General features: G+C 40.5%; 1 protein-coding gene across 1 annotated transcript; it reads right to left on the reverse strand.

Annotated features, from left to right (window-relative positions):
* Positions 1–4,851: 4,851 nt before the first annotated feature.
* Positions 4,852–53,246, reverse strand: adamts16 (ADAM metallopeptidase with thrombospondin type 1 motif, 16). The gene is made up of 24 exons (XM_080500344.1): positions 52,985–53,246; positions 52,745–52,835; positions 49,892–50,250; positions 39,551–39,980; positions 37,303–37,505; positions 35,373–35,456; positions 34,632–34,791; positions 32,804–32,909; positions 32,376–32,513; positions 29,129–29,282; positions 25,947–26,042; positions 22,906–23,054; positions 21,887–22,059; positions 21,621–21,751; positions 21,140–21,263; positions 20,776–21,020; positions 20,547–20,688; positions 19,340–19,466; positions 10,739–10,943; positions 9,653–9,847; positions 9,470–9,526; positions 8,851–9,069; positions 8,575–8,722; positions 4,852–8,454 (listed from the first exon to the last, which is right to left on the reverse strand). The coding sequence occupies exons 1-24, from the start codon at positions 53,075–53,077 to the stop codon at positions 8,339–8,341; spliced, it is 3,945 nt and encodes a 1,314-aa protein (XP_080356470.1). The 5' UTR covers positions 53,078–53,246; the 3' UTR covers positions 4,852–8,338.
* Positions 53,247–72,089: the final 18,843 nt, after the last annotated feature.

Below are 72,089 nucleotides of genomic sequence, written 5' to 3' on the forward strand. Positions count from 1 at the left end.
ATGCACAAGCGAGAGAAGTTGCTAATCAATTCTGCAGACTCTCTGATCTTCCAGGTGACCCGAAACCAGACGAGGCTGCAGTCGCTGACGTCACAGGACAACCAGCCCTGCCCAAAGGACAGGTGTACCTGAAATCCCTGAAACGAAAGTGGTCTGAACCTCGCTGGACCGGACCATTCGCTGTCACCGAAAGAACCTCCCATGCAGTCCGACTCCAAGGAAAGGGGGACACCTGGTACCATCTATCCCACACGACAACGGCGCTTCCCTCTTCGGCTGAAGAGACCGGACGCCGTGAAACACCTGCTGACCAGCAGGACCGGACCTCCTCGGCTGAGGAACCAAAGACCACCTCAACAAAAGAGGCAGAATAATCCTCTGGTGGCTCATCAAGGATCAGGTAGTCCACCCTGATCCTCGGCGGGACGAGAGATCGGAAGACGCCCCAGGAAGGAAAAGGTGCAAGACCTCCCTACACCAAGAGAGCGAGAAGGAGTGCTCCTCTCCAACAAGTGGTGTGCCAAACCACCTCCATAGTTTTCTCTCTCTCTCTCTCTCTCTCTCTCTCCTCTCTCTCTCTCTCTCTCTCTCTCTCTCTCTCTCTCTCTCTCTCTCTCTCTCTCTCTCTCTCTCTCTCTCTCCTCTCTCTCTCTCTCTCTCTCTCTCTCTCTCTCTCTCTCTCTCTCTCTCTCTCTCTCTCTCTCTCTCTCTCTCTCTCTCTCTCTCTCTCTCTCTCTCTCTCTCTCTCTCTCTCTCTCTCTCTCTCTCTCTCTCTCTCCACATTTGTGCTGTTTATTCCGCTATTGAAGTATCATAATCATGTTTGAAGTAGTTACTTGAATATAAGGTCTCAAAATGATGTTTTGACAGTTGTGATTGTTACATTTTTGGACAAAGCCCAAAAAGGGATAAATATATATATATTTTTAGTATCTTTATTTTTTAGGCACATTTCCTTGTGTTGAGCTTTGATAAGCTCAAAAGGGGGATTGAAAGGGTTATAACACAGTATTACCTCTTATAATCAGAGCCCTGTCCTCTTATTAACCTCTGTCCTCACATTCACCTCAGGTACTTTCGGTTTGAAGAACCGGCTCAAACCAGCTCTTGTTTACCCCAAAAACTTTACCTTTGCCATGACGTATGCATTGACTCATGTAGAGACCACTATCTGACTGTGACCAATCACAAGCATGAAATACCTTCTGAGACCAAATAAGGGGTCCGCCGAGGTCAAGAGGTCAGGTTCAACTGTATAAATCTTATGCTCCGTCAAAGTACGAGGCTTCTATTCTGTACTCTTGTAGTGCATGTATGGTTGCCCTGAATGCATTCAGTACAATAAAGACTCCTGCAATTCATCCAGACAACGGTTTGACTCTTCTTCATAACCAAACGGACGCGCGGAATTGATGATAATTCCAACAGTTTCCATGTGAAAAGTACCCCCTCTCTCGTGTGTGATTATTAATGTATACTTATATTTAACCCTTTGTCTTTCTATCTATCCAACTGTTCATTTAAACAAAACAATTATTGTGAGTGTAAAAACATACCTTTTAATGAGACACTTGCGCTTGCTTGTCTTTCATAAGTCTTTCATAATTCCTTTTTTCACTGGGCTCCCCTGTGCCTGCGTCCGAGGCGACGGTAGCAGTAGCGGTAGCTGGACGTTTACTCCTGCCTAGCCATGCATCCATGTTTACAGTCGGTATGCAGCTAGAGTTAGCTAGCTTCGCGAATCGTGCGCGCCCGCAGCAAGAACGTGAACCTTTTTTTTTTTTTTTTTTTTTTTTTTTTTAAATCGCGCCACTTTATAGTCTTTTCATATTATGTGCATTGTAGTGTTACAATCACTGTGGACGAACTGCTACTCATGGAAAATAAACGTATGGCCTTACTAAAATTCATGATATAATACAATATAATAGAGCATAATTTTTTTTTTTGTGTGTGTGGATACTGTAGGCTAATTTATAATCTTTCTGCGTACCCCCTGCAATACCCTCGCGTACCCCTAGGGGTCCGTGTACCCCCGGTTGGGAATCACTGCTGTAAATCACATGCGTCGAACTCCCATCCTCGAGGGCCGCAGCCCTGCACGTTTTGCATGTTCCCCTGCTTCAACGCAGCTGATTGATTTTACTTTCTGGCAGATGTTTGTGTGGCTAAAGTCAGACAAGCGCATCTGTAGACATGAACCTAGAATCGGGCTGTTTAGTTCAATATCAACAAGATTTAACTTAATTTACTCTTTTCTTTAACGACGACAAACGAGTAAAGCATGGCGGTATTATGGAGCAGATGAGGTGAAACTCCACGGTCACGAACGGTGACATCTGCTGGACAACTCGAAGATGTTTTTTACGCTCAAGTTCTCAGACAGTTTATTCCAGTGTTTTCATTTGCGTTACTTTGCTCAGCAAAATCCGCAACGTCGATTTATTCTGAGCAATAGTCTATAGTTCTATTTGACGAGCCATTCTGACTAAAGTGTAAAAACAAGAACAACACGTCTCACGTGGTCACGTGATTTGTGTCATCCAATGTCACAGTTTCTGTTCGGAGTGTAAAACCTATATTTTATCATTTTTATGTTGTTTTAAAAGCTATGTAAGAAAACTATCTAATTAAACGAAGTAGATGTTTGACTATGACTACTCTTCGACCAAATGTCACTTCCCTGGTGGTCTAGTGGTTAGGATTCGGCGCTCTCACCGCCGCGGCCCGGGTTCGATTCCCGGTCAGGGAACTACCTTTTACCTCTTCAGTTAATTCTTGAATTACCATTCACTGTTGTCTCATTGTCGTGTTAGTGACTTGTACAGTTTCATCAAAATACAAACTATTAATGTAAACTTTTTATATTGTAATAAAATACGAGTACTTTGCCAATGCACTGATTTTAATTGTACCAAAGAAAGTTGTGCACCTTAACAAACAAAACAGAAAACGTTAAATAAACAATGCCACCCAAAAATTAAACAGGCCTGCTAAACAAAAGCAAAGAACTATTGGGTTCATTTAGAATTTGTAATTATGTTAAAATTATGTGGAAGAAACAAATAATTCAGAATCATTAAACACGGGACGTCATAATAAGGTGTCCTTCGTGCCAAAAGATGGTATTTGTGAGATTTGAGAATGGGACAGTGGGAGCCGTGTCTCAGATTTGGGCCTTTTTTAACATGAGCCATGTCTGGACTTGATGTAAGTTCAGAATAAAATATGATTCAAATCCACATAAAGAAATACCTTGACAATAAGGGCTGTAAATCCATAAGTAACTCACCATTAAAAGAAGTAATGATGGCATGAAGGCACCTGCTATAACAGAGTTAAACATATTTAATTACCTCGTTTGAGATCAACATTTTGAAATTTCAGCAAGGAGCTGGTAACCAGTTTGTAACCAGGTCTCTGGAGACAATCCCAGCTCACTATGTGCGAGAGCAGGAAACACCCTGGACAGGTGACCAGTCCATCACAGAATACAAAAGTTGATATTCCTAATCACTTTTAATTTGATGTATTTTTTGGCCGTCATACAATGTCTTCATTGTTGTACTTTCACGCTTTGTCACCAGAGGGTAGTATTGCACTGGCAATCGATTAACTCTCTTTCTTGCCTCTGCAGAGGAATAATGAGAATGCTGCATATTATATGGTTTAAGTCATTGAATACTGCACACTTTCAATTGCAGACTATGTCTTTATACTTAATTTCATCCATCTATCCATATTCTATATCGCTTTAATGCCTCTGGAGACAGTCCCAGCTCACTATGTGCGAGAGCAGGACACTCCCTGGACAGGTGGCCAGTCCATCACAGAATACAAAAATTTATATTCCTTATCACTTTTAATTTGATGTATTTTTTGGTCAATTTTGTTGTAATTTTTTTCCCTTGTGTTTTTTTTTTGTAGTAATCCCTAATGTACTGACAGTGTTTGTACTGTCACAGGTGAAATCCGATGGAAAGATAATAATCCTGTAACTTCAGGTGAACCCTCTGAGTGTAGCCCCGGGGCGACAAAGCCCACTCTTCCCAAACAGAGGCCATCAAAGATAGCACAGTTTCTTTAAAGTTTAAAAAAAAGAAAGAAAGGTGAGTGTTAGGCAAGAGTCCTCCCTTCCTGTGTTTTTGACAGATTCCTTCTTCTTTTACCTGACATGTGTTGGGTAACACTCGAGATGTTGCCAGATTTGTCTCAATCACCTTCGTTGTCTACAGGAAGTCTTTGTTTGATCTCTTATCTGTGTATAAACAAAATGCTTTATCTCTTAAATCCCTGTCTTCGTGTGTCTTCTTTTTTTTTTTCTCGTCGAGCAGCTAAAATTAGTGAAACATATTTGGCTGTGTACTCAAAGACAATTTAGATACACTAAAACCAAGGAAAAGCTTTTTTTAAGGGCTGAGATACGACAACGCTTTGATCAAATACTTAGAACTTGTTGCTGTGTTTTTACAAAGTACACACTGCGTGTTAGTCGTGTGTGTATCTATTTAAAGTGTTCGATCACGGGTGTCAAACATGAGGCCCATGGGCCAAAATAGTTCTGCAAACTGTAAAAATTACAAAGAAAACATTGATTAGTGAGCACATTTCTGACACAATCCAACACTGCGACTTATGTTAGCTACCTTTTTGCAAAAATGCAAACTGACATTACTCTCAAAGTCATTTGGTCAGGGTGAGTTTGTAAAAACTTGCATAGTGCAACAGCTATAGGAGAGTTTTTATATTTGAGATTTAACTTTATTTTGCATCATGTTTTATTGAAATGGACACAATTAATGAGGAACTTACAACCATAGCTGCAGGGGATTTCCACGTTTTTGCTTGGAGATTATCTGTACTTTTCCACATTGCTTCTCTGTAGTGTGTGTGAATGATACTGCTTTTGGAACTTTAAAATTCATTTTTGGACCATATGTGTTTTGTTTTTGTAACATTCGGAAATGTTAAACATTTCCACCTGATTTCTACATAACTTGTGATTACAAATTCTTTTCAGCAACAGGAAAGTCAGAAGAGCCACTTGGGAGCTGAAGGAGTCGGTTCTTTATAAGGAAAATCCTAATTGTGATATAGTTCATAGTAACTCTGCAAGAAATTAATGTAAGTCAATGCATTGTCCAAAAAAGACACAATATCATACGTGCAAAAAGAAACATTACTATTCATTAAGTATTAAAATCAACAGATACACTAAAATACACACATTTACATGGATGATGTGACATGCTGCCCAGCTATAAATTCATCAGAAACAGGTGGTTGACATTTTCCTTACACAACACTCCCTTTATCTCGCTTTCCTTCTCTCTATCCAACCCTCTAACAGCTTTTTTCTTTTTCTAACTTAAATATTTTTCTGTTTCTGCACTTTTTCATTTCACACTGTTCATCCTCCCTCTGTCACTCCCCGTTTGAAGGTCTTAAGACTGTGCCCCAAAGATTATGACACTGGTTATTTTGCTTTGGGCATCTGTGTTGACTTGACTTGTTAAGAAATGACTAAAGCGTAAAGCCCAGACACAATATGTCATAGGTGTTGAAAGAACAGGCATTCGACATGCTGCTTTGTCCACGTAGTCATGCTTCTTTTGAGTTTTATTGTGACACGTGTAGTTCTGTATCAGGAACTCAGTGATTAAATTTTTTTTTAAATAAAAAGCACATTTTCTCTATTTCATCATCTCCATCATCACACACTTAATGAGACAGTATATTAACTAAGGAGAATGACAGGTCGATATGGAAACTATGTTAAAGGACAATAAGTACTGAACACGTCCAATTCACAAAGCTTTGGAAGCTTCTTGAACCATAAATCTACATCAATTATATATATATTCTTTTTTTTTTAACTTAAGATCTTAATGGAACAACAGATTGCATAGTTGTCAGCAGTATTTAATTATATTCAGCTCATTAATTTGGTTTTATGGCTCATGAGTTGGCTTTTCGGAGGGTGGTGGGAAACAATATAAATAGATAGGACCAGCAGATGTTGGTAATGCAACTTTATGGATGCAATCTGCTGTTAAACCCAAGAAGAAGAAGAAGAAGAAGAAGAAGAAGAAGAAGAAGAAGAAGAAGAAGAAGAAGAAGAAGAAGAAGAAGAAGAAGAAGAAGAAGAAGAAGAAGAAGAAGAAGAAGAAGCTTTTGAAAACTCACTCATTTGTCTTCCTGTTATTTTTTGTTTTTGTTGAAGAAAACACAATTCATAATAAATGATCATCACTGTTTTAAAAACAGGGCTAAAACCTTTATTTGCACATGGATGTTTTTTTGTTTGTTTTTTTTAAAGCTGGGTGCAGTGTCATGTCCGTAGTGGGATCTGCTATGATGTTGAGATGAGATAGTGGCACTGCCTTGAAGACAGCTGGAGGTGTCAGAGATAAGGGATACTGAGATATACTGGTAGTGACCAGGGTGGACAGGAACACATGGGACAGCTAACGTCGATCAGTTTAGCAATAAATCTAGTGATGCTAGGCAGACATGGTTTGTGCTTGAGTTGAGGACAGATTGTTGCTAAAGATGAAGCCGCCAGAAAGCAGGAGAAGACAAATACTCCAGAGAGAATTCACGAATGTTGGGAAGGAGGACCTGGAGGTGGTTCGTGTTACAGGAGAGGAGACAGTGGAGAGGCCGAGATCGCGACGGATGAACCGCTGTGGCAAAGACAAATAAATAATAATCTATTCATGTTTGCATTGCCTGAATCATTTTGATTAAGTCTCATTAAATAGTTCTTTGAGAATGTAGTCCAAAGCAAGCAATAGCATTTCTTGAGAATTTGATTTTAATTAACAGGGTAATGAGGAAACCTGTTTGGTGACATGTTAAAGAAATGTAGCTGGCTTTAGTCCAAGTTAAACAGCGATGCCATATTACTTGCTTTATCCACAAGTTGTGTCAACAGGCTGGATGGATGGATGGATGATGGATGGATTAATGGACATTGAAGCTATTTACTTTGAGAGTTTGAAAGCTGTGTTTCATTTACTTATGTAAATGAAAAAGAACACACAATGGAAAAGGAGATCTGAGACATTTTCCACTTTGCAAAGATCAAGTTTGAATTTGGCCACTATCCACACCAACGAATAAATTGAATCACCGACGAAAAAGAATGAATTCACAACTCACGCTACAGCTCAGTTGCATCAAGAAGATTTTCAATAATATTTAATTTGCTTTGAAAACAAAACAAAAAATTGTCATCGCATCGACCATCAGTGCTTTTAGACCACAATTAATTTGTAATGCATTTTTATTCCATATCAATGAAAGGCATGACTATCTTGTATAATGATGGAGAGTAAAATGTGGACTAGAGACTTTTCAGTCTTTTTAGACTAAACTTTAGACTTTTTTTAGTCTGCATGAACAGCATGTTCATACTGTTGTCACAGATACAGATGTCTATTCAACAGCTGTTTTTCCCTCCATCAAAGAAAGATGCATATTTGACATAGCGTGGTGCAGATTGTCAGCATGTAAAAAAAAATTACGGTAAAGGGCTTCGAGTGGAGTAATAAAAGAACACATGTATGCTGCATAGTAAAGTCAATAAATAAAACACTTATGTACATGGATCACACAATCCATTTGTTGTTTCTCTAAACTCGAGGAATACTGTATAGCACCACTGAGTATGAAAGCCAGTTCACACAGCTCTTCCTATTGCAAACACTTGTACGTATGTATACCAGAGTTCATTTGCATTCCTTTAAATCCTTCTTTGAACTTTTTTGTGCATGACAACACATAACACTCTGCTCAGTAAATACATTTACCTAATTTTCAAGATGCATTTTCATTTTCAAAGCCCCAGATATCCAATTCATCGAAAACTGCAGTGCAGGCCCGGGTGGCTCATATCTTGTGTTCATACCCGAAAGAGTGATTCTCTGTTGGTCAGCCATTGCTGGCTTCTGGTTGACTGGTGGACGTCAGACGACCTGAGTATGTCTCCGTACAGACAAACAGGACTGTCTCTGTTTCTATCAGCCATGTCCTCTTCCATGGAAATGATAGTTCCACTTTCCTTTCACTTCTTTTTTTTTTTAAATTTGTTTGATCCTGAAAACGTTCCCACATAAAGTTTTGAGATACAAGTTCTTGTATCCAGATGTCCGGCATCGGAGGGAGAAGAAATGGCACTGCAACTCTTTTGCACTTTCGAAATGTACTTTGTTTTTCAGTGCTCACCACACGCTTAAAAACAATTACATGTCCTTTCAAGCATGGGAAAATATAGTCTTTTGACCATATGGCTACCTATGTGTCTGTATCACAGACGTGGGTCTCGCTTGCTTGGTTAAAGGTTTGAATGTGAACAAGACTGGCAGCACTGCTTGCCATAGAATTTGTGGTTGCAGACACCATGCTGGGGCACCAAGTAACACCAGCTGAAATAATCCCTGCATGCAGTATCTGTGGGATAAAACAAAGGAATATTATTATTTATACATATTTTCATACATATATTCTACATTGTTTACTTTTTAAGGAAGTGCTTTACAGAAATGGGTGATGATGTAAGAGCATCTGTACCTTTCTTTTCGGGCTGTGGACAGAAATTGGTGTTACAGGCCTGGGACATTGGGGGTTTTAGGTGGAGGGCACAGCCAGGTGAGGGCTTCCCTTGGACCAGGCATTGGACCGCCCTGGCCTGTACTCCCCCTCCACAAGTGACTGTACACTGCAGAGCAAAAACAAAATGAGGCCTTGATGATGAAAAACATCAACTCTTCATGACCTTGGTGCCCTTGCCTTTTTCATCCATCTTTTTACGTTTCTTAATGATTTCTAAACGGAGCAGATACATACCTGAGACCAAGGAGAGGAGTACCACTCTGGTGCTTGTATTACAGGGTGAGGGTGGGGCAGAGGTGGGTAGGTGTGAGTATGCAGCCTCCACCGGTGGACAGGTGGGGTTGTGCGGACAGGACACTCAGTCAGGACGCAGGGCCGATGGAGCTCCACTGAAGGTTTGGGAACATGGTGACACTTCTTGGCAGCAAGTTCTCTGTATTTCCCCGCAGTGTCCTTTTATTAAAATAAAAAATATAACAAAAATTTAAGACTGAGCAAAAGTCATCTTTACTTCTGACAGATGTATTTATACTCATATGCGGTCAGGACTCATTCCTAGGTAATTTAATATGTTACAAAATGGTGTTAGATTAGTACAATTTACTTTTCAAGTCTGTTATCGATCCCATCCAAACATTTTGTATGTTTTGCGGCATTCAAATTCAAAATGAGCTAATCATTTTTTAGCGGTAAGAGGCTACTATGAATACAATATGCTTTTATTAAAACAAAACAAAAAAAAAAGAATCATTGCAATTTGTTTTTATTCACATTCAACACATCATCCCAAACCGCACAATGATGTTGATAAATACAGAATGGGATTGGCATACAAAGCGAGTGCAACACACACCTTCTCTGCACACTTGATGAAGCGTGACTGATGACCACGTCCACATGTTACTGAACACTGAACACAGAAAAGAGAAGAGAACAGCCGAAATACGATCAATGCTTGAGTTCTTTTATGTTCTACATATATCCTTCTACATAAATTCATTCTTAATGCCAGCCTTTGACAAAGCTGTTAAATTACCTCCTGCCATGTGGAGACAAACCACTGGACCTTGCGTTGTTTCTGGCAGCGTTTGATGAAGCAGGATTCTTGGCTGGCAGGTTTCTGCAGGCCTGCACACGCGCCGTCTGGAAGTGTGTGCGGCAAGGCACCGGGGCTGCTGCTTGTACAGGCCACAGTCCTCTTCTTCAAACCGTTGCCACATTTGCGAGAGCACTGCCAAAAACATACACATCCAGGATATTTGTTGATGTAAATTAAAATCTTGAAACACAACTATCTTAATTTTCAAATAAGTCTAAAAAAAGGATCATTATTATATTTTCCACCACTGGGGAGGAGTTTCATTGTAGCACGTCGATTATATTGTTCAAGTTCAGTCCAGGCTAAATGGTCTGAATGACATTTTCTTGTGGAAAACTAGCCTCACACTTTCCTCCTAATAATGGAAAGGATTTAAAAAGATTTGGTCAAGACTTGACATAATGGTATTATATTTTGTGCACACAGGAAGAAATGTCAGAGGCCAACATTTCTAAGAAACTAACAATGCACATAAGGCATTTAGGAATGGCTACCATAAAGGATGTCCACATTTCCAAACAGGGACTTACTGTACTTTACTCCATTAATACTTCCTTTGGGGCTATCCAAGAGTTCCCACAGTAGTCATTTTGATTCTAGTCAGGGTCTTAAATCAAAATCTTGAAAGTGTTTCACTCCATTCATTAAACATGGGACTGTGACAAACTACACTGTGCCACATAGTACCAGGAAGGAAGTCAACTGGACACCATTTGTAGCATGAAGTTTGGGGTATTTCGGGTGAAAACGGCAGTTAAAATGTTTTAACTGGGAGACAAGTCACCACACACAATGTATAGCAATCGGAGCGAGGACAAAACACAGAAAGTCTCAATGGGCACATTTTTCGCTGGAAGCCAGTGAAATCACTGAAATAAAATGTGGTGAAGCCATCAAAGTCAGGGTTCACGGAGCAACACAGTGTGTGGAGTTATTAAAGCTGAATGGCAAGTGTGCAACTTTCAAGTGTTTATTCCAGCTGTGGATCGAAGCAGCCAGAAATCCTTTCTCGGACGTGCTCACCTGTGACCATGGCCCGGCGGTCCAAGCTGGCGGGCAGCCTTGTACGCTGCAGGCCTGCCTTCTGACCGGGCCGGACTGGGAGCACAGAGATTCAGCCAGGACGTCGATGCTGCTTTGGCTGGTTCTCTGAACACACTGGACCTGCCGCGTCTGCTCTCCTCCCCCACAGCTCCGGCTGCACGCACCCCACTCGCCGACAGACCAGCTGGGACAACAAAACACAAGACTGCTGAGTCAACACACACAGCTCCTCAATCACTTATCCCGACAAGCCTGCAGGAATTCACAAATGATAACATGATAACTGTGCAGTGATAGCGGTTTGCAAAAAGACCTCCTGTGTTCTCCTCTCCCATGGCAAATTAAGATGTTTCCAAATAGGTGTGGCTGCAAATGTAGAAGTTCTCATGTGAAATCATATCAATAACTCAAAACACGACAGTTGACATGTTTTCCCTGAGTCTGTGGTTTTTCTCAAGGTACGCCAGATTCCACCGACAATCGAAAGACTCACTTGTTGGGTTAGTTGGTGGATGTACATTGCTCAAAGTGTGACCCTCACCAAGCCATCGCCAAAAAAAAAAAAAAAACCCACACTTTTTTTAAAAACTGGACCCCATTTTGCAAATAAAGAAAAAAAAAGAAATACAAAAATACTTGATACTTGCTCAAACATGGTACATAAAACTTGTAGAATTCCAATGCATCTTACTTTCTAAACCAGGAACTGGAAACGTTAAGCCATCTCCAGATCAAGCAGCCATTTAGACACTCCAGTTTGGAGTTTCTTTAAGGGCTTTAGTTTCTTCAAAGCATGGCTCTGTAGGATGTCTTAGGTTGCCTAATCCCAAAGTCCTCTCTTCCTTAAATCCTTGTTGCATCTTTTACAAGTGACCCAAATCTCAAGGTGGCAGCAGCTCAATCCCTCATCACACACTCTGTCATGCTCCCCTTATCTTCACTCTAGTGTACCCACCCAGCCTCCGAAGATCTGCCCCAAACAATCCAAAAACATCGCTGTCACCACATTGACTTGTATATGTTAATAGTGTAAACTTTATTTGCAGCAATTTGGTGCATCACTCGCTTGGAATGTTGCATAAGGTGATAGAGGAGAGTACAGCTCCATACATGCACGATAAAATCTAAATAAATATAAAGAGAAGTAATCCATCTGGTCTTCTGTGTGTCACGGCTTGTCAGGAGAAGAGACACACTGCTGTATCATCAAAGCATGGTTTGCAAAAGGATAAAGGGAATGCAGAGATGAACGTTTGTATCAAGTTGTTAATTCGAAACAGTTATCCATGTGGTCAACACATACATGTGTGCACCTGACTTTAGCCCGCTTCAAAATAGATGTTGAACTTGTGTCACTAAATACACAAGTTAATGCAAAAAGTTAGAAAAAAAAAATCATTGCCAGTGTATTTCTTTCTTGAGCTCTGATATATTTGGGGAGATTATGCACCCATTCTTGGTTTCAAGAGAGATGAAATTCAATATGTGTTGTATGTTTAAAATGTTCCCAAAAAATGTTTTAGTTCTTATTCTGCACTGGATTTACATCATGCAAAGTTCAAACTGGTTTGCTGATCCCATGGCTTTATATATAAGAACATTTATCACAATGTTACCGTATGACATCACATTAACATAGTTAGTGACGAACTATTTTGACAACCTTACACCACTTTGTCACGTCTCATCACTTTCTGCGGATGTGGTGGAGTACAAAAGTGACGGCTTTAAAAATACAAAACGGTATTTACGCATACAACCAATGCGTCACTATGATTCCTTAATAGGACTGGCAGTATTGGCTGCTGGCACTGTTCGACGTTTATATCAAGTTTGAGACTACCTTGTGATCCCTGACTTGGTCACTGTAAGCATAGTTGAATAATCAGTAAACATCACACTGGACAGGCGCAGAAAGATTTGTGTCCCGCAGACAGCCTTTGTGGCGTGAACGACGTTGTCTTTGAGCACGCCAGCCGTATTAGATAACCCCGAGTCAAGTCTTTACGGCTTTGCCGCCATGCAAGTGTGCATGTGGGTGCGGGTGTGTGGTTTGTTGTATCAGTGCATGCCCACACAGACAAAATGATATCATGGTCTAAATGCGGGCATGCATTGAAACCTTTTTCCGTGATGTAATGCGCGTCCAGTCCAACTCACTGGGTGCACACACAGCAAAATGAAATAACTACATGGCCTCAAAATAGTATGATATGAAGAGACAGCCTGATGACCACAGTCAGTCAGTCTCGTCGAGCTTGCATGTTTTGGTCGGTGCAGCTTATGTCCCAGCTGACAGTCTATATGGGAGGAGGCCCATAAACTTTGAAAAAGAAGTGTATAAATATATTTACAAACATGTTCATACTCCATAGTTATGTGTTGCTGTATGGGTTGATGAAAATGCATGACACCACAGCAACGTTTCAGATGCCTTTTAACATATTACGAAATGTCAAAGTATTAGAATAGGTGAATTAAATCAGACAACACCATTGCGATTATTTTATGGACACTTAATAGGAAATCTGAGCTGTGATGCAACCTGGAATCATTATATTATAAATAATATCACGCTAATTGCTTTTAATCAGTTGTATTGAACAAAATACTAATGTTGCAAACAGCAACCAACTTATTGTTCGAATGCACGTGCATGCAAACAACTCCGGCTTTAGATAATGGAGCTATAGGCACAAGAGACGAGTGCAAACTGTTGTGGGATTAGTTTGCGACCTCTATTATCACCACCTCCTCAACTCAGTGTAAACATACAAACCCATTAGTGTGTAATAGGTGCAGTAGTGTGGTGTGTGTGGGCAAGAGAATGAAGAAGGTGAGAGAGAGAGAGAGAGAGAGAGCGAGAGAGAAGAAAACATAGTGGAAAGTAATATCACACAGGAAGAATACCATGAGTCAGCTGAGCAGTAGCCCTGGTGGTGGACATGAGAGTGTGTGAGAAAGTTGATCTACACATATTTATAAACGACTTTTAAAAGATACAGACAGTGAGACAGACAGGGAGTGTGGAGAGTGCTCGGCATACAACCGTAGTGCCACAAATCCATGCCGAGAGATGGAGAACTGAGAGTGAATGACATCTATCCTTGGCTGCACCTGTGTGTGTGTGTGTGTGGGGGGGGGGCAAATCGAGAGAAAGACAGAGAGACAGAGAGAGAGAGAGAGAGAGAGAGAGAGAGAGCCTAGACCCACCCAGGTTATGAATCCTGGCACTGAGGTCTGACTGTACACACACACACACACACACACACACACACACACACACACACACACACACACACACACACACACACACACACACACACACACACACACACACACACACACACACACACACACACACACACACACACACACACACACACACACACACACACACACAAAACTGATACTGGACACATGTCCTCCTTTGTCTGGACTCCATTCACCAATAGGAGGGAGGATAATCATATTTTCCACTATATGCTTGGTCTTGAAACACAATACAAAACATGAATCTGGTTCACGTACATAAAGTATCTTTAGTTACATGTCACTGTTATCTTTCAATTAAGAGCGGTTAAAACTCAGAGTATTTTTTTAATACTTTCACTTTTCAATGTTACTATATTTTATTAAGCCAGACCTCTCCTTCAAAGGTACCTTTCGCTATGCCCCCTAGAGATTTCACATTCCCCTTCATCAAGTAAACTGAGTGCATATTTATCAACCTGTAACAATGTTAGGGAGCCTCATAACAAACAGAGTCGCATACTATTTTATGCAGTATCGATAACATACACACATGCTTTTCATTGTTCCTGATTTGTACACACAATTTTTGCAGCATTGAATTGCAGCATTAAAGTGTTCTTGTTCCACCTATTGAAAAGTTATTTCAAAAAGGTCTAACCAATACCCCAAAATTGAAAGAATTTGTCAAATAAAGCATGGAAATGTAAAGATCACCATTATTTGTAGTACATTTATTCTGTAAGCCATGCTTTTCGAATTGTACATCACCTCTTTGGGAAAACATGAACGTGGTTTGGTGTAGTGATAGTGGCTCTTTCGTTGTTGTGTCATTTTCTGCTGCATTTTTTAAACCGTTGTTTGTTGCTTTCGCTCGTAGTCACACTGTGGTATAGTGAAACGGTGGACGTTGTAAATTCAACATAATAAGATATATAAATATTTACATGGTATTAGAAAGCAATTCTTGTGAACAGCAAATACATAAATGAAATCATAACATTAATAACGTGAACTGCATGTGGAGTAAAGTGGCAACCACTTTAATGTAAAATCTTGCATTTTAATGTTGGGTGGGACTTTGCACAGTTGGCGGTGACACACGAGTTTTATTTAAATATAGCAGTGAACACAAAGTGGAAATGACTTCATAATGTAGAGCATATTGCTATATATCATGACATAATGATCCATAAATGTTTCTTTATTGCTTTAAATGTCTGAATTCACAAAAGCTCTGATGTAAGGACTTTTGATAGGTACAAATACCTATTTCCTGTTGACATGATTACTACTCAATGTCAGTGGATATGAGGCAGTTCTATATGAGGCAGTTCTGTCGTCATCACTGAGCATTTTCCTAGGATACCTGCTCCAAAATGGAGACATAGACAAACTGAGCAAAAGGGAAAGACTCAGGCAGTGAAAAAGCTCTGCAGAAGAAAAATCCCCTTTCCAACGGCTGAGATAAATGCTAACGTAATTGGGATTCCATGATTTCAGAGAGGATTACATAATGCAGTTGCCCACAGGATACTCTATCACTGAGAAAGTGTTTATTTTTGAAATGTGCTTTTTTTTTTGCTCAGCAGGTGTTTGGACACCACCAATGCAATGCAGATTAAGAGAGAGGACTTGATACTTTGGCACAAAAAAAAGTTTCCAAACAAATGCACTGAGAATACAAGCAATAGTGGAAGAAGATATTATATGACCAGCTTTGTTTGTACAAATGATTTACAATGAGTGTGGAGCTGTCAAGGGTGTTAGAGGGTGAGAAAGTGTAAGTGGTTTATGTGAAATTAGACACCACCCCTGTTACTCGACTGGCCAGCCTTACCCTGTCGTCTCTCTGCTTGCGCCAGATAAGCAGCTGATCGTCAGTCACACTACATTTGGCAACAACAACAACAGAATCATACATAAATACTGCCTGTGTGATGTAATGTCTTCAAATAATCACACGTTAAAAAAAAACAACACCTTTTAGCACATAGATCAGTAGCTGCACCTCTATTTAAAGGTCATGCTCTTTTATTCCACTCCATTTCATTCACTCATATGTTGCCTGTCGGGTTATATTACTTTCCAAGCAATTACCAAACATCATCATTGAAAGCAGAAAAGGACGGATTACACTGGAGACACTGTTTTCCAGTAACAAGGCATCATTGTGCCTGTTTCTGGCATGAACATCTAATATCTAATAGTAACACAGATTCTTAAAGCATTTTAAATGACTTGGTTTTGCCACATCAAAACAAGAGTTATGCCAGGGACAAAGTCACATTTGGAGACACTATAGCTGATTTTTTTTTTTGTGTCTGTGGACATTCACAAGCAGCACTGACTGAGATGAGGTCAGTGTCTCAGCTAAACCCCCTCACTGCTCATAAATCAAGGCACAACTTGTCAGCGGTGTCCCCTTCATTTGCAAGCATTTGGCTGATATTTCAGACCATTGCTAAGAGTGTCTGAGGGAATACTCAGAATAGAGGCAACAGAGGAACTGACGCCTCAACAGCAGCTGTCAAAAGCCTCCAGATTGATTCACTTCTTGTTCCTTGAAAGATGGGCATTGACTTAAATTCTGTGACTGTCCAGCTTCAGCTGTTGAGTGGGAAGGTCTGGTAAATACTCCCAGTTACAAATATCCTTTAATCAAAGCACCAAACAGCCTTTTACAAAACATTTTTCCATTTTAAATGCAATAATGCTGCTTGGTAGTCAACCATTTGGTTTACGTTTGGTTTCCAAAATTTTAATCCAAAGTGTCAGAAATTAGGCAAACGTTATGAAATGCCTATTACTATATGCCACCTACTTGAACCTCCAATGAACACAGATGTTGGACAATAAAAAGCACAAATATTACTTTTTCGAATCACCTCGTTTCTTGCTCTCCGTTTTCAACTGAAATCAAAATTCCTCTCACAACACTGATCTAATTGTAGAAAGCAGAGGTGTAACCATCCATCTTCTTTACCACATGTTGCTCTGTTGACCTTCTTCTCCTGCAGGAGTCGAGTAGACCCAGGAGATCAAGTCTGCATGATATCGTAGAAATGATTACTTCAACTAATAAACTCATGGGAAGTCATTTCTCAGAAGCAGCTGTTGTAGTAAATTGTATGGTCTGAACTGAAAATTTAGGAACTCTGTGGCCAACAATCACTTGTAAACATTGAACATACGCTATGTGTCATTTTGGAAACAATAATTCACATGTTTCATAAAGTATAAAATACATATAATTATATATAGCATATATTTAGTGTTTTATTGTCATCATCAAGAAAACATTATGTTCCACACTTTTCCCTTCGACCATCTTTTACTTGTTTTCTGGCCAATGCTTTACCCTACATGACACTGTCCAGAGCAGCGCAGACAAGGGAGGGACGTTTCCCCTGTGTAAGTGCTCATACATGTCCTGCCTGTCAACAGGCAAAACCACTCCCAATGATGTCCACAAGCCCACACCATGCAGCCTGATCTTTGATCTTCTGTCTTGGCCTTGACTGACAGGAATATAGACAGTGAACACACCAGCTAAACTTAGCCAAGATCCCACAAGCCACACCCTTAAACCACACAATCATCAGTGCTCCCTCTTCTGCTCTGGCTGGCATTACCATGTATCACACACAAATATTTGAGTCACTCAAGGTGACACCTTTGACATTAAACAACATCGCAAACCCACACATATTATGTTTAGTACCTCTCAAATGTCAATTTGTCATGTCTTCTATCAAGGTTAACCATTTTGATTTCCAGAGTTTGGCGCACACACGGCAATGGAAACAAATATGCATATATGACTATTTAATAAATGAAGAGAAAAGCTTTTTGCTTTGTGTGCTAGGCAGCCAAAGAGGGTGCAGATGACTCATGGCATGGCTGAAAAGTTCACTATTGCATTATGAACTCCAGTCCCAAAGTGATGCTGCACGTGAAAAAGTTCACAAGGCCTTGGCCTGCTGTGCTAAACAAACACAGAAGCTAACCACTCCTGACAGCTGGTGAGGTATCCCGCTGAGCTAAGTGAAGACACAAACAGATTGTCCACTGGAACTTCCCTTTCTTGCCTCTGTCTCACACATGTTTTAACTAATATTTCAGTTATTTTTCATTACAGGAAAGGAAAATGTTGTCATCACAGAACAGGTGCTTTAATGGGTTGGAAAAGAGGGGAGAATACACAGCCAGGGCTGCCTGACACCCTTTATTCGCTTTCTTACGAGGAGATAGTGTGGGAAGTTGGGAAGACTTGGCTCAGCCCATAAAGGGCTCTTTTGACACTGCATGTCATGAAATTACAAAACAGATGTGTAGGTGCTGCAGACCAGTAACACATGGCAGTCCTGAGGAGAGAGCGGGAAGAAGGTGAAAAGGGCAAAGCTCTGGGAGATTAAATCTGAAATGTTAAAGAGGGATGGCAGAAAGTGAAAGAAAATAGTCCGACAAAAGGACTATCAGAAGAAAAGAGAAGATAATACTAAAAATACACTCAGTGCTTGCGGAGCTTGAAAACCTAGACATCAGTCTATTTGGCATTTAGTTGTGAAGCTGGTCATCTGCCTCACTAAGAGCCAAACACAAACATGCATGCACTAAATGTGAGGTTTTTGCAGCCAGCAACATTTTTGGCTGTCACATAGTCGACAGTGCACTATATCACTCTTCCAATTGAATAATTGACGTACCATGAAGCCTCGAAATCAAGAAGGGGCCAAATATTTCCATCCAAAGCATGTATCAGGAAAATATGAAGAAATGTCTACACCAATCAAATAATGCTTTAATGATATCCAGACCGAGAGCCAGTTATTCTCGGAGTGGAGATGCACTTATGGGGTTATTCACAAACTTTAAGAAACCCCACAAATTATCAGCAACTTTATTGAAGCTTGAGCTGAATAAGCTTATTTGTGAAACTAATTTTAAGACGAGCGCACAGTCATGTTGGCAGCTCTGTCTCTACCTCTGCAGTGATAGTAATCTCACTATGTCGATAATGTGTCCCTCTACTTTGCCAACAGGCTGAGGTTGAGTACTGACCATACTGACAATGGATGAGGAGATATTTTAAAGGCATTTTCCTTCATACCAAAAGTCAATTCAAAATGATGACGATCTGATTTATGAAAATATGATTCACCAATATATTTATGATAAAAGAACAATAGAACTATGAATGTTCTGGTGGCTGAGGGCAGGTTTAGACATACCACCAGGGTCCCGGGTATTCTTCTTTTGGACACCATGGTCACGATGTAATCACTTGACAAGCTCATTGGCATGTAAAGCTGGTGAGCGACTGACCTGGCAGGACATGGTTGGGTGTTGCAGGGCATCAGTCCAGTTGCTGGTCTTGATCTGGGATTGCAGTACGATATATTCACCTGCACTCTCAAGTCTTTGTAGCATGCTGATTTGGTGTTCATCTGTCCTGCAGGAGTTATGGATGAGTTAGTTGAGTATATTGTCTATACAATAGCAGTACATTTAAAAAAAGACACACACAGGACTTTTGTACATTTTACCATTAGCAACTTGACAAAAAGCAGTTGACAGTGTCCTTTAGACTGGAATAGTTATAAAGACAAGGCATTAAATAAAATGTGGAATCAAATGTACTGAAGTCAGCAGAAATTTAACTTTTTGTGAAACCTGAATTTCTACGTAACAGATCTCTCTGCATGTTATTGAGCCTAAAGCAAGGTCAGTCTGCACATCCCAACTCTTACAGGTCACTTAGTCAGTCACACTCTTTAATATAGCAAATGACCCCCACCCTGTTACAAGCTGCAATCAGGTCACAAAGAGGTGGAGGTGCTTAGGTTAGACCGCAGACCAGGCTGGGGAACTTTAACCTGCAGGGTCAATCAATAGGACTTGTACACTGGTGGCTTTGTTCACACTTGAGGCTAAGTAAGGACACATCTGCAGATGAACTCATGTGGATTGAAGCACTGACAAAAGACACGTGTGTATGAAGGAACACATACATATAACCTCACTGTGTCCTTTAACCTCTGGTTTCAAATTATCTGTCCAGCACGGCCATCTTTGCGTGTGCGTAGTGAGATGCTTAAAAGCGCAGTTCTTGGTGGGACAAAGGCCACTGGTCTCAGACATGTATGTGTGTAATAGCAGGTCTCCGGAAGAACAAGAAGAGGTCCCACAAGTTCCAAACGAGAGCCTTTAATGTCCCCTCAGTAATGATGGGAATGCTGTGCTCTCCATTTAACCTGTATCTCAAAGCCTTATTATAGGTCGGAGGGGCCAGACTGCACTTCAGATGCTGGTCTATTGATCTATGAACTGTCCCATTCATCTACGGTCTCACACATATTAAGATTAAAGATTATCTGACTTTCTTTCATCAACACAGTTGACTTTTATCACGTTTTAAAGTTCTAGGTTTCGAAAAAGGCATGCACAAAGTTTTTTTCTCATCATAGAAAAGAATAATTTGTATTTTATTTATACGTCATGTTTTTTTTGTCTTCAGTAATTTGATACTTACCTCCTGCACAAGTTGCTGAGCACTGGGTGCGTATTATGGCCCACGTGTAATTGTGTCTGATGTGATTCTTCACCGGCTTCTCATCAGTTTTCTTCAGAGTATATTCCCAACGCACACCTGGATTCCAGCCTTGCAATAATATCTAAGGGGGGGAAAGAATGTTCTCAAGAAATTGTGTCAACAATATATGCAAAAACAGAAAGTAGACAAGTTAAGCTAAATGGGTTACCTCAATGATAAGTGTCTCATTTGTGGGTCCAGCCGAGATGAGACTCTCTGGTCTATTATAAGGCCTCTTGTACTCAAAAATGGTTCCAGCCATTGGGTGTCGGCCTGGCCAGTCCACTGTCCATTGGCCGTTTAGGAGGTAGCGCCTCTGTGTGTCCCTGACAGCCAGGTAAGAACTGGATGTATTTAGTTCGGTCACACGGATACTCCGAGCTCCTGCTGGGATGGTTACCACCCCATAATACTCTGAGAACAAGGACAACAATTTAAAAAAAAATGTTACAAAGACATCTATAGTTTTTAGATTTTTTTCAAATGGAATATTCCAAACCAATAAAATGAACCCTCTAACAATGATGACCTACGGTTTGTATAATGCTGCTTTGTATACTGTCCCTTGTGGATCTTGCAGGTAGAGTTGTCTCCTTGACACACCCCACAAGCATCAGGCACAGCCGTGGAGCCCAAAACACGGTCACAGCCCACTCTCTGTGGAAGAAGTACATCATTACTCTTGATGGAATCCTGAAAGATGTACATAAAGTGCAACAGTACATAACAGTATTGCATACATGACATGACAACAGATGAAAATAGCCAACAAATATTCCATAAGTGGTGACAGGTCAGCATGTTATGCTTCATGATGATTAAAGACATTAGGGGACAAAAAGAGATGGCATCAGTTGATGTTCAGTTCTTCTGTATTCCTTCCTCGGGATTTATTGCTCATCTTGAAAAACCTCAACCATGTTATGGAACAAAATGAAAACATCAAGCAAGCACTGTGAAATGAATATTGAGTCAAGTCATGTTTCTTTCTTGCTGCTCAGCATGTCACATTACCTCACACAGTCCGTCAATGCAGACATTTAAGCTGTCCTGGGAGCAGAGTGTCCCGTCCTTGACTTTGCTGGCCAGAGCGAAGAAGAAATCATAACCTTCAGCAAAGCAGTACAGCTTGCATACATCTTGATCTGGTAGAAAGGAAAGTAAACGCAGCTCACAGTGATCATATGTCCTATATGTAGTTGGATTTTGTTTAAATTTAAAACTTTGCAATTTGAAATTCACTGTGGAATTATGGAAATGACGTGAGAAGATTGTCTCACCATCCACTCGTGTGTATGGCCTCCAGGTGTAGTACCACCCTCTGAACTGTTTGCTGTTATGTTCAGCACACTGTTGCGCTCTGTAGTCGACAGCATTGGGGGGACAATCCCCAGTATTACAAAGCTTATATGACCTTGATGAACCCTCACAGAATTTTCCTCCATATGCAGGTCTGCAGAGGTGGATGCACACAGATTAAAAAGTTTAGTTTATGTTACTTTTTGTTTGCGTGTGCACAGTGAGAAGAAACAAAGACATGTTACTGACATTGCTCATTTCACCCCAACTGAGAAAACACACACTTTTTGAGAGCAAATACAAACTATGCTTCATTACCAAGAACACTGAGTGTCATTGTCTACTCAAGTTTAATGCGTGTGTGCTTCTCTGTATGTGTCACGTGTAAGCATGCCTTTGTGAAGGCTTCTCCAATCACAGGTGTATGTCCTCAGGCTATGTTCTGAACACCCCCCCCCCGACCCCAAAAAAAAGCTTTCCATGGGACAATTACACCTCCAATCAGATCTCTCACTCTTGAGTTTGCTCTCCTCTTATCCCCACACTTCATCTTTTACTTTTTCAATTCCCTCTCTATCATCTCTCCCTCCCCCTTCTCTTTCCTGCCACTCTCCCTTTGCTTGTCTTTATCCTCCCAGCCCTTCACCACTGTCTATCCTCAGCTCGCTCATTCATTTTCCTCATCACTCTCTGTCCAATTTAGCCCACTCCTTGTCAAGATCTTGGTATGACACGATAAAGAGAGGGGTCCTGGCATTCGGGCCCCCCGACTGACTGACGGTGCAAATAATTGTGAGCGACTGATGAGTATGTGACTAAGTGAGCAGATAAGTGATGAAGTGACGGATGATGTGAGGGATCTTCACTATTTTAATCACATCTTAATATACTCCAAGCCCTAATTCAAGTGGATCATAAACACCACAGATCATATCTGCACTGGAGAACAGCTGCTTGATACAATGGTAAAACCTACAGAGTGCTTTTTCCACTACTTTACCTGGGGTTGTTGCATTGCCTCTCTCGATACGTGACTCCACTCTCGCAACTCCGCGAGCAGGCGGCCCATGATGACCACTCCGACCAGTGGCCATGCTGAGGCCTCGGGCCCTCGTCCCCCTGTTTCACACACTGGCCTCTGCGGCACCACTAAAGTGAAAGAAAGAGCATGAATAAGTACAGAAAAGAGAAGACAGGCAGTAAAAACAAAACGTAATGTGATGTACAGTTTCCATTTGACTGAGCCTTTTTTTTCATGACTGATCATACAGGTGGTCTTTATGATACAACTGTCAAAAAGGCTGCAGTCAAGTCTTGGTTACATATTTATGATCTATCAGTGAAATGCCATTTGTGGTTCATTTTGGATGTATTTTCACCTTCAAACTGTCATCAGCTAGAATTAAGAGAGCGAGGCCAAACACAACTCAAAGTGGAAAAATGGTCTCATGCCTGACAAAAAATTTATTTTGCAACAAAAAAACAAAACTGTACACGTATTATTTATTATTGTTTCATATCCACATCCTTTTTTCATTTAATTTGTGTTTTCTTCTGACATTACTTTTTTCCCTAACAAAAGCTACAAAAACAAAAAACAGGTTGGAAAAACATTTGCCAAAAATTCCCAAATTGACATAGTAATATTTCTTTCCTAAAAAAAAAAAAAAAATATGCAAGATGAATAAAAAAAAAAAATGAAACAAAAGAATGAATGTCTGCCAAAGGACTGAGATAATTTGTCTTTATTCCAGTGCAAATCAAATATATGGGTGGAGTATCAGTCTCTTGTGATTTCTTTGTGTTTCTAACTGGATTCTACCTAAATATGGAACAAGTTTTAATAGGGATGTTTCAAAAAAGGACCATGTTCTCACCATCTGAGAAGGACCGTTTCCTTCTTAGACTGGTCACTAGTGTCCTGAAGTATGCAGAGAGCATGCACGATACTCCCTGCAGATATGATGACACCTCTGCAGGGCGTGTGGAAGGGTCTGCACTCAGGTGAGCAAAGTGGTCTTTGCACAGCAGTTAATTGATGAAAGCTTATGTGCTGTACATTAAGCACAATTGATCAAAGAGTGAAATACACATGGAAACACACTATCAATATTTGAGTTAAATACGCAAAAGACTGGAGTATATTCTAACACAGATACTGACAAACACATATGATATTTATTTGTACCAATGAGGACAACACGGTTGTGTTTGGACCTGGAATGCACATTTGCAGACTCAATTAGAACATGCAAACTCCACACAAAAAAAATCACAGAAAGCCCCATCAACCTGCAGGTTCAAACCAGGACAATTCTTGCTGTGAGGCGACACGGCTGCACACTGCACCACTTCACCAAAATTAGGACAGAAAAGCAATATAACATATTTAAAAAAAACAAACCACCCCATGAATTTATTGAATTCAGGTTATCTTTCTTGATTTTCACATGTCAGGGGTGCCACTACACACACACACACACACACACACACACACACACACACACACACACACACACACACACACACACACACACACACACACACACACACACACACACACACACACACACACACACACACACACCTCATGCTGTCTGACTAAGAACTAGAACTCAGCTGATTTCCTGTTAGTTTCCCCCTGCGGCTGAGTGCCACGGATTCCTATGTTATTGTTTGAGTTCAGCTAATTGTACTGCGGAGGAAAAAAAGGTGAGCTTAAATCATCAGGTTCAATATATAGCGAAGCAGCATACGCTCATGAGGGGATGAGAGGGGATTGAGGTAAAGAGAGGGAGTGAGCCTTGGGGGGGGGGGTTCATCTTGAAAGGAGAAAGAAAAACCCCCCTGAATAAATAAAGAGCAGAATTTTCTTTTTGGCCTCAACACCAGTGGCACATTTCTGCTACATCAGCAACAAACCAATTGCAGCTGTTCCCTGGGGTCAAATAATGGAAGGGGAGTGTGTTCCCTCGATTAAAATAAGACATTTTAATCACACTACACTCGAATGAACTCAAACCTAAAACACGGCAAAGCTGCTCCAAATTCTTCACTTAGCTGACAAGAGAATTTAGTAGCATGTGCCGGGACATAGAAACACTCTTATGAAAAAAACAAGATGCCATTAAAAGAAGTACTGTGATACTCTGCTCAAGCCTTCTAAGTCGCCAGGGTCAGATGAAATATTAGCACCATATAATACCAATATATAAACGGCTGAACATTCATTTAGCTTGTTTACTCTACATTTCTGATTCTCTTTGTCTCAATTGTTTTTTTTTTTTTACCAGTTTTACAACTCTCCCAGATATTCCACAACTTATAATGTTAAGCAGCACACTCACAAAACATTTTGGGGGCAAATGATGCGGGAAAACTTTCTGTTAAATTGAATTCCCTCATTTTATTGGCCTCGCACTCCTCAGTGAATTTGTGTGGATTGAAGATTTAGGGAAGTGTCACTTTTAATGTTCTTGTGTGAGTTGAGTGGGAGGGGGATTTATTTCACCAAAACTGCAAAGAGGTTTTTTTTTTTTTTTTTTGAGGAGCTCTCATTTGGTGCTTTTAATTACTGTGGTGAGATGTTGCCATGGAGAAGATGAAAAAGAAACAGTGAAAAACATGTTTCCCTGGTTTGACAAAACAGTTTCCTCCAAGGCGTATCAATTGTCGGCCTCTCATCTTACAGATGGTGTGATAAAGAGTGAACAGAAGATGCAGTTTTCTCAAAAACATGATTGATGACATCGTGGAGAAGGAGGTATCTGGCTGCATGATGTTTGCCGTTGTAAACATCTTTTGGGGGCGACCACTGGAATTGCCCCAAAGGGCATGAATGAAAACAGCAAAAGAGAAGTCAACGGTTCCCATGCCACTCATGTGATGGTAATTTTGAGTTTGAAAAGGTTCAGAGTGTACTACCAACGCCCCTTTACCTCATGCAAGCGCACACAAATGGGGAGAAAAAAAAAGGGCTGCACACACACAAGCATAGACACACACACATACACAAAGAAATAAAAACTCATGCTAAGTCACCATATCAGGGCCACAGGCAGAGCCTTCTGCAGCTGGCATGAATTTGGTCTCACACTTCCTCCCAACACGGTGGCACCACAGAGCCTTGCAGATATCCTGGAACATTCGACAAAGGCAAAGTGTGATTTAAACGGCCGCAAACATGTTTATTTGCTTCAAATTGCTGAAATGTGATGATGAAGATCTTCCTACAAACAGCTGTAGACAAAACCGAAATTTGGAAGAAGCCTAATTAATGATGACATTGTTATTTTGCCTCATGAGAGAAGAGCTAATAAAATTTGTTGATGGATTCTGGCAGGAGCGGAACTGGCTGAATAATTGTCTTCTGGCAGGCTGTGTGTGTTCAACAACCTTGCATCTTGAAAATATTTATGCTTCAGTAGCTGGGATAGCAACATGTTAGAAAGAAGAGAAAACACGCGAGGTCTATTTCAATTACTCCACATAAATTATTTCTGTTGACCAAACACTGCAATCATTGTCTTTGTCGAACACTCAATACATTGTCATGTTAGAACAACTTAAAACACACACAGGACTTAAAGATGAGGACACTGCATTAACTGGCCACGATTCCCTTCTTAGTATGATGTAATGGTTATGCCTCTCAGCAGTGGTTCTAAAAGATTCATGTGGAAGCTCCGGGCACTTTCCAACTCCCTTTGTCTGAAAAACATATCCTGCTACTTTCTAACATGTCCATTCTGTTATTGTCTAAATGATTATATCAGATTTTGACAACTCAGTGCAGATGCTGACAGGCACCTCGGCCTCAGTCCGCTGCTGCCAAAAGCCATCATGGAATCCGTCCCAAAGCCTATTTGTGGAGCTGTTTTGCTTACTCAGGCTTTTTTATCCAAAGAAAAAAATACGGAGAGGGGTTCACCAATAAAAAGATGGAGAAATATGATGGACAGTGTGACAGAACTTTGGTATAAAAACTCAGCAAGGAGAAAAAAAGAAAGCCTCAGACACACGTTATTTTCCGAGGGTAACCTATTTCTATCTAACTGCACGCACCATGGAGAGTATCATTTGTCTCCTCGAGCGGAACCTTATCTTGACATTCCCTGCCAAAAAAGTTTCATAAAATATGAATTCATTACGCAAAGAACTGCACCACTGAGACTGTTTCTTATGAGTAACAAGTGCCTGGAAAGGCAGTATGATGAGTGCGAAGGGAGTTCTGGGTAATGTGCACCTTGTAACAGCCAGGTGCACAAACACACGCTATAACGCTGACAAAAACATGCATGTTCAGATGTTAAAATGTAGATATCTTATACTGATACCATGAGTGTAAATCTAGCTAATACTGGAACTGACGTCACAAAACACGTTTATTGGAAAGAAATAGTTATCAGTTTTAATTCACCTGTGATGTTGACGCAAAAACTATATAGGATGTTACTGCTTTCAGTGTTATTATTTTATTAATTAGAAGATGCAACATTGCTCTAAAGAACTAACAATGCCAGATGATGTCATTAGCCACATAAGGATGACATGAGGCTTAAAAGAAGAGACAAAATTAACACGTGAGATATGTGTTTACTTTCAAATAATGAAAATTCTGTGCAATGTTGTGGAGGTCTTTAGAAAAATGTTTCATGTTTTACTGCCATTCTAACGTTTTACATCTGCTGGCTGCAAAGGGCTATTAACTCTCTGTCTCTGTCCTTTTCTCTCCTTCTATCTGCTACCTCCAACCCGGAAGAACAGAGTCTGGTTCTGAAAGGGTTTCTTCCTGTTAAAAGAGAGCTTTTTCTTTCCACCATCTCCCATGCTTCCCCAATGTGATATACTTTTTGTTGTTCTTTTTTCTGTAAAAGTGCCTTATGATGACTGAACTGAATTGAATTGAGATGAAATGGTACATTGGGGCAGTGACGTTACAACCTCTTGATGACTTCTGACCTAAATTTCACAGTTCGGGCTCAAGTGAGGTTCAGTTGGGGCACTAACGAGTTACACATCTATGTGCAGTAAATGAAGAACAGTTGATAACCCAGCAGACTTTTGAAGCCATCGAACAACGATAGTTAAGTTGGCATGTAGTGGTAGCCAGTGGTGGGAGAGAGAAGACACATCCCCTCTCAGTGGCTGCAGCAAGGACTACATCCCATCATGGCAGCCAGTAAAAAACTACAAGAACCACAGTCTTGAGGAAAATCAGGACAAAGGTCGCTGCCCAGCTGAAAAGAATGAGCTGATTGATACAGAGAGAAGCAAGAAGCTCTTAGACACACAGGGAGGAACACCTCATTTGCTTTTGTTCAAATATAGAGACAGGGAGCTTTATTTTGATACCTGTTTCGGTTTTATTGAAACGAGTCGTCTTGTATTAAGAAGCCTGAATACAGTGAATCTGAGATGAAAAGTAAAGCCTGGCTTCCTTCAGACGCCACACCTGACCTATCAAGACATCACAGTAGGTACGTCGGTAAATAAGTGAAATAAAAGTAAAAGAACTGCTCAATAAGACTCAAAGTATTCACTAGAATTAATTAAAAAGTAGTTTTCCTTTTTAACTGGGTTGCATTGTCAATAGCAGATTCAGTTTACATGTGTAAGATGTCACTCTTGAAAGAGTGAAGTTAATTGCTACAAGAATGCAGAAGAAAATTATTTGGATTTGATGGTCATTTTATGTGCAATTTAGGATTTTAAAAGTAGTGGTCAATGGCCTGGTGAAAATTGAACTTAAGTACAAATGCTTGATAAGTAATTAAATTAATGAATAATCAGTGTATAGAGGTATCTTTTCCCATAAACTCCCTTAATGGAATATCTAACAGTGCAAGTTGACCAGCAAGAGCAACAATACTTAATAGTGGGAGACCAGCAAAGAGAAATTCCCATTGGCAGAGCTCCAGTATATATTTAGTCATTTGTCCCAGTGAGTATTTCATGAGCAGCTTCAAAACCCTCACTGTTTGTTTTGTGTATGCACATGCAGACATGTAACCCCAATGGCTTCTCTTTTCCTTCCTCTTTCCCTCATTTTGTTCCTCGACCTCATTTCTTCTCAGGAACACATCAGACTTTGAAAAACTAACCGAGCAGTGCAGATTCTAAGCCAAATGTTCCGAAGGGAATCATAGCATAGGTTGATGGTTTATAAACTTTCCCCCCCCAAATTTTTATGCATTAGTATAGGAGTCCAAATCACTTTTTACCTTTTTAAAATCGAGGGTGCAGAGTTTGGCCTTCTCTCCAAACTGCCATTTGCACTGTGTGTCTGCATCATACAGCTCTCCAGGCAGCTTCTCGGGGTATCGATACTCCTTGACTGCTCTGGGTTCATCTGATAGGCACAAAGCCTGGGCAGTGCTGGAAGACAGAAAGGTGGGGAGGTCAGGAAAAGAAGAGGCAAAGGAAAAAGAGACTAGGAAGAATAAGGCCATCAAAATGGAAGATTGTGGGAATGAAGGCGGATCAACAGGTCTGAGAAGAAGGGAGATTAAAGGAGGACTGCGGTACTGATCATAAAAATGTTCAAACCCTTTTGTCTGATATCAACTGAGTATTATTGTAAAGCTTGAAACTGACATGTTTGTAGCCGGTGCCAGCATGTGAAGTTCCCCACTGTGCACACAAATTCCACAACAGCAAGCATCACTCCACATGTTACATTGTTCCCAACGCGACTGCAAAGTGTTGTCATGGTGACACAACACGCTGCCAAACTCCAAACTGGAGAGTAATGGTTTTAAATGTATCGGACACTCACTTATGATGGACATAAAAAGTTCTTGCCCATATCGCTCATATCCTAACACCAACAGGGGGTTTCCAATGTTAACTGATATCGCTGGTTACTATATGGAGATGTTTTACAGCTTAAGCACAGCAGACAGGGGAATATGATACAAAACTATGGTGGAAAGAGCACCAATGGGCAAAATATGTTTCATTGTGTTAGTGAGTGGTCCTGATTGCTTTAGCAGAGTGTGTGTGTGTATATATGAATATGAGAGCGTCTATTGCTTTATGGGCCCTGTGTGCCCGCAGTGAACAATGACTGTTCGGCAAGTGCAATATTCAGATATTCAACATTATTCCCCCCCAAAAAAGGAGTTCCAGAAAAACACATTAAATTCAGAGTGCAATCACATACATCAGCTGACAACCAAGTACCGGGTAAGTGTGTGTACAATCACTCATGTAAGTTGCTGACATTAAATGACAAATCTCCATAAATCAATAGATTTTTTTTTTTTACAAAAACACTTTATGTCAGCTTTAACTCTTCACTGTTAAGATGCAAGAACTCCAGCACATACAATACAATACAATATAAACGATAAGCACATGACAATCATCAGCTGGAGAATAAAAGAAAAAATAGAAAAGCATCATCTCACATCTTAGGAATGCTGACCGATTTCCCTGACATCTACACAAAGGTCGGTGGGCCATTTTTTAAGTGAATAAGTGTGTGTCTGGTGTCACAGATACCACAACTTCACGACTGATCTGAATTGACACCTCTCAGAATGGCAATGAAAACCAAACTGAGAATGAGAAAGAAAACACATCTGATCTAAATCTGCACCCAACATGATCAGCTGATTGACCTAGATTCCGCTTCGATTCCCCAAAGTCTTTTAAATCTGGCAATAAGCAGAAAATACAATGGAATCACAGAGGGTGCTTATGTGGAAAAGCTAATAAAGTGTCCCCAGAGCACTTGAGCACAAACAATAAAAGAATGGGCCACTAAAAACGTTCAAAATTCATGAGTCATAGACTTTTGGTGAGCTTCACCAGAGCTCAAATAAATAACTCTTAAGTGGCTTGTTGCTTCCTGTTCCATAGATGTATATTAATTTTAGGTTTGGCCAAGTTTTCAAATAGATCCTCTGAATTCGTACACAGGACCTCAACAAATTTCTCTGTTAGCTTGTTGGGGAGAAGCAGAGTAATAGTGTGATGTAAACATAATGCTCTTCTACGTTGCAGATGAAGGAAACATTTAGGAGGCCGATTTAACGAGACACATATCGCCAAGAGCCTTTTATATCATGACATTCTGTTGATTGCAATTAGGAAAACATACAGTATTTCAGCAATTTTACCCTGCAGTAATTATACAGGAAGACAACCCACGCTTGTTGCAGTGGTGCAGAGATCCTCTCCGCTTGGCCTCAGGAGGTGATGGGAGTTTAATATAAGGCTGACAGGTCTAACAAGGTTGAGGTCATCCCAGCTCTAATAACTCAGCAAGGAAATACAGTGTCTGTCTCCACCACTCTGAGAGCAGAGAGCTGACAGTTCAGTTAGCATACTGGTAAATTTAGTGGAGGGCACTGACTCTGGGCTATCTAGTTTCAAGCACACGGACCCACACACATAAGCACATATAAACACAGCCAGACACATGGGCGCTATGTCTGTAATGGTTGTTTCCTCACTTGGGCGAACAAGCTGGATGTGTGAAAATGGAACTAATGCACAAACACGTGCAACATGTTCATAATTGTGAGACTTGACTTTGAACAAATATGCATTCTGTGGAAAAAGGAAAAACCTCTACTATGACAGCGATGTTGTGTGACTGACACACACACACTCAAACTTGTTAGGTGGGAAGTAACACACTTGACCCCACTTTGCTGTTTCCCAGGCCATGCCCCCCCCCCCCCCCCCCCCCCCCCACCACACACACACACACACACCTTTCATGTGTTTCTTGAGTTATGCTAAATTTATGCAGAACTTCTATGAACTTTAACCTCATCCCAACCCTATCATAACCCTTGCCATCGTTCCAGTTTCGAGATGGTCACATGGGGCTGGAGTAAAACAACCGACCAACACACCACTGTGTGACTTTGACCAGAATCTGACCCTCATACATGGTTTCAGTAACTTGCTAACTTGTTTTGTCCCCATGGTAACATAAATCTCCATTGGTCATGTACGTATGCCCACCTACTATAACCCTATTTTACGAAATATATTGTAAAATATTACCTGCAACAGCTACAACATCAGTGCAGTTTTTCCACTTTGGACCACGGCAGCATTAGTTAGTGATATATCGTCTGCTGACATGTTTTTCTACAACACATGCTCATTAATCAGTCACACATGTTAAATAATACAAACACAATGATCATTAAAAGTAGCAGAATAATTTTGTGTTATAAACTGATACCGTGCTTTATGTTTTTGTTGCATGAGCACTCAACAAAGGCTGGCATGAGAATTTACTCATTACTCACCAAATCCTCCATGTGGATGTAATGTGGCTCTTACATTTCTAAAAACCTAATGAGCCTCTTCAAGGAGAATCACCCATAAAAGGCCATGATTAACAATAAGTGCTCCCTAAATCTAAATCAACTTTTTTTTTCCGTTTTTGCAACCATTGTTCACCACAGAGAAACACAGCAGTAATAGAGAAATATGGCTGCTTACTTTAGGAAGCGGCTGAGGTACTGGCGGCTGCAAGCAGACCAGGAGAAGATGCCGTTGTGACCGGCTAACGTAGGAGACATGATGTTTCCTTCTGACTTCTTACACAAGTTGCCTTCACCGTCATGGACCATTCCAAAACTGGGGGGGGGGGGGAAAAGTACCAAAGATTATAATTATAGTAACAGTGCCCTGAGCAATACTTCATATCATTCACGCTAACAGTGCAAAGACATGAATTTGTATGACATTAGTGTGTTTGTAGTGGAGATCAGCTTGTGGATCTTTACACATGGAAACTCTTACAAAACACATTTTGTGGTCAACACTTGAATAATATGTTGCAAGTCAACCAATTTCACATTCAGAAGTTGTTCTTCTACTGGATTGTTCACCGTCATGGGATACATGGAGGGAATGGAGCCCCTTACTTGTGTCCAGATTCATGTGCGATGGTAAATGCCAGACCCAGGCCAGTGTCTTCATTAATGGTACAGCTCCGGTACTTGCTGCACATCCCACTAATTGGAGCAAACCCTGTAAAACCAGTGATATGTTCTTTGGTTGTGCTTTTCTTAATATATTTCATACCATACTGTAGTTAATTCACAAATGCAACCAGCAGAACATAAAAATCCAACTTGTTTCTTGAAATATAAAGGTGAAATAAAACATCCTGAAGGGTTTTGTCTCAGTGTCTCTTGGAGCATTTGCTGTTATGTTGTGTGCAAGACCCTGATAGTTCTCATGTACATAACCAATGTGAGTAAAGACATTAAATACAACGGGAGAGATTAACTGTGAGAACTATCACTGAGCTCTATATTTTGTCAAGACAAAAAGGCAAGTCATTGATATTTTATACTGGCTTTGAAATATAGAAGAAAACATTAAGGAATGGAGCTCCAACTCTAACGCAAATAAACTGTGCTGTACTGGCCATTTTACCGTGCACCTTCGGGGATAATTCTGCACTAACTCTTGGTCCACATAACACACGCGCGCCTGCACGTGCGCCTGTACACCTTTGAACTGGGCTTACAAAGCAATGATTACTGCTAATTCTAGACTGAACACTTTGAAGTCAAAACTGAAGTCTGGGTTTTGAACATGGTCTTCTTATGTGTAAGTGTGTAGATGGATGCATGTCCTTGTTTTAGGTTAAGGTGTACAAAACCTAAGCACACACTGAAATCCAAATCCCCGCCATGCTCAACTCTACAAAATGTTAAATTGCTAAGCTCTTATTTTAGGGCCATGACAGGGTTAGAGTTAGAATCTTTCATCTTAGATGTGTGTGTGTGTGTGTGTGTGTGTGTGTGTGTGTGTGTGTGTGTGTGTGTGTGTGTGTGTGTGTGTGTGTGTGTGTGTGTGTGTGTGTGTGTGTGTGTGTGTGTGTGTGTGTGTGTTTGTGTGTGTGTTTGTGTGTGTGTGTGTGTGTGTGTGTGTGTGTGTGTGTTTGAATCACTGTATTTCTCTGGAACGCAAAAAGGAAGTTTCTTCTCACAGTGTGCAAGACAACAAAGTGTTGGCATGGTCATTACCACAAACAAGCTGTTGTTAGTTTATGAGTTGGTGTGCACTCACAAATACAAAGTAACTGTGATTCTTTAAAGTAAATGAGTTTGGTCCCAACAGATAATAGCTAAAGAACAGTTTTTGTTTTTTTTTAAAGTTGTGTGGCTTCAGTGAAAACAGGATGAGGGTTTTTTCCCCCCCACTTTTTTGGAGTTGTAATTACATTCTTTCAGGGTTGCAATAATGTGCATGAACTGTACTGTCTGCATTTGATCGGGGTCTGCTTCATTGTTCTTAATGCTTGTTTTATTTGCTGGTAAGCTTGGCATCATTTCAAATCACTATACTATTTGCTGCGTGTGACACTGCGGTGCCAGAAAAGTACAGATCTTTTTAACATCTGTTTTTTCCAGAGTGATTTTGGGTCACAAAATGTGACAGAGGAGAGGGGTGTCTTTCCCGAGAACAACAGAGACAGAAAATGACACATTTCAATCAAGAACAACAATAAACCATGACTAGGAACAGATGTCTTAGTCTTAGAGTTCATCGAGGTGAGAGGAAAAACCTCATTTCTGTCTCTCTTCCCATTATTTCTATGTAAGCAACCACATGGCACTGCATCAGTGCTTTTCCAGGGAATCTTTATTTGGCCTCAGATTTGACTTTCAGGCATTTGTTTGCTTCAGCATGTACCCCTCTGTGAGCAGCGCAGCAATAAACAGTGCTGTAAAGACGCACCAAGAGTATCACAGGGTTCGTTCTTCCAAGAGCAGATGTCGAGTCCTGTGAGGAGGATGGCGTGGTCGTGGTGCCGGCCGTCTCTGCTTCCCAGAGTGGATTGCCAGTGACAGAAGCTATTTAGTGTGTGGTCTGCATGGTGGTTGATCACTAGACCATCCTGTGACATATAACAGAACAAAATACATAAAAAAACAAAAAAACTAAACATGAACCGTTGCCATCACAAGCGTTTGGATCTTTATATCTTTTTTGTTTGGGGGAGAGGGGGGGTTTCTACACTCATAAATCCCCTTTTTGAGACAAAATGCACATTTATTAGCTTCTTTATTACATTTCATTATTCAATTATTAGTACTCCTCCTAAACTGTCAGGTGGAAACTGTGTCCTCAAAGGGCTTGACTTATATTCTGACACTGCCCCACCTGGGTCTCCCCCCCCCCCCCACTTCTTTTTCTCGCTCGTGCTCCTCACTCCTCCTACCTACTACAAGAATTTCCCTCACTCTGGCAAAGTTCCAAGGAAACGCGGACCCTATACTTAACCACTGTAGAAGAAGTGGAACGATCCCGAGAAAATTTTAGTCTTTTGATAGCTGCACCTTGAGGCACAAAACAAAACAGATAAATTATCTTTCGTCACCATGGTATCTCTATTTAACTACTTATAGTGTGTTAGTCTGAGTAGGAAGTGTGTTAGTCCGGATATGAAGATTTTTTTCAACACTTGGCTTTGCTCACCTGCTCTTCATCCAGAAGGACGAGACCCACAATAACAATGTTGATATTCCCCCCTATTGTACCGTCTTTGAATAAACTGGAAACCTGAAACAGACATAAACAACATTAAAACATGTTAATGGAATTTTACTTCAATACCTTGAGGTCCTGTTCCAATGACAATGATTTGAACTTAATGCACTTTCTTTTATAACTTTTCAATTCAATCACGACCCATCTATTCATCCATCTTCTGTACTGCTTTATTAAATTCAGGGTCGTGGAGTTCTTGAGCCGACTCCAGCTGATGAGGGTTGGGCACAACTTGGACAGACTGCAGTCCATCCCAAGGCTCATTGTGAGGTGAGAAACATGTGCAACATTCTTTGTTACCTCGTAAAACGTTAGATCTGAACATTTCTTACATTTGAGCTGTTACAAAACTTTAAATTTCTTGATGAGGTGAGTGAAGTCACTGTAGAGCGACTTCATAGATAGTCATTGATATTCAGAAGAAACTATTTATTCAGAGTTTATATGATGGCTACAAAAAAGCGCCATTCCTCTATGTACTTAATAGAGTAAAATCACAAGATGAATTATCATCACCAACAGTACGACGCTGTGTTAACCGTCGATAATGGTATTCGTATAGCGACTCCAGATAACCTTGCAATGCCTCAGACACACGTTGTAATTCTCACTGATGCAAAGCTCTTTTGATACCATCACTGACTTCCACAACTGCTGTTTCCAATTCACCATCTTGTATGGACATCTGATCAGTCCGTCAGGTCAGCCCTGACAGTGGACTCCAATCCTTTTGTTCTCGATTGCTGTCTATCTTTTCTTCAGCCCCCCCTGAGTACATCAGGTGCCACTTATCAAATCTTTTTTTTTTTTCCTTTCATACAGGAACACTCATTCATTCCTTATGTTCCTCATGTTTGGTCTTCTTCTGCTCTGACTCACAAGAAGACACATGGCTGTGGTTTGTTTCTGAATTTGAGATGAAATGCTGAGGTCAAAGATGTAATCAAAGCTACTTAGTTAAACTAAGATATGCTGGAACACTTGTGTTTGACAGAGTGTCACATTTCATCTGATCTGATCAAAACATACGAGGTGAATCACTGTTTTCACATAAAAGAAACAATCACAACAGTTTCCACAGCACCTCTGCTTTTTGTCGTCGATGTACTGCACAGCACACTTTCTCTACTCTGTAATTGCAGTGTGTTTTTGAAGTCTTTCCACATAGGACTCGTAAATCTGTTCAAACGCTGGAACGTCTTATTAGATTGAATTTACAGCAAATATTAAATAACCTTTTTGGGACTCGTGAGGGCTGGCAGATAGGGGTAGAGGGTGGCGTGTTTTCCGTGAAACTCCATGCTCTATTTAGGTGAGTCCTCTGAGGCAGGGTTGAGGAGGCTCCATCTTTCTACGTGAGGGAACTATGTTTTCAAAATAGACGGATTATCTTTGGATTTGTCAGTCAATCATTAAGTAGCAAAACGAGCGTGACAGAATCTCCTTGTAGATCAGCTGACAAGCTTTCGGAGAGGGGGTGCACAGAGACTCTGAGAGCCTCTTGGCGATGATCTCACCGAGATATCAGTTTCATGTTTTCAGATGGAGTCTCTCTGATAAGTTGGTGGTGTCGAGTCACTGAAGTTGAAGCAAATGCAAACTTCAAATAAACCGTCGGGCTTCAAATCCATATCAGTCGTTCAGATAAGATAAGATGTCACATTCTGTATGTTGAAAAAAACATACAAGGCGCAATGAACTGAGAAGATGCGAGTCACTGCTAAAAGCTTGAAAATAATGTCATTTTAGCTTGGCAGTTGTTTGTTCATAATGTACCACACCAGCTTGCTGTTGTTTTACTTTTCTCATGTCTAATTCAGTAGTTGTAGATTTAAAGGTTGATCTAAAAATCTCTCACCATGTTCAGCACAGTAAGGACATATGTGGTGATGTTCTCGTGGCCATGGTTGTCCATCATCTTTCTGTCCACCACCACCAGTGTCTCCACATTGATCTTCTGGGTGACCTGATTCTTCATCAATACTGCTCTTTTGTTCCTGGGGATAAACCTGTACTCATCTGGGAGGATGAAAATGTCCTCTTCAGGCGGTTTGGGCATATCTGGGGAAAGAAAACGCCCAAAACAAAACAGAATGAGTAAATATTGTTTGAAAAATATCCCCCAACATTATTCATGCATCACATTGTGGCCAAAATGTATTGTTGTACAAATGTGCATATGATACAAAATCTTGTTTGAATAGAATTTTTTTTTTTTTCTTCTCCCACAGAAGATTTTACTACAGGCTCCACTAAATGAAAAATGACCATACAGACACTAGTCAAATGGCTACCTGAGCTGTGAGTGTTAACCACCAATCCTGGCACGCAGCTGACAGCCACTCCAGATGATTAACTATACTCTTACATTTGTGACCTGATGTCATGTATAAACTGCAGACTGAGCTTTTTTCGTTTGTTTTCTCTGGCGGTGTCAGTGTTATGCTACCATTAAGTGAAGTGTGAAACCACACGATGCTGTGCATTAGCAGCCGCTACAGAATGTCACAATATTACAATTGCTATAAATGAAGGATACCGAAAGAACATCACTTTATCCCGCAATGGAGTCAAGAATGAAAAGTCTGACCAGTTTAATTTCTGTTCACACAACAGAATGTTGTAATGGACATAAGCTATTGTTATTCATGTGAAAGTCCACCTCTTTCAGCTCAGCAAATTATGTAAGTTAAGATATTTTAGTAGTTGCCCCAAAAAATGGCCTGGTTGCCTACAGTGATAAAAAAAACAAAAAGCTATCTTTCCTTCAGGTTTATACAATGTTTAGATCAACAGTACACCTGTGGATGAAAATAACAAAGCCTAATAACATTGTGGCTTTAGAAATTATCTCTTAAAAACTCCAGGGTATCAAAACGTTTACCTATCAGCTGAGATCGGCTGAGATAAACTATAAAGGCGAGCTTGCTTATACAGGAAGAAGGCAGGTGAGGGAAGCAAAGTGCCTCACTGACTAAAACACGGCACAGGTGTTCAGTGATGTCATGTTGAGAAAATGTAAACTTCAGCGTGTTTTCACAAGGGACAGACAGCTGGGGTTCTGTGGGGCAATGGCAGCGGTACCACTCCAAGCTCTCGCTGCTCTTTTTTCAATGACCCCCATGACACAAGCAGTGTTAGCTGATCTTTTGGTAATTTCTAGAGGATAAACATTTGTCACAGTGTGAAATGGATAGAAACTAACCCACTTTAAGTTTTTGCAGATTAAGTCACTAATGTGGTCAGCGAAAAATATTGGGTCCATGAGGGCTGAGATGAAAAAAAAAAAAAAAAAGAAGCCTTTTTCAGAGGCATTTTCTTTATAAGTTCAGTTGTTGATGAATTTCTTTGAATGAACAAACTTAAAACAAATCCATCCATCCATCCATCCATCCATCCATACAGCCATCCATCGACCTTTAATGAAGTGTGAATGTTGGCTTTGCTTGTGTGATATAATAACTTCTACACAGCAATTAAACTAACGTGGGAACACATTCGGTCAGTGTGTGTTTCCATGTCTCCCAACACTCCAGCCAACCTCAACCCTGTGGTGTTGCTTGCTGACAGTGTTAACCAAAGATGTCAACAGGCACATTTATTGACATATCGTATGTCTCATTCTTGTCTGTGCAAAGCTGCAAGTGATAATTCCTCAAAACGAGCCTCGACTTATTTGGGTTCAAATCAATAATACAATTATGTCTGGAAATGTAATGGTATTATGACTTAGTAGAAGGTGACTAGGCGTCTAAATGGGAACATACTTACTCAGGTATTCAATGTTTCCATTTGAGGGGTAGAAATGTGCAAAATAAAATAAGTGCAGAACAAAATATTGTAATTTAATTGAGATGGTTGAAGTAAAAAAATACCTGCGGTGACCCTTTATTGGGAGACTATGACCTACAGTATATAAAGTGACTTCCAACATCATCTGTGCAAAAGGTCTATGCAGAGTTTTCATTTTTTTTTTTTTTTTTACCATCTACCTCCTCTACGATTGTAGTAGAAACAAATGCAGGGATGTTTACAGGACAGAATCTGTAGAAATACAAGTATGCAGTTTAACATAAAGATGAGATAAAAAAATGGCCCTTACATACATTTCTTCCTTCTCCCACAGAAGTGCTGCCTCTGCTTCTCCCCGTGTTTGTAGTCACTGTCATGGCGATGGTGATGGTTATGGGGGTGGGAACCAGTTCCATGATGCGTTGTATGATTCCCATAACTATTGCTGTCATTGATGTTATGTAGATAGCTGAGGCTGCCGGGTTGATCTTCATGAGCTGTGTGGGAGGTGGCGTCTGCCTTTGTGGAAGGTCGTCCTTGCAATTTGTGATGAGATGAATCAGTGGATCTCTTCTGAAGCCCTCTGGACTGATGACCTTCGTGCTCTGTATGGGTGTCTCTTCTGCTCTTGTACAGAATGTGTGGTTGGTGACTGAAGGGTCCTGTGAAGTTCTCCCTCTGTGCAAGGCTTCTGGACACAGGTCGGAGGAAATAGTCTGCACCTTGTGTTCTGATCAAACCTGTCTGAAAGCAAAACAGAAAGGCTTATTTCTTTCACACTCAGTGTTTTTACGATTATAGTGACCATCAGGTTCCGAAAATAAAAAATAGCAGGTAGCTCAGCAAAGTAACTCTCACATTACTTTTTTGTTCCTGGATAAGGCCTGTCTTATAAATATGGACCTGGCTGGGTTCAGTTTACATGATCTAATCATCATATCAGGTAATAGAAGAAAAATGCACCTCAATCAGGATATTAGCTGCTATTGAAAGAAAATGATTTATGACCAGATGACAAGAAGAAAGAGGAAATCATCGAGCATGCAGATGGATGCAGTCACGCCTTATAAAGGAAAGTCCTTGTTCATTTCACGCTGAGATCACATATATGGTGGCTGGCTTTCCTTACACACAGACACACACACAACAATCATTCATATAGTTGTCAGGAGGGGTTAGATAGTTCAGTATTAATGACACGCTCCAGCGAGTAAATGGGAGTTTAGTGAAATGGTAGACAGAGAGAAAAATAAAACGCCCTAATGGACACATCAGTTATTGAATTTTTATCATTTCATAATAGTAATCAGTTACTATTGTTTTTACTGCTTGTAGCAGTGACATTTCAGCACTCTCTGTATTTACAACATGTTATACCCACCACTCTATACAGCACTGCCTCTGCTGTTAGATTTTAATGTCTGTTGAATCTTTCTCAAACTGTATTCAAGCAGTATTTATATATATTCTGTGTAAAAGATATTACTGATGGCCTAAAGAGCTAAAGCACAAAAGCAGCCCCACACGGCTGCAGTAATGGGATTACGGCGGTCACTTTACAACCAAAACTCCTCATTCAGCTGTCCAATTTGTTTATTTCTTGATCAGTCAAACTCTTGCTCATGGTCACTGCAACCTGACCCCCTCCCAACCTCCTTGCAGCTCAGTTAAGTTAAAGTGTGCAGTGTGCCTTCATGTTTGAAGGCAGTTTTGCAATTCAGGGGCCGCAGTTATCTCAGCAGAAAAGTGGAAATTAGGGCAGAGTCTGACAGAATGTCAAACAAAGAGCTTTGATGGCGTCGTGCTTTTAAACACAGAAAACAGGTTACATGCATTATGAGACAAGTCGAACACAGAGAGAACTCATAATGTTCAGATTTACCTGATTTATTAAACCTTCTTTAATGTATGTTCTTAAATTTTGCAAACCGAGACTGCTCGAAACTGCTTCAAGGAAAGAGAAGCAAGGCTTCATCTTATACACGAGCAAAGTGTGCTCCTACTTTTGGGCGATTAACTGAAGGATGACCAATTACACTGAATGTCCTCCAATATGTTTCTTGAATTGGCATTATTCTGTCATTTTGGAGCAGTCTATCTTTGCCTGTGCCTGACATTTTCACCTTTAATATTCTATTTCCAACTCACTCCTATCAACACAGCAGATTCAGACACTCAGAGACACTTTCTCCTGCTCACTGCCTCCCTCTTTGTCTCTCTCAGTTTTTCTAAACACGCTCCACATCTGTGCTGACAGTCAGCTGGCGCGCAGAGTTTGGAATTTAACTGCATTTGGCAGTAAGAGTGATTTCCCTAAAATATGTTTAATTGACGACAGTCTCCATTTTTTTTTTTTCTTCACTGTGAATGGAGTGTGAGGTCCTCGCCTCTGCAGCAAGTCTGTGAGCTGACAGACACATACTGACACAGTGGCATTAGTGTGGTTGTGCTTGGCCCAGTGTGTGCGTGTGTATGCATATGTGTGTGACATTTGTGAGACAGGACAAGGTGGATGATTGCAATTGAGACCAGAAAAAAGGGCAACAGACAGCTGGAAAAACATAGCATGCATGTGTTCGTGCATGAGGATTCAGGGAATTTTGTGGGTGAACTTCTCTCTGCAATCAGTCCATCTTGCAAAAGTAAAAGTCTATCTTTGGTGTGTTTGATGTTGCCTTGGTGGTCCTTTGTGCTAATTTTACCCATTTCATCATCCTCCACTAACCTGAGTCAGACCACTCATGGAATGCAGTCTTTGGAAAATACTGGGACCACATTAAATACTGAATGTGAAAATGATGAGGTCAATACTGATGAATCAAAGCCAATACAGATGTGTCACCCATGACCGGAGTGGTCCTACAATTTTCAGAATTTATCACGCACCGTGGCAAACCAAGTTTCCTGAATTACTGGTTAGACAGCAGACAGAAGATGATGTGTAAGACTATTGTCTTGCACATCACATAAACACAGTGTACTGTGTACATGTAAAAGCAATTGAGACTTCCGTGTGACTCCTGAAAAGTCACGTTTATGGTCAAATTTCAGGATATTGTTGTTCAAATCCCATTGTTAAGTTTTATGCTCTCACCATGAGCCAGAAGAGAATAGTTGTTGTTTGCAGGTGTTTCTGTGCTAGATAATGATCATTTTGCACCGTACAGTAACTGGTGTGTCACAGACAGAAGGAGAACACAAACAGAAACATTGAAACATATCTGGAGACATATTTACAGCCGGAAACGTGGTGGAACTCAGTACTTAACAGAGAAGATTACAATCTTTTTAGCTCTTTAAAAAAGCTGAAAAAAGCAATGATGCTTCATAATGAAGCTTTCAGACAGCGTGCATGTTTTTACCACATGAGGAACTTGCCCACACTATCATTTCTAGGCTCTGAACGCCCTGCTGACAGGGAACAGCTGGGGAGGGGTTGTCACAATTGAAGACAATGTTGTTGAAAAGTACAATTATACAACTTGGCTGTGGGTGACTGACTAAGAAAGAGGAGGGTGTGGGATTAATTATTGAGAAAAAGTATTACCGACTTGCCTGCCAGTGGTCAAGAAACACCACAGCTATGAGTGTTGCTGACAATCTCATGTGACAACCGGTGTTTCATTCCACATGGCACTCACCCCGATGCTGTGTAATCACAGACAATTGTCAACATTTGGTACCGAGACACAGTGAGGCCTGTGACCTGTGCTGAGCTGCTGTCACACTCTGAGCATTTCTTCTGTCTGGGTGGGTGGTTGGGAGGGGATGAGGGTTCAAAATCAGGGCATTAGTGTGGATAAAAACAAAGCGACTCTCAGGGGGGAAAAAATAGCTGCCAGTTGTTTTGTATTTTGGAGTTTAAAAAAAAGAAAATGTCTTTTTAAGTTTAAGCCTTATATGGAACAGGTAAATACATTACCAGTTAGGTTGAAGAGTAAATTAGAGAGCACAGAAAGCATTTCAAATAAAGAGGGTTAGTCTTTCCAGTAATGGCATCTACAAAGCTGCATTTCTTAAAAGTAATATTATTTTGACCTGCCTGCTGCCGACTGTCTCCAACTCACGCGGCTATAAATTTCCAGACGTGACTTTTCAATCTTCAGAAGTGTCTATCCAAATGAGACACTGTGATGGAACAGTGTGCAGACTTGTATACACCAGATAACTCACAGGAGAGGTTGAAATTTAAGAAATTGTATCCTGAGTCAAAACCTTTTAACAAATCCACTCAAAGCATGTCAGCAACAATGGACAAATCATGACAGCACTTTTACAGTCAAGTTTCTGGTCTTTCAGCTCCACATGTTACATTTTATGGTCTGTATATGCAGATTGATCTGTATATTAGGCACTGTTGTTTGTTACATCTTGGACAATGTATACCAGAGATGGGTCTGCAGATCTTCCAGAGTCTTTGATGAACTTCCAAATGAATGCTTTCCAAGCAAACAGTGATATATGGAGAGCAGTTTGGGCAGATATTCAAACCCATATTGCTCAATTTCGCTGCATATTATGTGTCTCAAAACTGTCCATTTCGATGTTATTTCAAATTCATCTTGTGAATATTTGGTCTCTTTTGGAAGATGACACGAGGGAGTTTCACATTCAGGTAAATGAAAGAAAATACTTTCAAAGCTGACTTGGAGATGAGCTACTGGCAGGCTTGTGTTTGCTGTTCCATCATAACCAAAAACATGAGTCATTCTCCACACATCCTCCTGTTTCCTCTCATCAGCAGCTGCTGTCACTCTCTGTGAATGGACTGCTTCTCCTCAAGACACATCAATGCCTGTAGTTGTTTAACAAATGCTGTCTATATGTGTTTTGTCCTTACGATATTCCATCCAGATGTAGATGTTGTAATATTTAAGTTATGCTTGAAAGGTTCCTTAAAAAACATTACAATTTTATATGCAGTGCATATAACAAAGTATTATTTATAAACCACACTTAACAAAAAAGACATATGGAATGGCATTCTGTGATTCAATTAATTCAAAATGTCTGAATCAAATCAATGTGCATCCTATTTCTCGACCAAAGAAAAAGCCAAACAACACCACAGATGATCCTTTTATGTCTTTAGTCTGTAAACACTGCAGAGTCTTTAAGTTCAAGCAATGTCTTGGGCAAGACAAGATGCATTTATGCATTCTTGATGGGTATACATATACGCAGAGCACTATTTTTGGGGATTAGGTCACACTAGTGCCTTTTCCAAAGAGCCAAAGTCATCAGATTACACACTGTGCTGTATGAGGTGTAAATAGCAGCCGTAAAATGCTGAAACACTACTTGGGAGGGCGCAAACAGCTGGACTCTCTGGAGTCAGACTCATCCAGACAAGCAGCAACAGGAATGGGGGTGGGCAGGCAAAAGAAGAAGAAAAAAAAAAACGGTAGGAAAACGGAAATGAGGGGGGAAGCATTCAGTGCATTACAAGGTGCACCTGACTACAAACACTATATAGTCCTGTGAGTAGTATAAAGTTCATTTTTCTCTCTCTCTTTAACGTAGTCTGCCAACAAAAAGGGGGTTGAAACCGAATACATATTACTTTTTAGAGTTTATGGGATTCCAATACAAGCATGCATGTCAATTATATCTAAGCATTTAAGAGGTACAGTATGTGCTTCTCAACAACCCCGCCTTTGACAGACCAAAGTGAAGCAATGATTTATGCCGTGATGATTTATCGTGTTTGATCTATGAAAGCTGATTCCATGGTGGCTGCACATCCATCAAACCTTTGGCTTTGTGTTGATGGAGTTCATAAAAAAGCTGGGAATGATACTCTGACATCACATTTTAGCACCATTTTTGAAGCAATAAGGGATTTCCACACAGAGGATCCATAACAACAAAAACTGGACAGCAGTAAATATTGGAAAATGTTCCAAATATTTGAGGTGCATGTTGTCTACGTCAGAAAACACGAGTTATGTTAATAGATTATAAAACTTGTAACGGTCCTTTCTGACCATTTGACATATCTTATACTGAAAATGGATGATTGCAATCTGCCAAGACCACACTGTGTGTTTTTCAAAGCTTCGTCACATCAGTCGACCATTCCTTATATATTCTTGGAAATCCCAGAGGTGGGACGAGTGTGTGGCATTCTATTATTACCACTACTACTGTCCCTGAGGCAAGAAACACGCCCGTCTCTTTACAAGATGGGAGCACATGCCCTCCAAAAGATTTGAAGTGGAAGGATATGTCGTATTTCACTTTGATACAAAGGATTATTGACATTTACAAATACATTTCATGGAGGCATACTGATACTGATGTATCTCAAAGCTCAATGATAGAAAAGTTGGCTTGAGACGTTCTTAATAATGTTCACAGGTTTAAAACTTTTACGCACAATAGATGTAGGCAAGCCTGACATCGTAATTATTCTGTGGATGCTTGATCGGCCCAAGCCAATACCACTTGGGTGCCCTGCCACCATTCTTATGTGTAATGTTCTGTGAAAACTATGTCACTGAAGCCAGCAGGTGACTGTTTCCACTTTGTGGTTTATAGACAGGCTCCTCACTGAGTCTGCCGAACTAAGTATCTCCAGTCACTGCTGGAGGCTGTGAGGTTGCTCCGACAGACACTGTGGTATTTTGACCCTGATTCTGACTAACACTGGACACAAAGTACAACGTGTGCTGAGGAAGATGTCTGCAGGTGAGAGACATCTCGCACTTGTGACACGATGATTGCACTTAATGAGACGTTCAGGGATCCTCAAAGGCAGGAGAGGTGATTCCAGTTTGGACCAGTCCCTTGAGCTGAGCTGCAAGTGTGGCTGTGGATCACACAGGGTGCCTTATACTGTATAGTGGTAAAATAATATGATTCATGGTACCAGACTGAAACAATGTCTGGATTGCTCTCCACATGCCCCTCATCACCCTCACCATCATAAAAGCCAGACTAAAGCATATTATGCTGAAGCGTACAGTCGACACAGAGAAGGAACTGTTTTATGGTCTCCTTTTCCCACATGTGTATGACTGTGCAGCGTGTAAAACCATTTGGCAGGTGAACACTGCAGTCAGTGGGATTGGTCTGCTTCTTTCACTCCACCAACTCCTTGCCGCAACTAAGAGATTTTTATGGTTGATCTCCCTACTGTCATCAAAGAGGGAATAACTAGTATATGGGCTGCCAGAGGAGGAAAGTTGAAAAGGTGACTTACACACAGGATTTATAGTATTACACTCTGGGCAAGAAGGTTTTCAGCATTTCAAAATGCCATGGAGATGACCGTGGCCCTTATCGCTGTCATCTCTACATCTCTCTCTTTCGCTCTTTCCTTATCTTTCACTTTGCATCCATCAGCCCACCCTGAGAAATCCACATACGAGGCCATGCAAGTCAAACCAAATGCAGACAGATAGTGTTAATTTTTCAAACGAATGACAAGGTAAACAAGTGGGATGAAACGCTCTCATGTAAGTTGTATCAAGCTGCAGTTGGGATCCAGGTGCTGTGTTCCTCTGGTCAATATTTACCTCTTGCCTTCCAAACAGAAAACTGACAAGTGCAAGGACTCCTAAAAGCTTTCGGGTGGAATGACAAACTTTGCGACTGAGATTTGCCCACTCATGTACAACATCTGGAGCACACACACACACACCCACACACAAAGCATTCAGATATTATTACAATGCCTTCCATGCAACTAAAATACTTCATTCTAATCTTTACCCAATCATCAAGTTTATATCGGCAGTATAGGTAGATTCAGGGTTTAAACTTCTTCCCTAAGCTATTGTAAAAAGGATTTAAGTCAATGGGTACAAATATAAACACTAACCCTATATTCAACTGCTGAAGATGTAATAATAATGCATGTTGGTAGAAATGTGTTGCTCACAAGAGATGATTTGGCATCTATGAACAAATGTCTTTCCCTTTCCCCCAGACTCTAAATATCTTTGTCTGCTGATTTTGCCCAAAAAATCCCCAACCAACATCAAAAAAAGGCAAATTCCCATTGATGCGCTGACCCAGTCCGTCTGAGCCAGCCACAGCCGTGAGAACCGTATTTACAGTCTCTGCAGCCCCAGACCTTTTGGCTGAATCTTTTATTGGGATCTGGTCTCAAATACAGACGTACTCTCACACACATACACACACTCACACAGAAGAAGAAGAAGAAGAAGAAGAAGCATCCCTGGAGATGTGCCATTCTCTGTCATTTTAGAGGGCAATTCTCAGACCCTGCAGTGGTCCTATACAATGAGAATAGAAACAACAAACCAGAGAGGACCAGCCAGGAATTTGTTTCAAATAAAAAGACCAGAGAGACATGATGAAGAAAAGTGTGGTCAAAGCACCATTTGAAGCATTTGTTTTGCTAAAACTAAAAGATCGTTAATTGGAATTAATGTCTTTTCACTTGCATGCAAAACTTGACCACTGTCCTGAATGCGTATAAAACACTAACTCTTTGTGTTAAATTGCAAACCACAATTGTACACTGCTCATTGTAGACTTTTCTACTCACTACCCAGTTGCTTTTTTTTTTTTTTAATCTTCAGTGATCGCCAACTCTGAAATGAACGTGTGTGTGTGTGTGTGTGTCTCTGTGAGTTTAAGCCTTAAAAGATTATGTGCCTGTTCATGACATCCTTTGTTCTGCTGTCCAGACTGCTAAGAGGGGCAGTGTAACACTCGGGGTCTCAGGGCGGAGCTGCCTCATTTCAGCTTACTTAATGTCATTCTTACAGCCATGCTTTCTTTATGTTCATGCAGCAGAGGGACGACCACCAAGGCAAGAACTGAAATCAAGCCAGAAATCCCAAAACAGTCAAGGGGTTAAAATTTGAATTTGTCCACTCAGCAATATTAGCAATATAAGCCTAAGCAGCACGATAATGGCTGTTTGAGCAAGATGTGGCACACAAAGAAGAAATAAAAAGGTATTTATCCTTCAATGCTAGAAGTACAGCGTTGGTCCAAAAACGCTGGAAAAAAGTTCAATACAATAAATGAGCTTGGCTTCGTGTACTGTTGGATTTTCATTCACCTTTACACTACACGTATTATACATTTATCAATCCTGCTCCTGTCTACATGTGGATAGTACGGATCAGCTGTGTTGTTCTTCACTTATGAATCCACTTAAAAGATAGACTTCTGCATGACTGCTCAAAATTCTTACCTGCAGGAACGTGTGCAGAGGAACAATCGCTGTTAATCATAATATATTTTAGTTAAGACTGATTAACTCAAAAAACTGGTTTTCACCTTAAATAATAGTTATGTAGTATTATTACATCATATTTATTAATAGTGATTAGAAGTTGTACTCATGTAACAACATTTGTTAGCTTGCACAACTTTTTCTTATGTTTTCACATTGGAGTGAAACTAAATTAACTCTTACTGCCAGGTCAGGTTGTGATAAAGCTGCCATCCTATCATATACACACATTGTAACGCCTCTTATTAGGACAATCCACTTGAATTAAAATTGTTGGACAAAGCAATGTGTGAACAGTTGTTACAGAGGATTAGCATATTTAAAAGCATCTCAATTTGCACTCTAATAAAAGCATCTTCAAATATGGCACAGTTGTCAAGGATGAAGCATTTATATTCTATGCACTGAACCACATGTGTCAGTTGCGGAATAAAACATACACCAAGTGCCAAAGAAGGTCAAACACAACCAAAATATTGCTTTGGGTTATTAGGCTGGGTGTCGTTTTGGGGATTTTCCTGGCTTGCAGTACAAATAAGATGTGGCATTTGCAGGCACTGACTTTTCCATTCACTAGTTATTCATTAGTTCATTTAGAATGTATGGAATGAGTTAGAGCTATTGATGCATGACAGAATGGAGGGAGAAAACCCCGTGCAAGACTTCTCAACTTAGTCCGTGGGTTTTTAAGTCAACTTGAGTCAAATACAAGTCAATTTTCTGACCGCAGGCCGCAGACAATGAACTGACTGAGTTGCTGTGTGAAAGACGGCCTCACAGAAGCAGATTGAAAGAAGTAATTCATGACAGTCGTGATATGTCAAAGAATAGGACAGTGTTTCACATTGAAGAGCTCAATGAAAGAATTGTACTTTTATCTCGCTTTATAGTTTGACTTTAATCTGAAATGTTTCCTTCTCTTCTTTCTTTCCCCTCTTCTCAGTTGTTTGATTCACCCACTGTCTGAATGTCATTTGTGGTTATATATCCTAAAACAAAATTAAAGAATGTTTTGATTTTTCATGCTTTCAGATATCTAGTTTTACTCTCTCTGAGTGTTAATTCTGTGTTTTCTAAACTTGGGTTTGAAATCCAGAGAGGGGTCGCTGACCTCTCTTTTTAACTCTCCCTGGATTTCAGCATGACAAGAACCCTGACACAGTGTGTTTATATTATCAGGGTTCCCACAATGAGCTCAATTTCTTTGGCTCCCAGGCTCATTATTTCTTTTAGGTCAGTGAGTGCAATTAGAGTCCTCGCTGATCAATCTGCCAAAACTAGACTTATAATACTAATAAAACCAAAAAGACACGCTTTGAACTTTAACAGCCCTGGAGTTCTGCTACAGACACTCACACTGAACCTGAGTTGGCTCATGTGCTCCCATCTTCTTTTCTGAACTCTACTGCAACCCGACTCTGTACATGTTCAGACTCACCATCCCCACACATGTGGACAGTGCCACTGAGGAGTTGACCGTTGACCTCAGTGACCCTTGGTAAAAGCAGAGGTCGTCCTGGTAGTAAGCCCTCAGGCTCTTGGTGCCGTTTTTTCCCAGGACCTGGATGGTGAAGCCAGGTGCGATCAGGGTTTCCGACGTCTCCTTCAGCTCCATGTGGAAGTCCCGCCCCAAGCCACTAAGCCGAAAGTGGACAGTTTCACTGCCGCTGCCCTTGTCTGATGATCCTGCATCTGGGTTTAGGGACCTGCGTCGCCTTCTCCGCTGATGATGGGCAATTTCATGAGAGATGTAAACACCATGGTGGTTGACTTCATATGGAGTCACAATTTCGTATTCTGCATAAGAAATAAAAGACAATCAATCAGGAAGGACACTACAATACACACAGAAGCTACATCCGCATTAAGTCGCTGATTCAAAACTCTTTTAATACACACACACAGTCAATGTGGTCAGGCTGTACTATTTTGATATGTCAGCACAATTTACTGGACCGAACCAAGTACTGTGTCAACTGCTTCCTCAGCTGCATCCTAAAACAGCAACATTTTCCTTTGTGAGTTCTTCTTGACCTGCCTCATATACTTTTGCTGGGAGGGTCAAGGAGGAGTTACAAGAAAAGGAAGGGTTTTAGACAATTCCAACACAGGCTTTTCAGAGGAGAGTGAATCATGTTTGACCTACCGTTTTACTACAGTTTTTTTATTACACCTCAAGCTGCATAACTGCAGGTCATAAAGGGAGATGGTGGCAGGTCATGGGCCTCGCCTCTGAGTTCAGTTAAATGCCTAATAGCACTGCAGTCACAGAAACTAATGAGCCTTCCTCAAAAGGTCAAATCAAAAGTAGCTACCTCCTTGGGATACACCAAAATTGGGTTTCCAAGGGAAAACAGGACAAAAGACAATACTGCTGTTCATCCTTTGACTTTTAGTGGGCCATGCCATAATAGTCAGTTGATGAGTAACTAAACAGGAAACAAAGAAAATACTCATGCTTGAGGATTTTGTTGCAGTGCTGTAATTGCCACTGCAAACATGTGCCCTGCTAATCCTGGGAAATTGATATACTATTACATTTCCAGGTCAAAGTGCACAGAAATAACTGAAACCCTGGATGTACAGTCAACAAGAGCCAGTCTCAGTTAATGTACTGTATGACCTGCTTTCGCAAGCCTTAATAATAAGTAAATATAGCACCGAGACAGACGTGTTTTGGCAGTGAGAAAAAAGCATGCGGGGTGGCAGACAGTGTGTCATCACTGGCAGCGAATGCCTGAGGTTTGATCTTAGTTAGTTGGTGCATCTTGTGGGGCAGACATAAAGCCTCTTGCCACAAAATAACACATTAGGTGAGGCCTTTATTTAGAGCACTTTGCATCGCAACTAAAGTATGTGTTTTTATCATGAGCGATCACAGATCTCATTGATTCTTTGCAAGTATTACCAGCATGATCGATTTGAGAGTTACTAGACAGCAAAGAGCAAACACATACCTCAAGTCTGGACACATTTTCTGTGCAGAAACCAAAGCACTTAGGCATGCACACACACACACACACACACACACACACACACACACACACACACACACACACACACACACACACACACACACACACACACACACACACACACACACACACACACACACACACACACACACACACACACACACACACACACACACACACCAAGTTAACTATCTCACTCTAACTCAGAAAACAGCTGCGATGACCCATGTCTGACAGTATACAAACAAAGAGACCACGGGAACACAACACACACACACACACACACACACACACACACACACACACACACACACACACACACACACACACACACACACACACACACACACACACACACCCCGAGTCTGCCGGACCGAGACGAGATCCTGCAGTTGTTAGTTTGTTGGTTTAGTGGCTCCTGAGTGCCATTAGTACTGATAAGAGGCTTTAAGCGGAGGGCACGGAGGGCTAAAGTTAACAGAAGAATTATAGTCCATCCTCACCTTTCTAAAAAAAGGCTTCATGAATGGTGAAAACTCACACTGACCAACAGTTAAGGCATTGGCTGTGAAATGATCCTCAATCAGCAAGGAGGGATTCCCCCTTAGTTCTGTGTCAGATTATCTCCACATGTGTCCATGGGGAGAAAAAACAAAAACGTCTGTTGTTTGTCTTGTTTGTTTATGCATGATTTTCATGGTAACAGAAAAAAGAAGATCTGGAGTAGTGCACAGCCAAAGTCACTGCTGAGTCAGCACACCACAAAGGGCAGTGAGATCTGCCAAACAAATAACAGACGAAAGACTCCCATAACAATAATTGCATCTGTGCATGGACATCAAAGATTTTGTTCTATGTATAACTGCAACTATCTACTTGTACTTTTTTGTAGCCTTTTTTTTATGTATTTATTTTAAAATGTATTTGTGATGGGGAATAAACTCTAAGTCACTGTTTTATTTACTCCTTATGGCTTGAACAACTTGACTCGCTCTGCAAAATTCCCATATATTTATTTTGTTGAGAAGCAGTTTGAGATCTGCCATGGATGAAGACATCGAGGGTCCTGTCTCAGGGTACAGATCGCCCCCTCGTGGTAAAGAGAGGAATTAAATAGTGCAGGTGAGCACTGCTTGATGCTCCAGAAACGTGCAGGTGATGCGTTGGTTGCTTTATTTAAATTGCATCATGGCTAATATGTCTTCCCCCGAGGCAGGTCATAACAAAACATCTGAGTAAAGAAATCCGATGAAAATTGCTGGAGCACTGAAAAAGAGAAATGTAATCACAGACATTGTGCGCAATATTCAACTTACCTGTGCGTTGAGGTAAATTGAGCGTTCGGAGCAAATCCGAGGTGCCTTGATAATATTCAGGACTGTCAGCGGCATTATTGAAAAGTTCACTCTGTAGAGAAATAGTGGATGTACGAGTTGGTTTGTGCGTTTGTGAAATGATCACGGAAAATGGACTCAGTAATTTCAAGTGTGGAGAACTTTATGCGCTCGGCGCGTCAGTGCGTGAGGGCGCAATAGAGGTAAAAAGTACACACTTACTTTGCACAGAGAGAAAAACCAAAGGATGTGGAAAATGAGCACGAGACGCATCCAGTGTCTCCCCTCTGCCCGTGAAAAGCACCAGACAGCCATGTCTGTAGATCACCTCAAGCAGAGACTGGAGCCTGAATGACACCGCCGCTTTCCAGCAGTATCGAGACGTTTGTTCAACCGGTCCAGCAGCCGCTGCAGGGGCAATTCTGCTCGTGATGAATGAGGCATCAACGAGTTTCAGATGCAGGTTTTTTTTAAGTTTGCCCACTTTGGTCTCCATTCATTTCCGAGCGCAGTCTGCAGACGCGGCAAAATGCATGAAGTCAAGTCCTTTCTCCCTGCAATGCATTTTCCTTTCCCCCCACTCAGACAGCTCAACCAGTATCCAGCGCCCCCCCCCCCCCCCCCTCTCTCTCTCTCTCTCTCTCTCTCTCTCTCTCTCTCTCTCTCTCTCTCTCTCTCTCTCTCTCCTCTCTCTCTCTCTCTCTCTCTCTCTCTCTCTCTCTCTCTCTCTCTCTCTCTCTCTCTCTCTCTCTCTCTCTCTCTCTCTCTCTCTCTCTCTCTCTCTCTCTCTCTCTCTCTCTCTCTCTCTCTCTCTCTCTCTCTCTCTCTCTCTCTCTCTCTCTCTCTCTCTCTCTCTCTCTCTCTCTCTCTCTCTCTCTCTCTCTCTCTCTCTCTCTCTCTCTCTCTCTCTGCGGACCAATTTGACTCCACTGAAATCATGTGATTGTCTTAAATAGTCTTCGACTCTTCTGGGTAATGGCTTCTATCAAAGACGCACTAAATGTGTGTGTGTGCGTCGGAGGTTGTATGAAGGCTGGTCTTTCAGTGTGTATCAATCACATTTGACGCCTGTGTTGAGATATCGGCTTTGTATCCATTTCTCAGTTAGAAGATGTACAATGTGACATTAGAGTAGGATCGCGATGTTAAATTAGAAAAAAAAAAATCAAGTTCTACTGATGTTATGTCTCTATTCTGTATTATGTCTTTATGGTTTGTTTTCCCATGTGTTTCCCTCATGTTTATTTCCCTCATGGTTCCTGAAGTTTCAAGTCTTGCCATGTTGTGGTAATGGCCTTTTGCTGTCAGTGTTATTGATGATGTTTCTTCTCGTGTTATTTTGTTTATTTCAATGAAGTGTTTTCATGTTCGATCATGTCATTATTCACGTTCCCCTCCAGGTTCATGTTTCCAATTACCGCTGCATTGTGATGCTGTTTCATGTTCTCTCGTTCCATGTAGCCAGGTTTATATGTCTTGTTCTGATGTCCAAGGGTTGATGTCAGGCTTCAAGTTCCATGACAGTGGTGTGCTGGATGTCTTCAGGACTGAATGATAGCAGTTTGCACTTATACCTCACAGTGAGAATGTCCATGTTTCTAGTCCAGTTTGGCCTTGGGAGCATTTCTGTGTATTAGTTGGGGCAGTGGTGGCCGAGAGGTTAGATAAGTGCACTTGGGTTTGGGAGTTCGTAGGTTTGAATCCCGCAGCTGACATGTCACCAGCTTGACATGTGGTTCCCTGAGCAAGACCCTTGACCCACATCAGCTCCCTTGGAGAGCCATAATGTCGCCATGACTCTGCATCCTAAATAGGATTGGTCAATGTGGAAAAGGGATTTCTACAAGTGGATTAATCAAGTATGATTAGTTAGTTTTTACATTTTCTCTGTGCATGCAGGGGTTTTCTCCAAGTACCTCCACTGTTCAAAAACAAGTGGCACTCTAAATTCCCTTCAAGGATGAGAGTGTGTAATTGTGTCTTCTTTTCATGTTTGCCCTTTGATGGACTGGAGATTTGGCTAGTAACTACCCTGCCTTCGCCCCTTATGCACCGGATCAGCTCCTCCCCATGTAGATTAAAGCAGTTTGATGGATGAATGGATGGAAGGATGGATGGATGGATTGATCTCCTGTTTATATGCTACGTTCTCACTCCTTCAGGTTTCTTGTTGCTCTGCCCTCCGTGTGTCACACTCTGTTCAGTTGCTAGTTCCCTGCCAGCCTTTTAACTACAAATAATCTGTCTGAACTGTCTATTCTTCTCATGAGGACTGTGATATGTTATTAGTTATGCAGTGCAATCGTGACTAGTTTCTGCTTTGGTTGCACGAGTGTTGAACTCAGAATCTCATAAGCCAAGTTTTACAACATTTACTCGTGTGTTCTCAGTAAGTTGTGACCAAACAGAACTAATGAAAGAAACTGATATCAGATATTAACTATGGAATGAAATGCTATAGGCTCCTGTTCCCTGCAGGCCTCACCATGCGGGTTTGATGTAATGTTTGAGTCATTTAAAAAGAAAAAAAAAAAATCCATTCCCAACACTGAGTAGTTGTATTTAAATTCAATGTTCTCTGCATCTGGTAACCCAGACGTGACCAGATTACATCCTATAGCAGGTAATCACTAATCTGTGCCGGTGTCCCATCTGAAATTTCACCCCTGACCCTATTTAATCCGCTCGTCATTCTCCCATCTCTCCTCCCGTATTCCGCAGCTGCACTGATAGCAGCGTGCCAACATTTCTAACTCCCCACAATCATTTATAGTAGAGCTCAGAGTGTGAGAGCAAAGGACCCGGGAGCGCTTGTTTCATTGTCTGGAGCATTTCATCCTCCCCAAAAAGAAAACCAGATGAGATTCCTGCCATACAGCAGGAGAAAAGAGCGTGTGATGCTTAACGGAGTTAACTCTTTGGCTCTGAGCCAACATATTTGAATTAAAACAAAAGCTATCGGAGATTGTCGTGAGTACGGTGAAAATCCACGTTTTGGTTGTTATTTCAACTGACACAATTTGTTTTTTTTTGTTAAAACTAAACAAGCTGAACTACATTTGTGTTCCTTCTACAAAGCGAGAGAATGAACTCATGATGTTTTACCGTCCAATCATATTGCTTCATCAGACTTGTCACCACTTGCTGGAGCCAATCAGCTGACTGGGTGAAAACAGACTGTACACTCTGGATAGATTGCAAGTGCATCACAGGGCAAACACACAGAGACACCTACTGTCCATTTAGAGTCATCAACCAGCCTTAAATGCATGTTTTTGGACTGCAGGAGGAAACTGGAGAAGTCAGAGGGAACACATGTCCACAAAGGGAAAACATCCAAACTACACACAGAAAGGCGCAAAACCCAAGCTTGAACCTGAGACCTTTTGTGCTAGGAGACAAGAATGCTAACCACTACACCACTGTATGACCTATGTTCATCCCGTTGGAATAAAACCTGAGAATTTACACAAGCTAAATATTTTGTGGGTATTTAACAAAAGTCCAGTGTGTTGTTTAAGAGTTTGAAATGCGGGGTAACGCCGAGCAGTAGCAGAACAGAGGTGAACCTGAAGGTACTCAAGGTCTCTGTGGACTTCGGTCTTGTGACTTTGTTTCCCACTGGAATGCAAGGTGTTTGATGCATCTTCCAGATGGCCTGTGTCATGTTAGATAAACGACTGTACTGCACATGAAGGATTCATTACCTGCCAATGATAGGTAGCCAATGCATGTGACATTACAGCGATATCAAATGAAATTCATATATATATATATATATATATGTGCAGACATTTGTCAATTCTAGATTTAATCAGTATTAATGTGCCATCATAAATACGACTCCTACCATATGTTTGGAAGTATCGAAAGTTTGTGCTTTACAGTGTCAGCTACTGCTTCTAACACCCCTCCTCCCTTGACATGAACTAGCCCCCCCCCTGCACTCCCTACAACACATGACTAGTATCACTTGAATATATGGAAAATATGTTGTGTGCATTCTGCGTAACTCAGTGCTTCGTATTTGCTCAGAAAATGCTAATGTGTACAACTGCTTGGAAAGTTGCTCAACCTTTGAGCCTTGAGACAGTCAGACGGATCTCTGTTCGGGATGAACACCAGGGCAACTGTGGGCTTCAAGGGTTTGCACTGTGGGAGGCATCTGCTTCTACACAAACACACACAAACACACACACCAAAGATGCTGTATTGTCTGCAGGATTTGAACGTAAGACTCCTGCAGACAGAGCCGAGCTGGCTGCCGTGAACGTTTTGACCTCTGAACCTCTGAGCTCCCGTATGCCTTTCAGTCTGCCAGACCGTCTGACAGCTTGTTCTTCTGGGTGCCCTTCTCTCCTTCAGACTGCCCGAACCTCTGTCTCCAATGTTAACTGAGGGTGTACAAAGGCAGTCAACTGTCATACTCAGGAGTGCTCATTGTAGCGCAGGTATTTTTGGACGCAGCTCAAAAATGAAACATCAGTTACTTTTTAATCGCATTTAATTGTACCGTCGACAGCAGGCATGTGATTCATTTACCTTTGCAAAATATCATAATTCAAAACCAATTTGTCAAACAATAAGGCTCAAAATATTAAAAATACATCTTGTAAACAAATGTATATATAAAGGGGGGATCTTCTCTGCTGAAAGAATAAAGCCGTTGGACACGGTAATCAAAATGTTTCCAGTTGTGAGCGTTGTCAGCAGTACTAATGAAAATGACGTGTTGATCAGGCACATGAAAAAAAAGGATTTCTTACTTATATTTGTTGTATTTTTAGGTTCATTCATTTAGAATCAGCCATTTCTGACTTGGTTGATCCTGTCGGAGTTCCCCCCCTGTGACCTTCAGGGTGACCTGTTTGTTGTTGAAATGTTATTGTCACTGTGACAGGAATAACTTTCCTTTTACAAAAGGTTTCCCAAAAAATTGCTTGTTGATGCACGGATAAATCTCGTAAGGGATTTACAATATTCTTCAAGTACAAGTGATATGCATATTCAAGACATTTAGCGATTCGTCTTAGCATATTCTGTTTTCTGTATTTGTTGAATATAAACTCAATTCGTTGAGTTTCACAGTGCTTCTATGCTATTTTGTGTCTCCATTCAGTTCAGAGTCTCTTTTAATTAGCTGTCTAGAACTGCCATCAAGGCAACATGTGTGAGAGTGTACGAGAGTGCACGAGAGTGCAACGCTTGTGGCGAGCATATGTGAAGTTGTGTGCATGCTCTGATGTGATTTATATGCATATGAGCCTTTGTATACTTGTGTGAGGCTGGTAACACATGTGGGCGTGCGCGCAGGATTTTGGGTGTTTTTGCGTGTGTGTGCTTGCGTGCACAGCAAGCTGAAAGCAGCTGTAAAATTCTTCTCCGTGCATCACGCGGGGAGGCTGATGGGAGCTGACATGGAGCAAGAGTGAGGGGAGGTGGGAAAGGGAGATGAAGGTGAGAGCGGAGCGCAGGGAGACGACGGTTGCCAACTAACTTCATGATTGAAGGTTCAGTCGGGCTTTGCGAGAAGTCTGCACTGCTGTCGAAGAATACTGATGCCGATCCCTCCTATTGTCCTGACCTGATCTGGTGTAATCCACACACCTTGGACACATCAGCTCAGAGTGAAACACTGTTTCCTCTAAATATTTGCAGATGGTGCTGAAGTCAGGCTTTCGCTTTACAAGTGGATCCGTCGACAGTAACTCACAGATCTGTTTTTTTTCTCGACAAGACAAATTGTTTTCTTATTTCTTTTAATGCTTGACTTGATACAAGGAAGGGCTTTTAAACTGCTTCGCAGTTGCAGAGAAAGCAGGGAAATATAAATTAGGGGGAGAATGGGGAGGTGTCTTATCAATTTGACTAAATGTAGGATTTATAGAATGCTTAAAATTGTTACCAGAAAGGTAATAGACAACTAAAATAGGTTGTATTTCAAATAAGTTTGATGACTCGGGCTTCTGTTACTATTTCAGAATGTTTTTTGCTGATCTAAATGTGCAATCATCTTAATTAGAAGCAGTTCTCAGTTTTACAGATACAGGATAGTAAAGGAAACCTTCATTGGCTGGAGCCAAAAAGTAATTCATGGCAACCTCTAGTGGCTGTAGTGATTTTAATGTAAGCCATGCAGGAGAGCAGGACATATGGTGTAAAACAGAAGAAAGCCATATCAATTGGTGGGTGGAGGATGAATGACCTTTATCTTAAAGTATAAGACCTGTCTGAAGTCAAACGTGAACACAAACTTGTTGAAGTTGTAATTTGTGCTGTTAATTCAAGTTAATTCCAACAGGACTGAACGAATGCACACAATATATGTTGAAATTCCTGATTAGAGCTTCAGTTTGAGCGCCACATAATTTAGTATCAATTCATTTATCCAATGACTCAAGCAAAACTTTCTGTCAACTATGATTGTCTAGTTACATTTTATGATTCATGTGGCTGATGGTGACATTCATGCCTGGCTTTATGTTCTGTGGTTGTGGTGTGTTGGATGTTTATGAGGTGTAGTGGTGAGCACTGTCACCCCATAGTGAGACTCCCCCTGTTTCAAGTCTGGGCCGGACTTGTGAGTAAATCTGTGTGGCGTTTTCATGTTCCCCCACACAGCAGAACAAACAGTAATCTTACCAATAGTAAAAATCTGCACAAATGTCCACATAAATAAAATAGTGGCGACCAATAGATGTACAAACCACATCATCGACACACCTGACAACAACAATTAACATGATCAGTGTTTACACAACATAAAAGTGGTTTGAAAAAACAAACAAACAAACAAAACTATAAAAGCCCCATGGAGATTGCAGTGGGATAACAAGTGTTGGGTGGCTGTGGCTCAGTTAGAAGAGTATATTGTCCCAAAGGTTGCCTGTTAGATTCCAGCAGCCAGACCATTAGTCAGACACTGAAATCAAGGTTTCTCCCAAACATATGTCCTTTGCAATCGCAGCTGTCACCAAAAGGTGATTGCAAATGATCACATGAAGGTGTCACCAAGACTTAAGCAGTGAAACACGCATTGTACATTTTTTTTTAATGACTTTGAGATTTGCGTCTGCTACATCATTTGACATGACATGTGAGTGGTGAGGCAAGAAGACTTCAATGGGTCCTCTTAAAGGTCATGGCCTATTGTCATTTCTGTTCTCTGATTATGTTACTGTATCACCAGACCCCTCCTCTCCAAAAAGCTTCCATTGAACTAGATAATGTCGTGGACATGGCTGAGTGACTCCAGTATTAGTCTCGATAATAACCCCTGATTAGTGAAGTTACTGTGATGATGTCAGGGCTCCGCCGCAGCATGGGAGGTCTTGTTCTGATTCAGCCTATGAGCGGTCGCAGTTCACATTGGGACGCGAGGCTGGATGACACATTGTTGATTACTCTGATTGATAGCAGTAATCATTATGTTGATGTAGTGCTATCCAAGTAGTGGTTGGAGCTATTAATTCAATTATTTGCTAATTATTTCAGCGGAACAAGCACCCTATGAAAATACTGATTATGTTCTGGGTGTATGAAACACGGTAATTACACCAGAGGTAATGGTTTATGTCACTGATTCTCTCTTGACAATCTGAGGACAACTACAGTGAAATGTTGTACAGACTTAGTTTTGATTAACCGTCCTTGTGTTGGGAGTATAGGGGCAAAATGCTGATACATTTCATGCATTTCTACCATCATTTTCTTTGAGCAGCAGGTGGAGTTATGAACATTTACCTGCAACTTCCTAACACACTTCTCTCCTTCAACTGGAGAAGCCAGGATGAAGATGAAGGGCAGACGAATTGCGCTAATTATTGGTCGTCAGCTGTATGTGATCAGTGGGGCAGAAAGAGCATTTCTGGAGGGGTGAAACCTAAAAACAAAGTGGCTAGTCTTATGACACTCTACAGGGGTGAGAGACCGCTAAAGTTCATCACCTCTGTATTGTGTAAGCAGCCGTGTTATATGAAGCTGCCTTCATCTCAGGCAGGGGAAAGACAGGAACACTTTTACCAGATGAAAAGTACTTTGTTTGCTTTTAGTTTCTAATAAGCTGACTATACCAAAACTCAACCTTCATTAAGTTAAAATACTCATGGTGAATATTGAACTATCTTGCGTAGATCTCGGATAAATCTGAAGCCAGTTTGAAGACTGCTGTAGTCTCCCTTTCTATACCAAGACACTCGCTCTATTTTACAGCACGAAACCCAAAGGAAAGTGTCTGTCTGTCCATGCACTCAAACATTTGCATGTCTGCAAACTGGCAGCCGGATTTCACCCTGTGGCAACCAAAGTCTGGGCAAGAGCCTCCCTGCTACACAAGCCAACAGTGTCTGCAGTGTGGACGGGCTGGCAGGATTACGAGCAAGATACAAACCTCCTTATTAAGCAAAAACTTTCTGCACGAAGTGCAAAATTCAAAGAAAAGTCTGTGATTGGACTTGTCTTCACCCTAATGCATGAGTGCAGGGATGTGTTGCAGGATTTTAGTTTTAAAAGCTTTGTTTTTCATTTTTAGTGCTTATGATTTCAGCTTTGTTGAATAAAGCTCTCTGGACTGGAATTTATATATCTTGTGCAACCATAAAATTAAATGTTTCCTGACAACCTTTTGAAATTATTCTCGACATCAGCGAAACATTCAACGCTTTATTTAGCTCGTCTGAGAACTGAAAGGCAACGATCATACCGCGTGTGGACTTCTGCAGTATCGTCATAATTTCCACATCCCAATGTATGTCAGCTAAACAATAGGAAGACTGAATAAGTTTGAAAATTAATTAGAAGTAGCCAACTCAGTTGTGGCAGAAGCTGCCCGGACGATCATCAGTAAACTGTGTTTAGACACCAACATTGTTCTTCCCCTTAACACCTGTTGGTAACTGTTTACAGTAGAAGCACTTGTCCACCCTAGTTTTTAACAAACGAGTTACTCTGAAACAGAAATCAAAGCTTTGCTTATATGGATTAATAGTTCACCCCGCTGCGGCAATAAAGGTAACCAACTGCACAATTCACCACCAGTCACCACACCAGCAACCTGACTCCCCACTGTGCATAATCAAAGTATGGGAAGCTCACAGACCACCCAGAAACACACACACACACACACACACACACACACACACACACACACACACACACACACACACACACACACACACACACACACACACACACACACACACACACACACACACACACACAGCACATAATTGCCCTGTTGATGTGAAGTTGTATTTTTCCACAAACTCCCGTGAAAGCAGCTCAACACTTAAAAAAACAAACAAACAAAAAAAAAACCAACCAGCGTACAACTACTCGTTTTCACACTTTACCTCTGTACAGACACATTTTCTAGAGCGTACAGTGGCATAGTTAACCAAGTTCACGTCAGCACAGTAAAAGATTACTCTCTGTATCGGTGATAGTCCGGCTTATTTGGACTACTGAGCTTTTTTGTGGGTTTTACTGATGATGATGATGATGAGATCTGGTAGACCTCAAACCTCAAACTTAAACATACAGTTTTATAGCTTTACAAATGCATTATTTTGTGTATGTCATTGGCACAAGTGACTTCTGGCTATGGCTCTCATCCACGACAAATTTTCAATTATGATTGAAGAGGATGGTCTGTCTTTTAGCAGGAACTCTGTTTTGTTTTATTTTCCCAGTATCAACAGCCTGCTTTGTTTAATTTCTTCAAAGTGCAGACAAGCTGAAAGGCATTATACTAATGGGCATTCAAGCTAACTTTTACTCACAGCGATGAATTATGAGTCCACCAGTGAGTCTGGAAGAGACCACGAAGGAGGAATCAGGGAACGTCTTCAAAATGTCTTGTAATTCCAGTTGCTGTCTTGATCCAATTAAATACTGGGACTCCAAAATACTCCAGACAGCTCAGCGTTGGCCTCTGTCAGTATGTAGGCAACAGCAGAAAAATAAAGGGGTACTTGGGTAACTTTTTTTGTAAATATATTCAAAACATAGAATAGAATAGAATAGAATCATTCTCGCTACAAGGCAGAGTGATAAAAAGCACATAAAAACACATAAAATACATATTAAAGAAAAAAGATACAAAATATTTAAATGGTATTTATGAAGTTATGTAAACATTATTTAAATGGTTTGATCCCTACTCTGCAGAACAATCCCACTGTGACTAAACATGCTGCATTATGACCCTCTCAAGAGCCCCTGGACATTTTCAGTTACTCTCTCAGATACGTTGAAGTGTGAATGTATGATATAAAAGAAAATAAAAGAATACTCATGTTGTATAAATCTTAGGCTGGATTAATACAGTCTGTAACAACAACAGAGAGAGGGAGAGAGCGAGAGCGAGGGGGAGAGAGAGAGAGATTACAACAACACCCTCTAAGCAACGGACAATCATTACAGGTCACCACCTCCGTCAGCATGTGTCCCCGTCAGTGACAGACTGGGTGACCGATCCCTGGCAGGAGCAAAGCTCCATTCAGGATATGATGTTCAAAGGTCCTGAGATGCAGGCTGACACAAGCTGTCGTGGCAATCTGAGTAGTTGTGTCAGTGAACCTGAAAATCTCACTTTGGAACCAACCGACACTGGGAGAAATCAGCGGTTGGAAAGCTGTGCCACCAGAGGACAAGCAGTGGAAACATGTCTGTCAGATGCTGAATCCAAAGGTTTTGTGGCTTCTGCTATTTGCTCCACCCAGACTCTGTTTTTGGTGGCAGTTTTTACTGACTTTATTTACAAATGTTCAAATTAGCATTTCAACTTCAAAATTACTTGGTTGCAAAAAATGTGACACTGCACGTTTGTGTTGTTTATAATGACTATTGCACTGCCAAACCTCATCACCCCCCCCCCCCACAACCCCTACCCCCCACCCCTACCCTAAAAACATTTGTTTTGGCATTTCCATAAAATTTATGGAAAGCCTCATAATTCAGTGAAGTTTTTTTTCATTTACTCAGTACGACAATGAACAATAAAGACATCACCCATAAATTCTCAATGAATATATTTCTCCTGTCACTTATTATGACTCTAAAAAAAAGGGCCTCCTTTGGAATGTGGTGCGCCCTCTGACCTTATGGTGAAGGGAGTTTACATATCCATGTCTCCACTAGTAAAAACCACATTCCTACCTTGGATCTGGGTCAAAGATAAAAGATGTCAGCGCTCTGATCCTGGCAAGCCAGACAAATCTGGCACTCATGGACGTTTTTGGAGCAAAAAAGAAATCCCTACAATAAAATACAAACACACATTATGACAAGCAGATGTAATGTAATTAATTATCAAGACTTCTGAGTTTTTGATGAAGAAAATTATGACTAATTGAGGATTTACTGATACTAATATAACACTTTTTTTTGTTGCATTGAACATCTTTGACTTAAATGATTCTACATCTTTTAAGACAAAATCAAATCTGATGTGCAGTTTTGGCATAAAATTACGATATTTGGAAAATTCTACATGTTACAGGAGTATCTAAATGTTATTATTGAACAGCGACAAAATTGCTATTTGTACATTATTGTTCCAAAGCGAGCAAAGCTTTTACTATCTAAAACTTGTGCAAAAAGTGCATTTCTGAGCAACTCCAAAAAACGTGGTCTTCATGGATGTTACATCTGAAAATTAAAACTGATCCTGAAATAACAGTTTCTTCTTAATCATCATTTTCTGCCACATGATAAATCCCCTGATGTATCACAATGATAGTTACAATAATGCACAAGATTCTAATGTAGCTGAATAGGCAATATTTTGTCAAACTATAACTTTTTACTGAACAGGACAAAAGCTTTATCTATGTGAGATGGTGATGTTGGCTGGTTTTCCCACTTAGGAAAAAGAAAAATGGTCAATGTCTCCTGGTGATGAAATGATCTAATGTATGAAATAATACTGACAAAAGCTCATTAAATGGTCTGAGAAGGTTACATATCACACGCTTACTTTCTTTACATTTAGAAGACTCAGTAAGGAGCTTCTCCAGAGACAGAAGGGGATGGTAAACAGACCTCCGGCTGTGGAAAAATACACAAATCTGACATAAATTGTGTGCAATATAAAAAAAAGAAAAAAGAAGAAAAAGAAAGATCTGTTGCAGCAACAGTACTGGGCTGTAGAAGGGTGTCCAATTATGCTGGTGATTATATTGCAAACGGTTCTCTCAATCTTATCGTACCCCTCTGTATTTGGTTCATTATTATTTCAGGTTCTGTTGGTTCTTGATCTGTAAAGGTCGTCCAGTATTTTTTTTCTTTTGACACAATAGAAAATATATTTTATTTATTTTAATGACATTGTTTTGTTTGAATTCACTATGCAAATGTTTTAACCTGTGCTGCTGCATAAAATTCACCCCATCTTCTGTAAATTCACCTGACACACTTCACAGTAGCTGACTTTGAAACTAATAGGTTGCTGCTATACTGGTTTTTGATTAAAGTTAAAGGCAGAAGGTCGATGAGAACCTCTGAGGTATTTGAAATAATCCTGCAACAACTATACAGGGCAAAAATAATTTTTGCTGCTAAATAATAATGTTCTATTCCTGTAGGGTTAACAAATCACCAGGACCAGGGTGAAAACACAAAATTAAGTCTGTTTCAAAAATGCTAGTCAAAAGAACATGTATTAAACATGTATTGTGAGGATTGAACGTAAAAAGAAATTCAATGTTATTTTAAAGCATATTCGTGTTGCATATGTACAATGGGGGTATTAACCAATAAACATTTACCCTTTGAAAAAATATTGTTTGCATGGAAACTTCACTGTAATTCCTCAGCTGCAGTATTTAAAAGAGGAGACCTATTGTAGATGTTTGTAGTAATACATCCTTTCACATACGTATTGTGCAAATAAGTTACTTTCCCATGTATTAGTATTTTACATTCAGTCGGGCATATTTCTTTTTTTCTGATATTATTTACTTATATTGAACATGTTGGAGGAAAAATCATTTTGGTAGGTGGACAAAACCTTTTCTTTTTACAACACTGGGTTTATTTGAATGGAGAACATGAACAAAATCGTTGCCATTATAATGTCAAAAAGCTACAAATTTATATAAACTGTTGTGTCCACTCAACAAAATAATTCCCTCAGTTATCTTAAAACGAGAAAGCATTCCTGATAGTCATTGGTTAATACAGTTTCCCCGCCCCCAACACTTTTCTTCACTTAGTGATTGGCTTAAAGTCTATTCTGGTTTGTTCCCTCTTCGACGAGGAGTTGAGATGAAGACAACAAGCAGCAGTGAGTCTGATTAGTAACTCTGTCACATGTCTTCTAATTCACCTTTTGAAAGGAGAAATTGGGCTGAAAAGCAGCAGGTCAGGTTCAACTTCTTCCATCATAGTTATTTTCAAATGCACACAAACAGAAATGCGTCCAGGGTTTTGTTAATGTTTACAAATGTTTAGATATGCTCATATTTATTAATGACTGGAAAATCTAAGAGCTTAAGAAAAGCAGTTTATTTTGCACTTCTTTTTTTTTTTGGGGGGGGGGGGGGGGGTTCTATCAAAGAATTACGAATTGCTTTGAAAGATGAATTGATGTGTTGTTTGAAAATATACCTGATATAACATTTGTTTTTCCTAAACCCAGTCTAACTGCTATTTCAAGTAAATCAGTTCCAAAACACATTCATTTTCTAAAAGGGACTAATGAAGCATCTGCTTGTATTTGTTTACACATATGTTAATAAAAGTGTCATCTTAAAAAAGCTCTCTATTCACGAGCTGTTTAAAGGAACTCTAACGTTTCATCACTGGGGCTTCTCTCAATCTAAAAAGGAAAGCTTGTTGTTAATGTCGTTTACAAACACATTGTATTTAAATGACAAAAAAAAAAAAAAATGGCTAAATTGAATATTAATGAAGGGGCCCCATCTATGGAAATGTGGCACCAGCCGCCACTGGAATATCAGAAGATTTAATCTGGACAGTAACAAACCATCTGAGGTCGGGGTCATTCAGTCAGCTGACACTTTACCAAGAATCCAGCAGGTAACATCCATGTTTGAGTTCATGTAAAACCTTCCTGACCAGCACGTTTTCAAACATTACTGTGGAACTTTGGGCCACACAGCAAATTTAATAATATTATTTTCATAGCTTAAAATGATGCAGAAATTCATCCTGTTGCACGTTTTGATATTAGAACCGTCAAATTTAGATATAAAACTGTCGGAGGAGAGGTGAGCCACAAACACAGAAGACTGGAAAGAAATTGTGGGATTTCTTCCAGCGTTCACACAATTCAGTGTAAACGTCTGTGAAGGGACTCAAAAAGAGGTGACGGATTTCATCGTGGCTGATGGCTTGGTGTAATGTTCATATGACATCACAATATTGTGTGTGACTCACATAAGACAAAAGACTGGTTGACCGTGCTCAGAAGTATATTTTTGGATTGTGGCAGGAGCCGGACTACCTGAAGTGAACCTGCACATACAAATGGAGACCATGAACTCAGCGTGGAGATGGGCTCTGTTGGCTGGAGGCCTCCCAGAAAACATCTTGCTGTAAGTAAACACTCCATCAATTTGTCTATCTCGTATGACGTTCTCTCTGCTGTTGGCTGTCTTCTGCCTTTTTTTTAATGGCCGCCGTGCCATTGGTCTGCATAGTTATTTGTTTCCAGTCCACATTGTCCGCATTTGCTACAGCATCATGAGTCTCTGTGTATTTCTGCCTTATGCCTTTGTGTTTTTGTGCTTGAGCACCATGTCAATATGTCTGTCCATCTCTGCTTCTGCTCAGTGAGTTTTGGAAAGCACTGCTGTTCCTTTTTACATGTTGATCTCCACATGCTTACTGTCAATATCTTTGTCTTTGGATCGCTGCTGTTTTTGCTTGGCTGCTGTGCTGCATTGTGTACTCTTCCTGTGTTGCCGTGTTTGAATGGTCCACTTCTCATTTTGCATCTCAGTGGACATGGTGTCACTCTTATTGCATTGTTTGGTTGCCATGAATGTCTACCCTTGATTCTGCTTTTGTTGAATCAACCTGGATGAAAATGTCAATGTCTTTCTTCGGAGATAATCAAAAGGTAAGTGTCATCTCTTCGCTCATTTTCCTTGGCTGCCATGCCATGCTGTGCTGTGCGTCTAAAGCTGTACATATGCGGTGGTGAAGTTTTATCATTGCACAGCTGTGGTTCTTGTCTGGATCTGTGTTCATGAAAATTTGTTCCACGTCAAACTCAACACAGCAAATGATGTTGCTCAGGTAGTACCACCACTCACATTAATGTAATCCATTCCAGAGACATTGAACCATATAGAATAGGTTGACCATAATCATGGTTTTTATAGTTGCACTATGGATTTTTTCTGCTTCTTAAGTTTATAATACTATTGGTGACAGAATTGTAACGCGATGCATCTTGAACATGAACGACGACTTGCAGTTGTGACTTTTTTCCCTGTAGAACCATTACCTGTAAATGGCAGAGCTTTAGTCTGCTGGCATGAACGGCTTCCCACAACATATCCAACACATGAAGTGGGTGTGCAGTAGTGGGGGAAGTGGGTAAAAATTAGACCTTCTAACACTGAAAGCAGAATGGAGATGCTCAGAATGAATGCCTTGTGTTTAAATCCCTCCCCCCAAAAATCTGAATGCATCACTGTGGAATCTGCCGACAGTGTCTTGTTGATTTCTAATGATCTGTTCATGAAGAGGAATGTGGTGTATTGTTGTGTTGACATTCAGTATTGAGATGACTTTCTCTCATCGGATTACTCATCCGTGTTTTCTCTTTAAGAATCCAGAGTTTACTTAATCCGCCGTAGTGTTTGTGTTGAGTAAACTGTAGTGGCTGTGGAAATGACTGTAAAATACACTTTGTAACTTATTTACATGCAAAATATCTCTTTGATCCATGAAGAATGTTGCAAATGATAAGCGCTGTGGTTCATAGTAATGTGAATAATGCATAAGGCAGTTGTGGCTTTTAACAATGTATATATAGATGAAGGTTATCATACATCCTTGGATGTATTTTGTTGAATTCGGGACTCTTGTTTTTTTTAAATATAAAGGCATGTGAAGAATGCGATTAACAAGTTGTGTAAAGTGTAAAGTCCCATTCACTTCCAACATATGCTCTCATGTTGGGGTAAAATGATCAGGTATTTGTATTGTTATTCAGCTTTCATACCCTTAAAAAAGCACTCCTGTTTATAGGTGGAAAGAGTACTAAATATTTGTTACTGTCATATTCAATGATGAGTAAAAGTACTAAAAAAAAATCCTCAAGTCAAGGTACAAAGTACTTTGAAACCATGCAGAATTGGAGCATTTAATGTATTACCTTGGATGCAAAAATATTCAATTTACTTTTATAAAGTAGTTCTGTTGAATCACATTTTTTTTTTTTAAATGTCAATACAAGTTTACATTATTTCCTGGATAACTGACCAGTACCTAACCTCAGTATGTCAGGCTGGGGAGCTGTGTCTCAGAGACGGTCAGGAGCAGCACTGGTGCATTCTTTTTTGCTGCGGTGTGCTGTGGGGGAAGTCTTACAAATATAAACAACAAAAGACCGGACAAGCTGATCAAAAGAGCGGGCTCAGTGCTCGGCAGGGGACTGGACCCACTTAGAACTGTGATGGAGAGGGGCGCGCTGAACAAACTCAGAGCTGTAATGGACAATAGCAAACAGTGGCGTGCGGTGAGGTTCATGGCTGGTGAGGCACTGACTCCTCTGGAGTCCGATTTACAAATGTAAGAACTGAAAAGAGCTTCTTATTTCACTTTTCATCCAACAACATATTTGTCCTACAAAGAAAGAGTCTTTTCTAGAGATGGATAGAGTCCAAGCAATTCATATTTACTGTAAACAAATCAAAGTATAGAGATGTGTGCAGCACAGATTTCATTTTGACCTTCAGTAAAAATTTAAGTAAAAATCTGTGATTGGAAAATTGAGTACTTCAAAGCCTATTATGGTTTGCAGGGAAAATGTTATTGGCAGATTTTCCACAAAGCATACAATCACAAAAACAAACTAAAGTTTGATAAGACCTTTTGAGGTGATGCGTTTATCAGATTTCTTGACTAGAATGTGACGTTGTTGTTACAATACGTCTTACATACAGTATTTTGATGATGATATAAACAAAGCTTTTTAAAAAAAATCGTTTTAGTTTGTGAACTACGTGTAAATATTAATGCTGGCATGTGAGCATTGTCAGTACATAATACTCATTTAAATTTTGAACCTGTAACTGCTCACTCAATATGAACTCTGTGTGTCTTGGTGTGGATATGTACATTTGTATATAATCTTTTAAAATCAGGTTCTGATTTCTTTTTGACGTACAATTAATCGTTCATTTATTCATCATTGATAGATTTTACAAGCAAACTTCATCTGGATACTGAGTTTTGAAAGGTTGAGAAGTATTACTACTTTTCACTCCTCTTGGGTCCTGTTTGTAGGACTGAACAAACCTGCCGTGATGTCTAAGCCACTTGATATTTATCATGAAGGATCATTCTGTCTCAACAGGTGTTTTCACACGTTTTCCTTCATCCTAAAGATGTTCAGGATGTTGATTTGTCAGGCATAGAAATTTCTCTTCCACATGTTTCAGATGTCAGTTTTCCCTATGAAACAGATGATCGTTTCAGATGTTTATAGAGATGATTGGTGGCTGTTGAACAGTGGGACTTGAACAGCAGCCAGACCTTCGCATTTGAACACGTATCACTTTAACCCAGAGTTTGGGAGGGGAACAAAACCTGTTGTCACATGGTTCATTCATCAAGTGGCCTGAATACACACTGTAAGGGTTTTTACTGCAGAGTAAATGTTGTCGCCGTGACATCCATAGCTTTTCTTTTGATGCAACTACTGTAACAATATTCAATTTGCATTCTGAACTTGTAATCAGAAGTTCCCCGGTGTGCAGTTACTGCAGTGGATCCCTCTGCAAGTTCCTTAACTCATAAAAGATCAGATTGTCTCCAGAAGAGCATCTGGTGTAAAAGTTGTGTGAAATCAAGCATGCAGATCACATAATCCACTGTGGCGGAATAGGAGCATCCAAAACACATTGTGTTCGTATACTGTACTATGAGGAATTTACTGAGAATATATAAACGTAATCTTGCCTTTAAATGGCTTGGGGATTGACTGTATAATTCACAAATGACTTTGGATAACCTCGTGGCAGTAATGCTTTAGGAATCACAGGCTGCCTTTTAACAGGTCAGTGCTACACACATTTCAATCCTGATTTTTTTGTTTCGATTTTAAAGCAATCATCTTCCTGATGAGCATCACGAAGTAAATGATTTCAAAAGGTGGAACAGTGTTTGATATTTTAGCTCACCCACAACATAACTTGTATAAGTTTGCACTGATATTTTTTCAAAGTATTATTAGTATTCGGCAATATCACTGCATTCTAACAGCTATTTATCAAAACCGTCACATTTTGCAGTCTCGTCTGTTGTGTGCTCCTGGAAGAACTTGCTTGTTCTCGGTTTCATAAATACCTGCAAACCTCAATTTTTAGACAAACTGTCTCACAGGGTGCTGTTTGAGTGCACTAATGTTCATGTACTGGTGACTTTAAGTTGTGTGGAGGGAGGAAGGCATCCAGAAACCTCCAGAGGATACAGTTAGGACATTTAGAAAGACTGACATGTTAGAGAGAGGCAGTCATTTTGTAGACTCAGGTAACATTTTCAGTGAAAGCACAGTTTTTGTGATTTTGGAAAAGTTACCTTGGCAATAGAAGAATCGCTGAAAATGAAGTGAGCATGCCAAGCCAAAAGTTGGTGCTGCTGGTTGTTGTTGTGATGAAACCACACTCACATGCATGCAAAGAATTAAAAAATGCAAACATTCGCATGGACAGAAGACGGGAGCCATGACACTCTGGAGGGTGCCATTGTTGTTGTTATCCATCTTGTAGCAACATTTCAGGAAAAAAAAAAAAGTTTTTCCCCCCTTTACACAGATGCAGTGTATGAGTCTTTTTTTTTTTTTTTAAACATTGCGTTTTCTGAATATCAGCATGTCTGAGATGTGATTGAAGGCTTATGTCTCACAAAGGGTGCAGCCACAAGAGATCGTGTTATAAGACCCAAGGTTTATGACACATTAGTGGATGTTTACATTACACAGGTTCTGCTTTTTCCAGTATACATATTTGTCCATTTCTAGTACTTGTACAAAGGAAACAGACATTCCATTGCATTAGTCCTATGCTTACGAGCCATTGATGGCCGCTGTTGGAATCATCAACAACATTTTAAAGTAGCTGTGAAGTTG

This window comes from Blennius ocellaris (assembly GCF_963422515.1).
Source record: "Blennius ocellaris genome assembly, chromosome: 8".
Taxonomy (NCBI): Eukaryota; Metazoa; Chordata; class Actinopteri; order Blenniiformes; family Blenniidae; genus Blennius; species Blennius ocellaris.

Bases quoted from the DNA above. Each gene is read 5' to 3' on its own strand.
- adamts16 (XM_080500344.1), bottom strand. From the start codon at position 53,077: ATGGCTGTCTGGTGCTTTTCACGGGCAGAGGGGAGACACTGGATGCGT. The intron at 50,251-52,744 runs GTAAGTTGAATA...TTTCTTATGCAG, and splicing joins CAATTTACCTCAACGCACAG to AATACGAAATTGTGACTCCA. The intron at 9,527-9,652 runs GTAATTTAACAG...TTCTGTGTTCAG, and splicing joins TTGTCTCCACATGGCAGGAG to TGTTCAGTAACATGTGGACG.